This window comes from Coregonus clupeaformis, chromosome 6 (genome assembly GCF_020615455.1).
Source record: "Coregonus clupeaformis isolate EN_2021a chromosome 6, ASM2061545v1, whole genome shotgun sequence".
Classification (NCBI taxonomy): Eukaryota; Metazoa; Chordata; class Actinopteri; order Salmoniformes; family Salmonidae; genus Coregonus; species Coregonus clupeaformis.
In genome coordinates, this window is record NC_059197.1 from 697,364 (window position 1) to 769,452 (window position 72,089).

General features: G+C 45.5%; 1 protein-coding gene across 1 annotated transcript; it reads right to left on the minus strand.

The window, feature by feature from the left end:
* Window positions 1-25,859: 25,859 nt before the first annotated feature.
* capn12 (calpain 12) lies at window positions 25,860-46,985 on the minus strand. The gene is made up of 22 exons (XM_041877374.2): window positions 46,587-46,985; window positions 45,251-45,320; window positions 42,686-42,804; window positions 34,716-34,849; window positions 34,174-34,345; window positions 33,866-33,949; window positions 33,686-33,771; window positions 33,513-33,590; window positions 32,919-33,112; window positions 32,599-32,801; window positions 32,487-32,498; window positions 32,182-32,261; window positions 31,943-32,065; window positions 31,800-31,836; window positions 31,625-31,699; window positions 31,486-31,531; window positions 31,129-31,190; window positions 30,412-30,480; window positions 27,335-27,413; window positions 27,040-27,156; window positions 26,877-26,929; window positions 25,860-26,408 (listed from the first exon to the last, which is right to left on the minus strand). Exons 1-22 carry the CDS (start codon window positions 46,782-46,784, stop codon window positions 26,382-26,384), a joined length of 2,118 nt encoding a protein of 705 aa, XP_041733308.1. The 5' UTR covers window positions 46,785-46,985; the 3' UTR covers window positions 25,860-26,381.
* Window positions 46,986-72,089: the final 25,104 nt, after the last annotated feature.

The window sequence follows — 72,089 nt, forward strand, 5'->3', positions numbered from 1 at the left end:
CAACCACATAAAATATGCATCCAAGCCGAACTGAAATCTTATCAGAAATATGTTGGGTCATTTTCAGAACTTTTAATTCCCTTAAAACCGGTCATACTGATGTCATTTGGAAATTTAGCACGGAAATATTTTTTCGTAATTTTTTGGGGGGTCATTGCATTTTCTCCCCGGTCCATAAACGTCTTCCCTGAGCTAGAGAAGCAGAGATGACCGATGTCAACTAGATTGAAGCATTCTTCTATCAATGTATGAAATATTTTCTGGTGAGCAAGGGTTTATTTAGTCTTCTAGGGCAAAAAGTAATGACAGAAGAGAAGCTGCATGTATCTAATTATAGACTAATTAAGTTGACTAACAAACAGCCTACCAAAATGTCAGAAATTATAAGCAGAAACATTCCACTGGGCACAGATGTCAGTTCAAAGTATAGTTTTGAATTACATTTCGTTGAGATGTCCACTAACGTAAATTCAACATTAAAAAATGATAATGGCACCATGTTATTGGATGGAAGCTGGGTGAAAAAAAGACGTTATGTCCTTCAACTTCATCACAGATTTTTATGCTTGAAATGACGTGAAACAACGTTGAATCAACCAGTTTTTGCCCAGTGGGATAAGCCTATGTAAATTAGGCTTAAAATTAAATCCTGCACTCCCTGTCTAAAAATCTTTTGAGCATCTCTGACTGTATGCGCATTTTCTATATTTGCGGGTTAGGGTCGTGCGGGCCTCAGATTTTCACTTTATAACATATAAATAGTAGGGTAGTAGTGGATGGGTTATTAGCATTTGCCGGTGGGTGCAGGTGAACAAACTGCTGACCCGCACATCACTAACACACACACACACACACACACACACTTACCCAGCTGGCCCTGGTGCAGGTTGTGTCCTCCACAACCACAGCATTGGCACTGATATCCTGCAGAGAGAGAGACAATGGGGCAGAGATTAAGACTTCAGTTTACACCACAGCACATGTTGCCGTTGAGTCTGAGGGAATGTGAAACCAACACAACACTAATTTCCACATAACAGTTGACTGGATGATGACAAGGAAATGTTAATGATTTAAACCGCACCACAAAACTTTCATGGCTTCTTCGGTTGTTATCTCATAATTCCATCTCTGTTCTGCTTTTAGAGATATCCTGTCCAGCTGTTTGGCTCAGACTCAAGGATTGGTCTGTACATTCTCTTTCTTCTCTCTGAACATGCTCCAGCAGATCAATCTATCTTCCTCAAAACTAGACCACACCTGACAGTGAGCAGGGTTGCCATGTTCGCGGTTTTCATGCTATTGGGCTAATTTGAAAACGATGTTGCTGGTGAAAATGTATTGGTCGCGGGTTGCAGGTTTTTGGGCGTCTTCTACAGTGAGGGAAAAAAGTATTTGATCCCCTGCTGATTTTGTACGTTTGCCCAATGACAAAGACATGATCAGTCTATAATTTTAATGGTAGGATTATTTGAACAGTGAGAGACAGAATAACAACAACAAAATCCAGAAAAACGCATGTCAACAATGTTATAAATTGATTTGCATTTTAATGAGGGAAATAAGTATTTGACCCCCTCTCAATCAGAAAGATTTCTGGCTCCCAGGTGTCTTTTATACAGGTAACGAGCTGAGATTAGGAGTACACTCTAAAAGGGAGTGCTTCTAATCTCAGCTTGTTACCTGTATAAAAGACACCTGTCCACAGAAGCAATCAATCAATCAGATTCCAAACTCTCCACCATGGCCAAGACCAAAGAGCTCTCCAAGGATGTCAGGGACAAGATTGTAGACCTACACAAGGCTGGAATGTGCTACAAGACCATCGCCAAGCAGCTTGGTGAGAAGGTGACAACAGTTGGTGCGATTATTCGCAAATGGAAGAAACACAAAATAACTTTCAATCTCCCTCGGCCTTGGGCTCCATGCAAGATCTCACCTCGTGGAGTTGCAATGATCATGAGAACGGTGAGGAATCAGCCCAGAACTACACAGGAGGATCTTGTCAATGATCTCAAGGTAGCTGGGACCATAGTCACCAAGAAAACAATTGGTAACACACTACGCCGTGAAGGACTGAAATCCTGCAGTGCCCGCAAGGTCCCCCTGCTCAAGAAAGCACATATACAGGCCCATCTGAAGTTTGCCAATGAACATCTGAATGATTCAGAGGAGAACTGGGTGAAAGTGTTGTGGTCAGATGAGACCAAAATGGAGCTCTTTGGCATCAACTCAACTCGCCGTGTTTGGAGGAGGAGGAATGCTGCCTATGACCCCAAGAACACCATCCCCACCGTCAAACATGGAGGTGGAAACATTTTGCTTTGGGGGTGTTTTTCTGCTAAGGGGACAGGACAACTTCACCGGGCCATGTACCGTCAAATCTTGGGTGAGAACCTCCTTCCCTCAGCCAGGGCATTGAAAATTGGTCGTGGATGGGTATTCCAGCATGACAATGACCCAAAACACATGGCCAAGGCAACAAAGGAGTGGCTCAAGAAGGGGCACATTAAGGTCCTGGAGTGGCCTAGCCAGTCTCCAGACCTTAATCCCATAGAAAATCTGTGGAGGGAGCTGAAGGTTCGAGTTGCCAAACGTCAGGCTCGAAACCTTAATGACTTGGAGAAGATCTGCAAAGAGGAGTGAAACAAAATCCCTCCTGAGATGTGTGCAAACCTGGTGGCCAACTACAAGAAACGTCTGACCTCTGTGATTGCCAACAAGGGTTTTGCCAACAAGTACTAAGTCATGTTTTGCAGAGGGGTCAAATACTTATTTCCCTCATTAAAATGCAAATCAATTTATAACATTTTTGACATGCGTTTCAAAACAATGAAATAACACATTCGGAATCATGTATTAACCAGAAAAGTGTTAAACAAATCAAAATATATGTTATATTTCAGATTCTTCAAATAGCCACCCTTTGCCTTGATGACAGCTTTGCACACTCTTGGCATTCTCTCAACCAGCTTCATGAGGTCATCACCTGGAATGCATTTCAATTAACAGGTGTGCCTTCTAAAAGTTAATTTGTGGATTTTTTTCCCCTTTTTAATGCGTTTGAGCCAATCAGTTGTGTTGTGACAAGGTATACAGGAGATAGCCCTATTTGGTAAAAGACCAAGTCCATATTATGGTAAGAACAGCTCAAATAAGCAAAGAGAAACAACAGTCCGTCATAACTTTAAGACATGAAGGCCAGTCAATACGGAACATTTCAAGAACTTTGAAAGTTTCTTCAAGTGCACACTTAACCAGCATGGCTACCACAGCATTCTGCATTGATACGCCATCCCATCTGGTTTGGGCTTTGTGGGACTATCATTTGTTTTTCAACAGGACAATGACCCAACCCACCTCCAGGCTGTGTAAGGGCTATTTTACCAAGAAGGAGAGTGATGGAGTGCTGCATCAATCAATCAATTAATCAATCAATCAATCAAAAAATTTTATAAAGCCCTTTTTACATCAGCAGATGTCACAAAGTGCTATAGAGAAACCCAGCCTAAAACCCCAAACAGTAAGCAATGCAGATGTAGAAGCATCAGATGACCTGGCCTCCACAATCCCCCGACCTCAACCAAATTGAGATGGTTTGGGATGAGTAGGATCGCAGAGTTAAAGAAAAGCAGACAACAAGTGCTCGGCATATGTGGGAACTCCTTCAAGACTGTTGGAAAAGCATTCCAGGTGATGCTGGTTGAGATTATGCCAAGAGTGTGCAAAGCTGTCATCAAGGCAAATGGTGGCTATTTGAATAATCACTTTTTTGGTTACTACATGATTCCATATGTGTTATTTCATAGTTTTGATGTCTTCAGTATTGTTCTACAATGTAGAAAATAGTAAAAAAAATAAAGAAAAATCCTAGACTGAGTAGGTGTTCTAAAACTTTTGACCGGTAGTGTATATGTTTTTGCTGTTTGTTCTTTGTTATAGAGCCAAAAAGATTGGAGAAGTGGTTTATCCATACATCTCCATTTTGGATAGATAACTCTTCGTGTTGTTCTTTGTTTAGTGGTTCCAATTTTCCCAGAAGTGGTTCGATTCTATGGATTCTTCCAGTGGTGGAAAAAGTACCCAATTGTAATACTTGAGTAAAAGTTAAGATACCTTAATAGAAAATGACTCAAGTAAAAGGTAAAGTCACCCAGTAAAATACTACTTGAGTAAAAGTCTAAAAGTATTTGATTTTAAATATACTTAAGTATCAAAATAAATGTAAAAGTATAAATAATTTCAAATTCCTTATGTTGAGCAAACCAAACGGCACCATTTTCTTGTTTATTTATTTATTTAAAGATAGCCAGGGGCACACTCCAACACTCAGACATAATTTACAAATGAAACATGTGTGTTTAGTGAGTCCACCAGATCAGAAGCAGTAGGGGTGACTAGGGATAAGTGTGTGAATTTGACCATTTTCCTGGCCTGCTAAGCATTCAAAATGTAACGAGTACTTTTGGGTGTCAGGGCAAATGTATGGAGTAAAAATTACATTATTTTCTTTGGGAATGTAGTGAAGTAAAAATAAAATAGTAAAGTAAAGCACAGATACCCCCCAAAACGACTTAAAGTATTTTTACTTAAGTACTTTATACCAGTGGATTCTTCAATTACATTGAGCTGATTTCTGACACACTGTTCCTTCTTTTTCCGTAGTGTATTTCTGTATTAAGTGCAGATTTTCTGGGTCTCTATGTTTTTGGATGGATAGGTTACTCAATTTCTTTCTTAGGTTTTTCGCATTCTTTATCAAACCATTTGTCATTGTTGTTAATTTTCTTGAAATATGTTGTCTGCTTGAAATATTTAGATTTGATAGGGAAGCTGAGAGGTCAAATATATTGATTAGGATTTCTACTGCCAAGTTTACACCTTCACTATTACAGTGAAACGTTTTGTCCAGGAAGTTGTCTAAAAGGGATTGAATTTGTTGTTGCCTGATTGTTTTTTGGTAGGTTTCTACACTACTTTCCTTCCATCTATAGCATTTCTTAATATTATGCATTTCCTTTGGCTTTGATGCGTCATGATTGAGTATTGCACTGTTCAAGTAGACAGTGATTTTACTGTGATCTAATAGGGTTCTCAGTGGGCTGACTGTGAACGCTCTAAGAGACTCTGGGTTGAGGTCAGTGATAAAGTAATCTACAGGACTACTGCCAAGGGATGAGCTGCAGGTTTACCTACCGTACGAGTCCCCTCGAAGCCTATCATTGACTATGTACAGACCGGCGTGTGCGACAGAGCGGCAGGAGTTGTGACCCGTTTTTGTTGGTTGTTTTGTCATAGTGTCTAAGGGGGCATATTTAGGAGGGAATGCTGTCACCTCAAGGTAGGTTTTTGTCCCCCTGTGTGCTGAGAGTGTCAGGGTCTTGTCCAGTTCTGGCATTTAGGTCAGCACAGACTAGTACATGTCCCTGAGCCTGAAATTGTTGATCTCCCCCTCTAGGATGGAGAAGCTGTCGTTGTTAAAGTATGAGGATTCTATTGGGGGGATATAGGTAGCACACAAGGTCATTTTTCTCTAGCCAGATGTAAAATGAAGGGGCATAGGGCTGCGGTTGAGGGTGATGTCCTTCAGGGTCCTGGCAAAGGTTGGGACTGCTGCCTTGTAGAGGTGGACCTGGTCGTAAAGGCTGTTCAAGACCAGGGTGGAGTGGTGGGCCAGGTAGACATTAGGTTTTGAGGCACAGTCCCGGGAAATGCTTGCATTCACCCACTGGCAGGGTGGAATACTTTTCATGGTAGCAGGGTGAAGATGACCACTTGTGCGTTGGGGAAAGTGGAAGAAGCTTTTTCAATCACTCCCTTGAGTGCTGTGGCCACCCTTTCCTGCTGGGCCCTCCGGTCGTTTCTGTCCGTGTGAATTATGATGTGGCTGGGGGACCCTAGTCTGTCTTCTGACAACAGCTCCAGGGCATGCCTAGTGTTTGGGCACCAGAGTTTAGCCACTTTGTGTTTGGGAAAAAGTGTATTCTCTTTAATGTATTTCTCATTTGAGTCAATGAGGAGCACAATCTCTGGCTTTTGTGTGTCCTCTGTGGATGTGTGGGAGTTGTCAGGAGGGCTATCGGGGGAGCTGACAGGGAGGCTGTTAGGAGGGGGTGGGGTCTGTTGGGTTGGTGGGTCCTGTGTTGTCTGTCCCATTGTGGTGTTGTGGTCCAGGTCTGAGGTGGGCTGTTATACTGGCATCTCTGAGGTAGTGTCCTGCTCTCTGTCACACCTCAGCTTTCTCACCTCCTCCATCAGTGCTGTTAGCTGTGCCATGTGTTCCTCTCCCTCCTCCTTCAGTGCTGTTAGCTGGGCTGTGTGTTCCTCTCTCTCGTGCAGCCAACTCTCTCAGACAGCCGTCTATCTCCTCCTTGAGCCCTCTGGGTGTTGTTGGGGGGGTATTGTTGTGCTTGTCTGTTTTGTGGGTCTGTTCTGTCTGGAGTGTGTGGACTAGCTCTCTGAGCTCCACCATCTCTCTATACAGCTCTGTGAATGTATCTCTCTCAACAATGGAGGAGCAGTGCAGTTGAGGGACCTGGGTCTGTTCAGTGCTGGGGGGTTGACTCTCCTTTTGGGGCTGCTCGTCTGCAGGGTAGTTTGAGGATGAGGTGTGATCAGACTCACTCAGGATGGGGGGCTTTTCCTGCTGTGCTCTCTATTTGAGTCTGTAAAAATCCTGCTGAAACTGCATGAGGATGCCCTGCACCATTACTGTCCCAGACTTGACAGAGGTTGTTTCAATTTCCTCAATGTCTAGTATTCTGAGTTTCCACCCTAGGCCAATACCCTCTCTCTTGACATAGGGGTAGTGTGCTCTTATAGCCATGTCAGGGGATGGTATGTGTGGAAAATTAAGTTGCTTACATTCCCCTCTTTGTAGCAGTCAGCAAATAGTGTCTCTGGATTGTCCTTAAGGAGCTTCTTTTTGTACTTATTGCGTGCAGTGTTTTTTTATATCCAAGGTGACCTCTGCACAGGGGGAAGCCATGGAGCAGGGAGCTTCAAAGGCCTCTGCAATTAGGTAGGGGAGGCTGTGAAACTCTGCTGTCATTGTTGGGCTCAATAGTTCACACATCTCACTTCACACTTCAGTGCTAATTGAAGTTGCAGCCTTTTTTACTTAAAATTACCTAGAGATTATTGTCTTTAACTTTATGGCTTCAGAAGTAGTTTCAGACTGAACATTACTCACTCAGTTTTGGGTTGGATGGTATTTCCAGGTTTCTGCTGTGTTTCTTCTGCAGGTTTTGGTTTGCTATATGTTTTTTCTTGATAGTCCTTATAGTAAGAATCCTTCCAGGTAATTTTGTGCAAAATCAAGGTTGTAGGTTTGGAATTTGGATTTGGAGTGAAGGTTTTGATGTAGAGGGTAGTATCCTGTATATGTCCTTGCTAAAAAAAAGCCATGTTTATCTACGTTTATCCAACTCTAATTCTATTTTTTTTGCAGAAGAACTCAGACTACCATTGCCAGAAAGTTGAAGTCAGAGGAGAGAGAGAGCGACGCAGAGGTGAGGACAGAGGAACTGATTTGACACGCTAGTTTACTGGCTAGACACGATTCTACTGTCAGAATGCCAGGTAAATGGGCAAAATATGGGCGAAAATATTGCAAAGACTGGGAAATAGAACGGGGTTTAATGGAATGGATTAAGAGCATCCCAGGATATGCACAAACGGAGAAACACAAGAGAAATGCTGCTCTATTTTCTAATGCAATAACATTGTTTGACACAGGAACTACGTTTGTACGAGAAAATAACACAGTTAAACGATCAGAGGTACAGATGGCTGTACATATTGCATGTAGATCACTGTAGATCACTGTAGATCACTGTAGATCACCTGGGATGTGTTGTTGAACACACTGCAAAGATAGGAATCAATATCCACAGAACAAAATGCATAGCGCTCATAAATGCAGTTATAGGGCCTGCAGTGCATGAGGAACTAATAAAGGACATTGGGAATGACCCTTACTCGTTGATTATTGATTAAAGTACTGATGTCACAACCAAGAAGCAACTGTGTGTGGTGATAAGATACCACAGCACGAAACTCTCTCAAATCATAAGCACATTTGGAGGAATAATCAACATTCCAGCTGTTGATTCACTGGCCATTGCCAATGCCTTGTTCAAGTTTCTTGATGACGATAAATTGCCCATTGACAACTGCATCGGTCTAGCCACAGATGGCTGCAATTAAATGTGTGGCAAAAACAATTCCATCCTGATAAAACTTCAAGCACCTAATCCGAATATCGTCTACATGAAATGCGTGTGTCATTCCCTGCAACTCTGTGCCTCCAAAACAGTGAATGTTCTTTCACAAAATGTTGAATATATGGTGTCACAGACATATACATGGTTCTCCAATGCCACCCAGCGACTCTTGAAATATGAGGACATATATACCACCATCAATGTTGGTGAAGCCCTTCTGAAGATATTGTAACTCAGATGGCTTGCAATCCGTGAGTGTGTCAATCGGGTACTGTCACTGTATGGTGAGCTGAAGCTGCACCTTCAGATCACTGAAGACAGTGAGAGAAACTATGCCGCAGAGCTACTGTAGTATCTGAGGAATTTATGACTTTGCTAATGGTTTCAAGTGGTTTTAGAGGATGTTGACTAAGCTTAAAGGCTGCATCTGGGGAGTAGTTCTATAGGGGCACCCTAAAGCCGAGGAAGTCTGTTAGGTGGCCTCCTGGGATTGGTTGGTAGGAAAAACCACCCATATTATATTACATAGGGCATAGGATGTAAATACCATGTTTTGAACAAAGGAGGACAGAATAATCATATTTGAGATGGGGCGATTATTCTCCAGATATCGGCAGATATCTGTAAATTGAAGCTGGAATACTCTGATATAATAAACCTTTATAATCAAAGTACAGCGTCAGCGGATTTCCTGGGTCTCACAGCATAATTAGCAACGTTTTCTCGACACAACACTACTTTACCAGTAAAGTCTCATTACCACTGACCCATTACCTGAAGTTTCTGCAGCCAATCGTGGGAGAGTTGAACAGGATCAACAAACTTTTCCGGCTAGACTCAGCCAATTTACATTACCGTGTAGTTTACCAACAAAATGGTCTGATGGTGATGTGGATATACTCGGTATACATATCCCAAAAGAAATAAATGATCTCACTCCAATAGATTTTTATAGAAAGTTAGCAAAAATAGATAAGATCTTGCTACCATGGAAAGGTATTATCGCAGTTGACCTATTTACTTACGGTTTTGCCTATGCCTAGCGAACTGTTTTTTAAATTATATGAGAAAAAAAAAATCAATTTTATTTGGAACGGCAAGCCAGACAAAATTAAATGGGCCTATTTATATAATGAATATGAATTCAGAGGACAGAAATTATTAAATTTTAAAGCATTAGACCTATCACTAAAAGCTTCAGTCATACAAAGGTTATACTGAAATCCGAACTGGTTCTCTAGCAAATTAGTAAGATTGCCTCACCCTATGTTCAAGAATGGCCTTTTTCCCTTTATTCAGATTACAATCTCTCACTTTCAGTTATTTGAAAAGGAAATAATCTCCCAAATATCACTATTTCTAAAACAAGCCATAGAAAGTTGGCTGCAATTTCAATTTAATCCTCCAGAAACGACAGAACAAATAATGCAACAAATATTGTGGTTAAACTCAAATATACTAATTATAATTATTTTTTGAAAAGTTGTTTAAAAAAGTTGTAATCTTCATAAATGATATCATAGGTAGGACTGGTGGAGTTATGTCGCACATGCAGCTAACAAAAACATATGGAAATGTCTGCTCTACCCAAAATTACAACCAAATAATTGCAGCATTACAGCAAAAATGGAAGAGGAAAGTGGAAAAAGTAAGGAACTTGTCTGCTGGCCCTGCATTAAATAACATAATTGGTTAAAGAAAATTGTGATAAATAAAAGAGTATACCAGTTTCATTTAAGGACGAAAGGATTGACAGCCGTCCCATATAGATTGCAAAATAGTTGGGAAAAGATTTTTGACTTACTGATTCCATGGCAAATGGTTGATGAACTGATACACAAAACGACACTGGATTCAAAACTTAGAATTTTTCAATTCCAATTATTACACAAAATTCTTGAATGTTATTTATATGGGGGATACAATCTTCCCAGCTCTGCAGATTTTGTTGCGAAGAGACAGAATCATTAGTTATGGTACTGTTTTTGGTCACAGGTACAGTGGGGGAAAAAAGTATTTAGTCAGCCACCAATTGTGCAAGTTCTCCCACTTAAAAAGATGAGAGAGGCCTGTAATTTTCATCATAGGTACACGTCAACTATGACAGACAAAATGAGAAGAAATAATCCAGAAAATCACATTGTAGGATTTTTAATGAATTTATTTGCAAATTATGGTGGAAAATAAGTATTTGGTCACCTACAAACAAGCAAGATTTCTGGCTCTCACAGACCTGTAACTTCTTCTTTAAGAGGCTCCTCTGTCCTCCACTCATTACCTGTATTAATGGCACCTGTTTGAACTTGTTATCAGTATAAAAGACACCTGTCCACAACCTCAAACAGTCACACTCCAAACTCCACTATGGCCAAGACCAAAGAGCTGTCAAAGGACACCAGAAACAAAATTGTAGACCTGCACCAGGCTGGGAAGACTGAATCTGCAATAGGTAAGCAGCTTGGTTTGAAGAAATCAACTGTGGGAGCAATTATTAGGAAATGGAAGACATACAAGACCACTGATAATCTCCCTCGATCTGGGGCTCCACGCAAGATCTCACCCCGTGGGGTCAAAATGATCACAAGAACGGTGAGCAAAAATCCCAGAACCACACGGGGGGACCTAGTGAATGACCTGCAGAGAGCTGGGACCAAAGTAACAAAGCCTACCATCAGTAACACACTACGCCGCCAGGGACTCAAATCCTGCAGTGCGAGACGTGTCCCCCTGCTTAAGCCAGTACATGTCCAGGCCCGTCTGAAGTTTGCTAGAGTGCATTTGGATGATCCAGAAGAGGATTGGGAGAATGTCATATGGTCAGATGAAACCAAAATAGAACTTTTTGGTAAAAACTCAACTTGTCGTGTTTGGAGGACAAAGAATGCTGAGTTGCATCCAAAGAACACCATACCTACTGTGAAGCATGGGGGTGGAAACATCATGCTTTGGGGCTGTTTTTCTGCAAAGGGCCCAGGACGACTGATCCGTGTAAAGGAAAGAATGAATGGGGCCATGTATCGTGAGATTTTGAGTGAAAACCTCCTTCCATCAGCAAGGGCATTGAAGATGAAACGTGGCTGGGTCTTTCAGCATGACAATGATCCCAAACACACCGCCCGGGCAACGAAGGAGTGGCTTCGTAAGAAGCATTTCAAGGTCCTGGAGTGGCCTAGCCAGTCTCCAGATGTCAACCCCATAGAAAATCTTTGGAGGGAGTTGAAAGTCCGTGTTGCCCAGCGACAGCCCCAAAACATCACTGCTCTAGAGGAGATCTGCATGGAGGAATGGGCCAAAATACCAGCAATAGTGTGTGAAAACCTTGTGAAGACTTACAGAAAACATTTGACCTGTGTCATTGCCAACAAAGGGTATATAACAAAGTATTGGGAAACTTTTATTATTGACCAAATACTTATTTTCCACCATCATTTGCAAATAAATTCATTAAAAATCCTACAATGTGATTTTCCAGATTTTCTTCCCTCATTTTGTCTGTCATAGTTGACGTGTACCTATGATGAAAATTACAGGCCTCTCTCATCTTTTTAAGTGGGAGAACTTGCACAATTGGTGGCTGACTAAATACTTTTTTCTCCCACTGTATTTGTATTTTACCTTTATTTAACTAGGCAAGTCAGTTAAGAACAAATTCTTATTTACAATGACAGCCTACACCAGCCAAACACGGACGACGCTGGGCCAATTGTGCGCCGCCCTATGGGACTCCCAATCACAGCCGGTTGTGATACAGCCTGGAATTGAACCATGGGGTCTGTAGTGACTCCTCAAGCACTGAGATGCAGTGCCTTAGACCACTGCGCCACTCGGGAGGAATGGCTGAAGGATTGCAATATTTACCTGGAGCTAACCCTGCAGATAGCACTACTGGGTGATCTGAAAAGTCATACACTCTACATTTTAGTCATTTAGCAGACGCTCTTATCCAGAGCAACTTACAATTAGTGAGTGCATACATTATTTATTTTCATACTGGCCCCCCGTGGAAATCAAACCCACAACCCTGGCATTGCAAGCACCATGCTCTACCAACTGAACTACACGTTCCTGGAGGGGTTCTTCAAATTGAAACTGTGGGGGAACCCGTATAAGTTATTTGAAGAACCCTTTAAAAGGGTTTTTCAAAGAACACCTTTTAATGGATCCTCAAATAACCTTTTGAAGAACCTTTTGGGGTTCATTTTTGAACTACCCCCCCTCCCCAATTATTAATATTATTAATAATAATACGCATAACAATAACAACAATAACACACTATTTTAGTTCTCAGTGTTCATTATGATTTTAGTGGCAAAGCAGAATAAAAAAATCTAAATATGAGGTAAACTCCCAGCAGAGCCTGAAGTCCAATGGTATATCCTCTGGCATGTTGATGTTAATGTGTTGATGTTCTCCGTATCCATAGCCAGAATGATTTTTCAGTGCATGGTGATCGAACAGGTTTCCTGTTATATTCATCAGAGGAGTAGGGAGGGTGAAGTCTGTGAATCCCAAAAGTAGTAATTATACCGGTGATTAACAAAACATGCAGACGACATAATTAATACCTTGGTTTTTGTGGTGAATGTGAATGAAAAAAAACTGTTTTGATAATGATTTTCATACACATACCTTGTCCATAATGTAGAGGCCTATGGAATATTCATTGAAGAGTTAAGGGAGGAAGAATACTTTTAGCAAAAATGGTTATTTTCAATGGACAATCTGTAGAAACAATGAGAATAGAAGGGTTCAGAACTTTTGTGAAACATCACAGTACAGTTGAAAAATATATGGCAAATAGAAATCCAATATGGATGCTGTTAAGAGATAGATGGGAGGGGTTGAATGGAGCTGAAGGTTGGGACTAATAACAACAAGATAACTAATGTAAAACATACTGTGTCCATAATAAGTATATAGGTTATAGGTTGAGAACTTTTGTGAAAGAGCACAGTTTGAACGATATGGCATATAGAAGCAAACCGGATGGACATCTTGAAAATGATCGGAGAGGTTGAGGTTAGAGGAAGTTCAGGAGTACAAACAAACAAAATATAACTATTGTGAAATTCACTGTGTCCATATAATGTATATAGTATGTATGAGCTGGAAGTAGAGGCCTAGGCGTTGTTGTTCACTAGTTTACTCCAATTAGGGGAGGGGTGGTGGGGTTGGAAAGTAATAAAGGAAAATATATTTTTTAAAGGATGTGTATCTAAACCCAGCAAAAAAAGAAACGTCCTCTCACTGTCAACTGCGTTTATTTTCAGCAAACTTAACATGTGTAAATATATGTATGAACATAACAAGATTCAACAACTGAGACATAAACTGAACAAGTTCCACAGACATGTGACTAACATAAATGGAATAATGTGTCCCTGTACAAAGGGGGGGTCAAAATCAAAAGTAACAGTATCTGGTGTGGCCACCAGCTGCATTAAGTACTGCAGTGCATCTCCTCCTCATGGACTGCACCAGATTTGCCAGTTCTTGCTGTGAGATGTTACCCCACTCTTCTACCAAGGCACCTGCAAGTTCCCAGACATTTCTGGGGGGAATGGCCCTAGCCCTCACCCTCCGATCCGACAGGTCCCAGACGTGCTCAATGGGATTGAGATCCGGGCTCTTCGCTGGCCATGGCAGAACACTGACATTCCTGTCTTGCTGGAAATCACGCACAGAACGAGCAGTATGGCTGGTGGCATTGTCATGCTGGAGGGTCATGTCAGGATGAGCCTGAAGGAAGGGTACCACATGAGGGAGGAGGATGTTTTCCCTGTAATGCACAGCGTTGAGATTGCCTGCAATGACAACAAGCTCAGTCCGATGATGCTGTGACACACCGCCCCAGACCATGACGGACCCTCCACCTCCAAATCGATCCCGCTCCAGAGTACAGGCCTCTTCCATTCCTGTGGCGGTCCTCATGAGAGCCAGTTTCATCATAGCGCTTGATTGTTTTTGCGACTGCAGTTCTTGAAATGTGCCTTATTGACTGACCTTCATATCTTAAAGTAATGATGGACTGTCGTTTCTCTTTGCTTATTTGAGCTATTCTGGCCATAATATGGACTTGGTATTTTACCAGATAGGACTATCTTCTGTATACCCCCCCCCTACCTTGTCACAACACAACTGATTGGCTCAAATGCATTAAGAAGGAAAAAATTCCACAAATTAACTTTTAAGAAGGCACACCTGTTAATTGAAATGAATTACAGGTGACTACCTAATGAAGCTGGTTGAGAGAATGCCAAGTGTGTTCAAAGCTGTCATCAAGGCAAAGGGTGGATATATTTTGATTTGTTTAACACTTTTTTGGTTACTACATGATTCCATATGTGCTATTTCATAGTTTTGATGTCTTCACTATTATTCTACAATGTAGAAAATAGTAAAAAGAAAGAAAAATCCTTGAATGAGTAGGTGTGTCCAAACTTTTGACCGGTAGTGTATATGTATATATTATTTTTTTCTCTCTAAAAAAATATATATGGGGGAATGGAAGTGATGCAGACAATTACATTGATGGAAGTTACAATCTATCTGCAATTTTAAAGCTGATCTAACCCTAAAAAATATATGATGAATATGTAGTGGACTCATGATGGATCTCCTCTCTCTCTATTCTTTCCATAATGTTCCAGATGGAGGATGAATGACTGGGACATCAGGCTGCAACCACACATTAATTGACATTTATTATTAAATAAAATAAGCCAAAAGCTAACTGTTGGGGCTTTTAGATTTGTATAGTCCAGTTTAAAGGAATACGATTATTTTAGAGCAATGCGACTTGTATTAACACTTGTGATAACACCATTTCAGAACAATGTTTTCTGAAAAAAACATACCTCCTAACCATTCATTATCAACCATAGTTCAGATTAAATAATTTGGTGTGATGAACCAATAACAAAGGGAGAAATGCAGAGAATAAGGTAAATAGAATTTGACCATAAGTATTTCGACTGTCATTATGGAGACACCTATTGGATAAATGTATGAACTCCTCAAAACAAATTTGGCCTACTTTGCAGGCCTTGTGTGCGGGGTTTGAGTGGTCATTGGGCTACAAATTTTAGTTTGACCTGGCAACATTGACAGTGAGTCTGCTCAGGTGACCGGAAGCAACACCCAACTTTACCCAACTCTGCCTTGAACTATCTAGACTTACTCATATCCTCATTAAACTCAATTCATAATATCAATATAAAAATTAGAACATAGGCTACAGATATCCGTAAAATAAGCATGACTATCACGAGTAAGAAGCTGACTATTGCAATATAGAAGTAATTTATGTTTTTGAGCGTGACCACATGGCTGGCTATCATGTAGACACTGATAGGACCGTAGCCTACCTTGGATCGCAGCCACTTGATCTCCTTACTGGGGTTCGGGTCGGTGGGCATACCGATGGAGCTCTGGTCCGGGGCGAAGTTTGGATCAGAACAGCGAACCGGACTTAACGCACGCATCTAGGAGAGCTACATAGTCCTGGTCCCGAAATGATACCGGGTTGGCAATGGACCCAGGTGTGACCTGCTGAGTTTCCATTTTCAATGGTAGTTCAGATGAATTTGGAAAAGTAGGCCTAGCAAATGTAATCAGATTGAAGCAACATTCCTATCTCGACTTGTTAGTCTAAACTCAGTTTTGGAGAATTGTGCAACAAACAAACCCAGTTCTTAAATACACACATAGGCCTACCCATCCACTTACTCGAACCATCCGGGAAAGGTATGCAGAGCCTCCAGGAAGTTAGTCAGCTGGAGTAATGACATGGTGCCAGGAGTTTACTTTGAACTGTATTGTTTATCGACCATTTGCATCATTTTCCGTGGTTAGTTAATCCCATGTCGATGAAATGTGTGGTGTCCTATAACCGCTGTTTATTAAAATGTCAAGGTCTTGCCCTCTCTCTCACACACACACACACACTTTCATCTTCTTCCTTTAAACATTCTTTCACAATTCTTCTTCCACACATTGCCTATATTTAGCTAAAACGGTCCTCTCCATCAAACCTGTTATGTGGGGTCTCTGATCACCTTTTCGCAGTACCCGACTGCAATCGATAGTAGGCTACAAAATTTCGCCACTAGATGGCAGTCTGTCTCTGCTAGATGGGCGAGAGGGAACTGGAGTTGCTGCCCATACAATTTTGAAGCACTTCAAATGCCAAGAGACAACAAAGCAGGAAAAGTGATATCATCCGCAAATGTTACTAGCCTAAAATGGAAAAGGAGAGAGACAGTATACGCCTACGAATAAGTCTAGGCCGTATTTATTTCCTTCTATGACTATAGCCTATGTTCGTCATCTATAGGCAGTGGTGGAAAAAGTACCCAATTGTCATACTTGAGTACAAGTTAAAGATACCTTAATAGAAAATTACTCAAGTAAAAGTGAAAGTCAGCCAGTAAAATACTACTTGAGTAAAAGTCTAAAAGTTTCTGGTTTTAAATATACTTAAGTATCAAAAGTAAATGTAATTGCTAAAATGTACTTAAGTATCAAATGTAAAAGTATATATCATTTCACATTCCTTATATTAAGCAAACCAGACGGCACGATTTTCTTGTTTTTTAAATGTACGGATAGCCAGGGGCGCACCAACACTCAGACATCATTTACAAACGAAGCATTTGTGTTTAGTGAGTCTGCCAGATAAGAGTCAGTAGGGATGACCAGGGATGTTGTCTTGATGTGTGTGAATTGGACCATTTTCCTGTCCTGCTAAGCATTCGAAATGTAACGACTACTTTTGGGTGTCAGGGAAAATGTATGGAGTAAAAAGTACATTTCTTTAGGAATGTAGTGGAGTAAAAGTAAAAGTAGTCAAAAATACAAATAGTAAAATAAAGTACAGATACCCCAAAAAAACGACTTACGTAGTACTTTCAAGTATTTTTACTTAAGTACTTTACACCACTGTCTATAGGCCTCCTTGCAGGGGTGTTAAAGAGAGGATGCAAGGAGAAGAGGGATACATTCGGTAGGGGTAAAATAACAGTTCAAATTTGGTTCAAATTCAGATGTTGAATTTCAGATGACTCAATACAGTGCAATACCTGTAATGCTATCTCACTGGGTTGAACTTATACAGCCCCTAGGGTGTGTGTGTGTTGTAATTTATTTCTTTTTTAGTGGAAAGAGAGACACAGAGAGGAGTACCCCATCCTGGTACATGTGTATTATGTATCCTGGGCCCAGTGGTCTGTTTTAGAAGCTTGGGCTAGACCACTGCTGTCACACTAACTCATCACATACAGAAAACTCAGTCAGCTGAACCAGAATTGATTGATAGATAGATAGATAGAGAGAAATAGAGTCACATACACATCTGTCTACTACGCTCCCTTTCTGTCCTGAGGTGGATGAACTGTTGCCATGGGCAACCTAGCAACCTGTGTGTAGTGATGTGTTTTTTTTCTCCAGTTAAGCATAGTAAGCATAGTTAATTACATCATGACAAGCTAACAATGTATGGTTACATAGTTAATCACAACATGACAAGAAGAGGCCTGAAACAGAGCCAGGAAATGGCTCTGTTAGATTTTTACCGAATGATGAGGATTTTTCAGTGGAGTATGGGATAGACATGGTTAATCAACAAACACAGAGCTAGTGTTAAACATTGATACATCTCTGTTGATAGGTAAGAATGTAATTGGTTTCTCTCACTGGGTTTATGTGTTTGTTCTCTGGTCATCTGACCTGTCTTCGGTTGTCTTAGGCTTGGGTATGTTTGAGAGAGAGCTAGCAACCTGTGCAAACCACCTCAGCTCTATTACGTATGTAATAAAGTCTATCTTAATTCTACAAAAACTCTGAAATACTTTGGTTCTTTGATTAGTATAAGGAAGAATTTGCCACATCATATTGGCACCCCAGATGGGACTGGAAAAAGAGACCATAAGGGGTGCAACGCCATCTGGAGGAAGCTGAGCGAATCACACAAGTATAGTGGCCGCTATGAACAAAGGTAAGCAACGTTCTTGCTTTTAGTGTAGAAATTGTGTGATTCGCCCGGCTGATTCTGGAAGGTCAGGTACCGAGGGTCTATCCAGTATTATGGGCTAATTTTAGGAGAAGTACAGAGTTTTTGTTGGAATGAGAAATAAGCATGCATGCAATGTTGTTGATTATTGATGTTTAAGCAGGCTAGCAGAGGCGCAGGCAAGTAGACAAGCAGGCTAGCAGACAAGAAGTTTAAAAAGTAGTTTTGGTGGGCAAAAACGAAATGAAAAATCCTGCGGATACAGCCCAGGGGATGCAATACATAGGGAAGTTAGTTAAAAAGTAGTTTTGCTCGTCCAGAGTAGGTGGGCAAAAATGAAAAAAATAATCCTCTACATAGAGAGAGCTCGAGGTGGAGTAGTAGTTCTGCTCAGCCCGTGCGGATGTATAGTTTGCTTGGACGAGTGTGATTCATTCAGTTCGATTAAGTTGGGTTGTTAATTTGTCTCATTCAGGTTGCTCATTTGGTCAGTTTGATAAATCTGTTTGATTCGATTGTTTTGTCTGACTCGTTTTGTACAAGACTGGTTTTATTGGACCCGATCGAGTTTGCAAAAGCAATCCGTTCATCTTGGTCAACTGGTCTGACTCAATTCGGGCATTCAATTCATCGAGGTCACTTGATTGTTCGTCTGGTGCATTTGTTCAATTCGTCTGATTCATTTGTTTGTCCTGCTGGCCATTCTGTTTGATTCATGTCGGTACGAGCGGCTGCTCATCTGTACTGGTATGGGTATATGACATTTAGACATTGTGTGTCGGCCAGTCATTCAGGTGGGGTCAGGCTATTATAGCTCGGTGAGACCGATCCCTGCACGTTTCCCAAATTTGGAAACCTTAGAGGAGATTCAGGATTATGGTAAAATTGGTTATAGTAAAATGTTAATGTGATAGATTGGACATTCCAAGTTTGGGCCCTTTTATAGAAGAAAATATTCCTGCAGGTTATACGAATATTGATTAAGTGTGTTGGGAAATAGTATTGTGTGAATGTGATATGAGAGTTGTGTGAATATGGGAATGAGTTTTAATGTAAGTTTGGATAATACGTTTTGATATATAACTGTCACGAATTCAGCCGAGGCTGCCCCTCCTCCTTGCTCGGGCAGGCTTCGGTGTTCGTCGTCACCGGAGTACTAGCTGCTACCGATCCATGTTTCTATGTTCTACTTGTTTTGTCTGTATTGGTCTCACCTGTTTCCCATCATGTAAAAATGTCTTTCCTATTTAACCCTCTAGCTCACACTGTGTGTTGTGCGTGTTTGTTCATGTTTTGGTTGACATATGTGAGCGGGTTTGTTCCTCCCTGCGTGGAGGTATGTTCATTAAGATACCTACGAGTAAAGTACGTTTTTCGATTAGCTCTGTGTCCTGCGCCTGACTTCATCCTACCGCATTACACTGACACCTTGACTGAAACACGCACCAAATATGGAGTCAGCAGGTACAGCCATGCCAGCCGGATCGATGGAGGAACGTGTCCAACAACAAGCGACCATGATCCAGGCTCTTGGCACCGCAATGGAACGCGTGGTGAATACTATGGAGCGATGGGAGAGAGGAGGTTTTCCTATACCTCCTCCAACTACACCACCACCTACACCGCTGTCCACCTTTTCACCACCTGGGTCCAGTGGGATTCGGCTCTCGCTCCCGAGGGCATACGACGGTACAGCTGCCGGGTGTCAGGGTTTTCTGCTCCAGGTAGAGCTATACCTGGCAACCATCCACCCGGCTCCCAAGGGATATGAGAGCGTGTCCGCCCTCATCTCCTGTCTGTCCGGAAAAGCGCTCGAGTGGGCCAACGCCGAGTGGGGAGGAATAGACGCAGCATCTGTATGTTATGAGGAGTTTACCCGCTACTTTCGGGCGGCATTCGATCATCCACCGGAGGGGAGAGCGGCGGGCGAACGTCTATTCCATCTCAGACAGGGGAAGAGGAGCGCACAGGATTTTGCACTGGACTTTAGGACTCTGGCTGCCAGCGCAGGATGGAATGAGAGGGCCCTTATCGACCACTACCGATGCAGCCTAAAGGAGGACGTTCGTCGGGAACTGGCCTGCAGGGACACCAACCTTAACCTGGACCAACTGGTGGATATGTCAATCAGGCTGGATAACCTGTTGGCCACCCGCGGATGTCCGGATCAGGGGCCGTCCATTCCATCCCCCAGCACCTCCGACCCTACCCCTATGGAGCTCGGAGGTGCTGCTCTTAGGGAGACCGGTAGAGGGGCCGTCCCCTGCACCAACTGTGGCTGCAGAGGACACACTGCTGGTAGGTGCTGGGGAGGGTCTTTAAGGAGTCGAGGCAGTAGGCAGAGCACTGGTGGACCGTTTCAGGTGAGTAGGCACCCGACTCACCCAGAGCTCCCTGTTGCGCATATGTGTATAGATGTTGTATTTCCAGAGTTTTCCCTCATTCCCAGCATAAGGCGCTAGTAGATTCAGGCGCAGCTGGGAACTTTATTGATCATCAGTTTTCCCGTAGTTTAGGGATTCCTATTGTGCCTGTTGATGTGCCCTTCCCTGTACATGCCCTAGATAGTCGCCCTTTAGGGTCAGGTCTGATTATGGAGGTCACAGCTCCACTCTGGATGAAGACGCAGGAGGGTCATGAGGAAAAATGTAGTCTCTATCTGATTGATTCTCCTGCGTTTCCAGTGGTGTTGGGGCTTCCCTGGTTAACCTCTCATGACCCCACTATTTCATGGCAACAGAGGGCTCTCAAGGGATGGTCAAGTCAGTGCTCGGGGAGGTGTGTAGGTGTTTCCATAGGGGCAACTACGGTGGAAAGTCCAAACCAGGTTTCCACCATGCACATTCCGCCTGAATATGCCGATTTGGCTCTTGCCTTCTGTAAAAAGAAGGCGACTCAATTACCACCCAATCGACAGGGGGATTGTGCGATAAAACTCTAGGTAGGCGCTGCACTTCCCTGGAGTCACGTGTATCCTCTGTCACAGGAGGAGACGACGGCTATGGAAACATATGTCACCGAATCTCTGAGGCAGGGATACATTCGGCCTTCCACTTCCCCTGTCTCCTCAAGGTTCTTTTTTGTGAAGAAGAAGGATGGTGGCTTACGCCCGTGCATTGACTACCGTGGTCTTAATCAGATCACTGTGAAGTACAGCTATCCACTACCTCTGATTGCTAGTATGACGGAGTCATTGCACGGGGCGCGCTTCTTCACTAAATTGGATCTCAGGAGTGCGTACAACCTGGTGCGTATCCGGGAGGGAGATGAGTGGAAGACAGCATTCAGTACCACCTCTGGGCACTATGAGTACCTCGTCATACCATACGGGTTGATGAATGCTCCATCAGTCTTCCAATCCTTTGTTGATGAGATTTTCAGGGACCTGCACGGACAGGGTGTAGTGGTGTATATTGATGACATTCTCATATACTCCGCTACACGGGCCGAGCATGTGTCCCTGGTGCGTCAGGTGCTTGGTCGACTGTTGGAGCATGACCTGTATGTGAAGGCGGAGAAATGTCTGTTCTTCCAAGAGTCCATCTCCTTCCTAGGGCACCGCCTGTCCGCGTCAGGTGTGGAGATGGAGATTGACCGCATTTCGGCCGTGCGTAATTGGCCAACTCCAACCACGGTGAAGGAGGTGCAGCGATTCTTGGATTTTGCCAACTACTACCGGAGGTTTATCCGGGGCTTTGGTCAGGTAGCGGCTCCCATTACCTCCTGTCTGAAGGGGGACCGGTGCAACTGCAGTGGTCAGCTGAGGCAGACAGGGCTTTTGGTCACCTGAAGGACCTGTTTACCTCGGCTCCAGTGCTGGCTCATCCGGATCCCTCCTTAGCATTTCAGGTTGAGGTGGATGCGTCCGAGGCTGGGATAGGAGCTGTACTGTCTCAGTGCTCAGGTACACCACCAAAGCTCCGCCCCTGTGCTTTCTTTTCGAAGAAGCTCAGCCCGGCGGAGCGCAACTATGATGTGGGGGACCGGGAGCTGTTAGCTGTGGTTAAAGCTCTGAAAGTGTGGAGGCATTGGCTTGAGGGGGCTAAACACCCTTTTCTCATTTTGACTGACCACCGCAATCTGGAGTACATCCGGGCGGCGAGGAGATTGAACCCTCGCCAGGCAAGGTGGGCCATGTTCTTCACTCGTTTTGTGTTTACTCTTTCTTACAGACCAGGTTCCCAGAACGCTAAGGCAGACGCCCTGTCCCGACTGTATGACACAGAGGAGAGGTCCATTGAGCCCACTCCCATACTTCCGGCGTCGTGTCTGGTGGCACCAGTGGTGTGGGAGGTTGACGCGGACATCGAGCGGGTGTTACGTACCGAGCCCACTCCCCCCCAGTGTCCAGAGGGTCCTATGTACGTGCCGCTCAAGGTTCGCGCTATTACCTTTCACCCTCCTCTGGTCATCCTGGCATCGGTCGGACAGTGCACTGTCTTAGTGGGAAGTACTGGTGGCCCACTTTAGCCAAGGATGTGAGGGTTTATGTTTCCTCCTGCTTGGTGTGCGCCCAGTGTAAGGCACCTAGACACCTTCCCAGAGGGAAATTACAACCCCTGTCCGTTCCACAACGGCTGTGGTCCCACCTATCGGTGGATTTTGTTACGGACCTTCCCCCCTCACAAGGGAACACCACGATCCTGGTCGTTGTGGATCGGTTTTCTAAGTCCTGCCGTCTCATTCCTATGCCAGGTCTCCCTATGGCCCTACAAACTGCTGAGGCCCTATTTACACACGTCTTCCGGCACTACGGGGTACCTGAGGATATTGTATCGGATCGGGGTCCCCAGTTCACCTCAAGGGTCTGGAGGGCGTTCATGGAACGTCTGGGGGTCTCGATCAGCCTGACTTCATGTTTTCACCCCGAGAGTAATGGGAAGGTGGAGATAGTTAACCAGGATGTGGGTAGGTTTCTGCGGTCCTATTGCCAGGACCGGCCGGGGGAGTGGTCGGGTTTTATCCCCTGGGCAGAGATGGCCCAAAACTCACCCCGCCACTCCTCCACTAACCTTTCTCCATTTCAGTGTGTGTTAGGTTATCAGCCGGTCCTGGCACCTTGGCATCAGAGCCAGATCGAGGCTCCTGCGGTGGATGAGTGGTTTTGGCGCTCTGAAGAGACCTGGAACGCTGCCCATGTACGCCTGCAGTGGGCCATCAGGCGACAAAAGGCGAGCGCTGACCGCCACCGCAGTGAGGCCCCGGTGTATGCACCGGGGGACCGGGTCTGGCTCTCAACCCGAAACCTGCCCCTTCGCCTGCTATGCCGGAAGCTGGGTTGGTGGTTTGTGGGGCCATTTAAAGTCCTGAGGAGATTGAACAAGGTTTGTTATAGGTTACAGCTTCCTCCTAATTACCGTATTAACCCCTCATTCCATGTGTCTCTCCTCAGGCCGGTAGTAGCTGGTCCACTCCAGGAGTCTGAGGTACGGGAGGTTCCTCCACCCCCACTGGACATCGAGGGGACACCGGCATACTCGTTCCATTCCATCTTGGATTTGAGGCGTTGGGTGGGGGGCCTGCAGTATCTCGTGGAGTGGGAGGGGTACGGTCCGGAGGAACGGTGCTGGGTCCCTAGGAGGGACATCCTCGATTCCTCCATGTTGAGGGATTTCCACAGTCGTCATCCGACTCGCCCTGCTCCGCGTCCTCCTGGCCGTCCCCGAGGCCGGGGTCGGCGCACGGCTGAAACCGCGCGTCAAGGGGGGTACTGTCACGAATTCATCCGAGGCTGACCCTCCTCCTTGCTTGGGCAGGCTTCGGCGTTCGTCGTCACCGGAGTACTAGCTGCTACCGATCCATGTTTCTATGTTCTACTTGATTTGTCTGTATTGGTCTCACCTGTTTCCCATCATGTAATTATATCTTTCCTATTTAACCCTCTGGCTCACACTGTGTGTTGTGCATGTTTGTTCATGTTTTGGTTGTCGTATGTGAGTGGGTTTGTTCCTCCCTGCATGGAGGTATGTTCATTAAGATACCTACAAGTAAAGGACGTTTTTCGATTAGCTCTGTGTCCTGCGCCTGACTTCATCCTACCGCATTACACTGACGCCTTGACAATAACAGACTTAGATCATAGAAGATCAAGAAGTGGTATTGAGAGTGGAATGGTGTTTTACAAAGTTGTGGAAAGTCAGTATTTTCTGGGTGGATCCCATGACAGACAGGGCAATGTCCTGGAAACTACAGTCTGTTTTTTTGGTTCCGCTGGGAGTATGTTTCTAGAAGTTGATTTGTGTCGATTGAGAATCGTTAAAAAAAAGAATTGATTGGTTGATGTGAGTATATGACGATATGGTGAATTGTTATGTGTGTAGAATCGGTTATTAGAGATTTGATAAGGTTAAGCATTATATGACTGTCTCTCATTGCGGAGCTAAGGGGGTGTAAAGGAATGTTATTATGTCGCAAGGGAAAACATAATCCATTTGATTAAACTTGTTAGATCTGTTTCCAAATCACTGAATGTAGATTTGACTCGTTGACTGCTAATTATTCCCTTTGAGCATGTGAGATCTCTGCAAAGAAACACTTGGACGACCTTTAAGGCTATTTTCTGGTAATTGTGTTATGTGACAGATGTTAAGACTACAAACCATTGTAATTAGGATATTTGCGGGATTTATTTGTCATTTGAATAGGCATAGGTTCTGTGTTACTGACTAAAATCTGGGTTTCTGATTATAATTCGACTATGGCAATGGGTTGCTTAGATTGATATAGCAGCCAGTGTTTATTTTAAGAGATTGGAACGATTGAGGTAATTCGTTTTTTTGTGTGAACTAATGGTTTTCTGGAGGAACCTATTGAATGGAATATGAAAATTAATTGAATATATGCTTGTAAACTACAACAAGTGTATGTTTTGTTACCTGTAGCCTAATCAGAAATGACAGTTACCTAAATCTACTGACTTCAAATAATAGCAGACTGGCAATTGCGATAGAGCTGTTGCCATGATCTTAACTAACAACATTTATCGGAAAGGGGCACAATCTAAAGCAGTGTCTATAGTATTGAAAGAGGGGCATTCCAAAATGCTAAAATGTATGTACAATTATTATATAAACTGAGAGCTGGGAGGTGGACAATCAGATGTTTTGCAAACCACTTCGGCTCTATTATGTATGTAATAAAGTCTATCTTAATTCTACAAAAACTCTGAAATACTTTGGTTCTTTGATTAATATAAGGACGAATTTGCCACAACAGTGGTCACCTAAAGATGAACAGGAAGCTGTGTGTGAGCAAAGATTATATTTATAGGAGCATCAGGAGAAAGGACAAGAGCGTACATGTTTGTGTGTTTGTGACTGAGAGCACAGAGGGTATCAGAGGAAGGAGGCAGATTGTGAAACTGAGACAGAGTTACTAGAGAGAGCACGAGGGAGGGAGGGATGGATGGAGCAAAGGAGGGAGGGAGCGAGGGAACGTAGCGGAGGAGGTGAGTGCGTGTTGACGCTGTACGTGGCGTCAGTATGATAAGAATAGAGACGATGAGTGCAGCGTGGCTGAGACATCACCCTCACTCCCTCACCAGGGCAGGCCGTACTCACCGTGTGTGTGTGTGTGAGGCTGGGCTGTATTTATAAACCCAGAAATCACTGGATTTATTTTGGGATACATGTCATTACTGCGTTTTTTATTTTAATTTCCAGAGCTTGAACTACATTTTCACTATTAAAAACTCAAATAATGAAAGAAGTTAAAGAACTTGACTCAATTGCTGAAAATATTTAGCTGAAATGCTGAAAATTCTTTGCGGAAATAGAGATTTAGAGATTCATATTTGTGTACACATCAAATACATTAGTAGTGACACTAACGCCACAGGTACTATCCATGTAAATTAATGTAAAGCACTATAATACAATATTGCTGTAGAGAATGACAGTGGTGTACATCATAGAATATAATGTGATGTGTGACATCGTCATCACATACTGCTTTGAGGCTGTTATTCTGACACTGCTAACATGACAGTGCCTATAGCAGCAGTGTATCGTATGGTGACAAAGGCCAGGAGTTGTTTGTGTGTGTGTGTGGACGAGGGCGCCGACGGAGGCATGATGTTATCATATGGTCCTGGTCAGACAGAATGCCCCTGCAGTGCCCACGCAGAGACCCCGTTTGCAGAGCACACTCACACGGTCAGGAGTCGGAGCAGCCACTGTAAGAAAACAGCAAAAAGAGCGGCAACCAGTCAGGGCTAGAGGGCATTAGTAAGGGTATAGCCTGTATTAAAGGTGGGGTCAGGGTCAAGGTATGAGTTATGCTTGAGGATATGGTCTGGCACAGGACGGATTAGGGTCAGGTTATGGTTCATGTTTAGGGTCATGGTTACCGTCAAGATATAGGGTTATGGCTAGGGTAAGGGTTGAACAGGAATGTGGACATTATGCTAGGGTTGTGGGTGAGGGTAGGGTTAGGGTTGAACCGGGATGTGGACATGAAGCTAGAGTTAGGGTTAGGGTTGTGGTCAGGGTTAGGGTCGAACCAGGATGTGAACATGAAGTTAGGTTTTGGATTAGGGTTAGGGTTGTGGTTGAGGGTTAGGGTTGAACCAGGATGTGGACATGAAGTTAGGGTTAGGGCCAGGGTTTTGGTTGATTTGATTTTATGGTCAAGGAGGACTCACAGCATTGATTCCTCTGTCTTTGACCTCTGGGTTGCTCTCTGTTTGATACAGGGCTGGGGAAAGGGGATACAAAGACACAATATTAAGGCTGAATATCAAAACCTGCAACAAAACACAACACACCTAAGTGTGTAGAAATGTGCGTGTGTGTGTGTTGACATACCGAATAGCTTGCGCAGCCTGGTGACACAGGCCACAAAGCCATGGAACGGCAGGTGCAGCTCCCCAGAGCCAAACCTTTCCCACAGCACCTGTATGACCTGACCATCACACTGCACACCTAGCAGGAGGGAGGAAGAAGAGAGAAATGTTCAAGAATGGGGGTAAAATGTAACAATGATATGGAAAGTGAGGGAGTGAGTGAGTGAATGAGAGAGTGAGAGACGGATGGAGGGAGGGAGGGAGTGTAAGAGGCAGAGAGAGAGAGTGTGGACGTGTGTGTGTGTGTGTGTACGCACCAGCAGCCTGGAGGGCCAGACAAAGCTCAAAGGGGCTCATGGTCCCTGAAGAGTCCTGATCAAACTTGAAGAAGATGGACTGAAAGAGAAAGAGCGTGAGAGGTCAATGACAGATGGTTGAGTAGCTGTAGCTTAGTAATATGACTAATTATTAACCAGGTATTTTGGGTCCTGGATGCTGATTGGCTGAAACAGCATTTCAGCCGTGTGTATATTAGACAATATACCATGCGTATGAACCAGTTTATCATAGCAATAAGGCACCTCTGGTGTTTGTGGTATTTGGCCAAAATACCACGGCTAAGGGCTGTATCCAGGCACTCAGCTTCGCATCGTGCATAAGAACAGCCCTTATCCGCTGTATATTTAAGCTTTAAGGCCCGAGGAGGTGTGGTATATGGCCAATATACAACGGTTAAGGGCTGTTCTTATGCATGACGCAACACGGAGTGCCTGGATACAGCCCTTAGCCGTGGTATATTGGCCATATACCACAAACTCCCGAGATAAATTATTGCTATTATTAACTGGTTACCAACGTAATTAGAGCAGTAAAAATAAATGTTTTGTCGTACCCATGGTATAATCAAATCTGCCACATGCGCCGAATACAACCGGTGTAGACCTTACAGTGAAATGCTTACTTACAAGCCCTTAACCAACAACGCAGTTTTTTAAAGAAAAAAAAAATTTATATATTTTTTTAAAGTGTTCAGTAAAACATAGATAAGTAAAAAATAGAAAATAGCAAATAATTAAAGAGCAACAGTAAAATAAAATAATAGTAGGGAGGCTATATACAGGGGGTACCGGTACAGAGTCAATGTGCGGGGGCACCAGTTAGTCGAGGTAATTGAGGTAATATGTACATGTGGGTAGAGTTAAAGTGACTATGCATAAATAATAAACAGAGTAGCAGCAGCGTGGGGTGGGGTTGGGTGGGGGGGCAATGCAAATAGTCCGGGTAGCCATTTGATTATCTGTTCAGAAGTCTTATGGCTTGGGGGTAGAAGCTGTTAAGAAGCCTTTTGGACCTAGACTTGGCGCTCCGGTACCGCTTGCCGTGCGGTAGCAGAGAGAACACTCTACAACTAGGGTGGCTGGAGTCTGACCATTTTTTGGGCCTTCCTCTGACACCGCCTGGTATAGAGGTCCTGGATGGCAGGAAGCTTGGTCCCAGTGATGTACTGGGCCGTACGCACTACCCTCTGTAGTGCCTTGCGGTCGGAGGCCAAGCAGTTGCCATACCAGGCGGTGATGCAACCAGTCAGGATGCTCTCGATGGTGCAGCTGTATAACCTTTTGAGGATCTGAGGACCCATGCCAAATCTCTTCAGTCTCCTGAGGGGGAATAGGCTTTGTCGTGCCCTCTTCACGACTGTCTTGGTCTGTTTGGACCATGATAGTACGTTTGTGATGTGCACACCAAGGAACTGGAAGCTCTCAACCTGTTCCACTACAGCCCTGTCGATGAGAATGGGGGCGTGCTCAGTCCTCTTTTTTTTTCCTGTAGTCCACAATCATCTCCTTTGTCTTGATCACGTTGAGGGAGAGGTTGTTATCCTGGCACCACACGGCCAGGTCTCTGACCTCCTCCCTATAGGCTGTCTCATCGTTGTCGGTGATCAGGCCTACCACTGTTGTGTCGTCGGCAAACTTAATGATGGTGTTGGAGTTGTGCCTGGCCATGCAGTCATGAGTGAACAGGGAGTACAGGAGGGGACTGAGCACGCACCCGAGGGGTGAAACCGGCAGCTCTACCCTTTAGCTCAGTGCAGATGTTGCCTGTAATCCATGGCTTCTGGTTAGGGTATGTACGTACGGTCACTGTGGGGACGACGCCATCGATGCACTTATTGATGAAGCTAGTGACTGATGTGGTGTACTCAATGCTATCGGAAGAATCCCAGAACATATTCCAGTCTGTGCTAGCAAAACAGTCCTGTAGCTTAGCATCTGCGTCATCTGACCACTTCCTTATTAACTGATGCACTGGTGCTTCCTGCTTTAGTATTTGCTTATAAGGGAGAGGGAGAGCTTTGTACGCATCTCTGTGTGTGGAGTAAATATTGTCTAGAGTTTTTTTCCCTCTGGTTGCACATTTAACATGCTGGTAGAAATTAGGTAGAACGGATTTAAGTTTCCCTGCATTAAAGTCCCCGGCCACTAGGAGTGCTGCCTCTGGATGAGCGTTTTCCTGTTTACTTATGGCCTTATACAGCTCATTGAGTGCAATCTTAGTGCCAGCATCGGTTTGTGGTGGTAAATAGACAGCTACGAAAAATATAGATGAAAACTCTCTTGGTAAATAGTGTGGTCTACAGCTTATCATGAGATACTCTACCTCAGGCGAGCAAAACCTCGAGACTTCCTTAGTATTAGATGTTATGCACCAGCTGTTGTTTACAAATATACACAGAGTCAGCGCCGTTCTATCCTGCCGATGTAGCGTATATCCCGCCAGCTGTATGTTATAAATGTCGTCGTTCAGCCACGACTCGGTGAAACATAAGATATTACAGTTTTTAATGTTCTGTTGGTAGGATAACCTTAATCTTAGGTCGTCCAATTTATTTTCAAATGATTGAACATTGGCTAATAGGATTGATGGAAGAGGAAGTTTACTCGCTCGCCATCGGATCCTTACAAGGCACCCCGACCTATGTCCACGATATCTCCGTCTCTTTCTCATGCGAATGATGGGGATTTGGGCCTTGTTGGGTGTCTGTAGAATATCCTTCGCGTCCGACTCGTTGAAGAAAAAATCTTTGTCCAATACGAGGTGAGTAATCGCTGTCCTGATATCCAGAAGCTCTTTTTGGTCATAAGAGACGGTGGCAGAAACATTATGTACAGAATAAATTACAAATAACGCGAAAAAACACACATAATAGTACATTTGGTTAGAGGGCTGTAAAACGGCAGCCATCTCTACGGCGCCATTCAACACAGGGTCTGATGTACCATGGCTGTCAGCCAATCAGCATTCAGGGCTTGAACAAGTTTATAATGGCCAATATACCATACCCCCTCTGGATTTATTGCTTAACACTTTGGAGCTTGTCCCTCAGTCGTACCTGCAGATTGCGAAGAGAGGCCAGCACAGGCTCTGTCTGCTCTCGGGTCAGACTGCTGCGTCCCCCAGTCTGACAAGTGAGTTAGGGATCGCTCTCAGACACAGGTGCTCAAAAAGTACCAGGGCCCGTATCCACAATGCATATCAAATCAAATGTTATTTGTCACATGCGCCGAATACAACAGCTGTAGACCTTACAGTGAAATGCTTATTAAAAGCACTTAACCAACAACCCAATTTTAAGAAAAAATAAGTGTTAAGAAAGTATTTATTAAATAAACTGAAGTAAACAATAAATCAATAAAAATAGAAAAATAAGAAAATAACAAATAATTAAAGAGCAACAATAAAATAACAGTAATGAGGCTATATACAGGGGGTACCGGTACAGAGTCAATGTGCGGGGGCACCGGTTAGTCGAGGTAATTGAGGTAATATGTACATGTAGGTAGAGTTAAGGTGACTATGCATAGATAATAAAAAGAGAGTAGCAGCAGCATAAAGGGGGGGGGGGGGTCAATGCAAATAGTCCTAGTTGCCATTTGGTTAGCTGTTCAGAAGTCTTATGGCTTATGGCTGCTGATCTAGGATCAGTTTAGCCTTTTAGATCACAATGAATATGATTAAATGGACAAATCAAAGATCAGCACTCCTGCTCTTAGATGCTTTGTAGATATGGGCTCTGGCAAGAAAAACTATTGGCCAAATAAAAGGATACATTCTCTCCAAAGATGAGCTGTCTGCATGTCTCCAGTGGCAGCTGGTAGTCTTTCTCCAGAACTGAGAGAGGGGAGGAGTGAAAGAGGCAGAGGATTGTAATGGTATATTAGTTATGAGGTTTTGTCTAGAGAAGTCATTTCAATTTCCCCCAAAAGTTTGTCTACCTGCTAGAGGAAACCTTGCTACTCTGCTCCCACCTACTGGCTTTTACTGGTACTGCAGTGTCAGAATATTCCCCTCAATAGGACCAACATACAATAGTTGTACCCTTCATTACAGCAGTTTAGGGAGTTCTGCAACATGATTGGACTAAATTAACCTTATAATGACAACCTGAGTTCATGAATGATCTAACCTGAGTTAACCAGCTTCATGAACTCCTTAGCATTCAGCCTGTCATCCTGCCAGGGAGAGAGAACAGGAGGTTAAGACTGTCTAAGGGAGACATTTCTCTTCTATGGTTGAGTTATATTTTGAGATGAGAGAATTCCTACCGGCCCTGCCACCTCATCAAAGGTCTTCTGTACTCTCTTCCGATCCTCTGGCAAGACTGGTGGCATTGACATTACCTGTGAAGGACACACACACACACACGCACACTGACAGTTGGCTTGCTGAACTGGAGAGCAGTAGTGCAGTAAAAGTATGCTTCAGTAAGGTTCAACTCACCATGAGGAAGCCAGTGGAGCAGGTGAAGGCTTGGGTCCTGGAATACAAGGAGGAGCACCATCAGTCTCAACGCAATATGAGATTGTCATTGAATTGTCATCATCAGCATAATCATCACCCGCCCCCACCCACCCCCTCTGTACCCCAGATTGTTGCCAGTCTTGGAATAGATGCGGAGGAAGAATTCCGCAGGCTGGTTGGGACTGTAGGTGGAGGCCAGTATCACATAGTTTCCTGGGTCCAGCCTCACCTCCCTCCACACAGCCCTACGGTGACAAAAGAGAAGAAGAGAAGAAGAGATGAGATACAACTTTATAGACTGTTTTCATGAAAATGTGACATACTGTATTTGCCGTGAATACTGGCTGCTGAGGTACAGTACCTGAGGGGCTGGTACTTCCCAGAGCTCCCCACAGGCTGCTGGGAAGAGAAGAAGCTCTGGTCCAGACACAGGCTCTGGAGCTACGACAGGTGGAGCAGGGAGGAGAGGAGAGAACGGGAGGGGAGGGGAAGAGAGGAGAAGAGGCGAGAGAGGAAGAGGAAGGCAGAGATAGAAAAGAGGGAGAGAGGGTGGTAATGGTGGAGAGAGAGGGGGCAGCAGACATGGTTGGTAGATTAAAAGTGATGACATTGTCTAACTAATGAAATTATGTAGGTTTTTCAAATACTTTAGAATAACATACTCACCTTTGGAGGAACCTGCAGAGACAGGAAAGACATCAGATTAACTGAAGATGTAGAACATTCAGATTCACAGCACATACAGGGACAAAACATTTTCTCTCCCTTTCTCTCTTACCCTGTAGATGTGGAAGGCGATGTGGAGGAAGTTGATTTTATCCTTCTTTCTCCGGTCTTTCTGCAGTAGTTCCACCAGCACGGTGCACTGCTTTGCTTTCTCATTATGCTTCTCTGACACCTTGTTCTCCTCCGGGGTCATCACTTTATCATCATCATGCTCGGCAAGGATAAGCTGGAACTGGGGATTCTTCCAGAAAGATCCTACAATAGAGAGAGAAAAATAGGGGGGGGAGTCGGGGTGATGAAAAGGAAGGTAGTAAATGACAAGTAGATGAAATTACAAACAATATGCTTTTGGAAACACACACACAGACTCACGAGGGTAACTACAGCTTCCCCCTGCAGTGGAGCCCGATACCCAGGAGCCTTTGTGGGAGCTGAGGGTCCAGGCAGAGATGGGGGCGGGAGGGGAGTCGGGGTCGGTGGGTGTGTCCTCGTCCACTATGGGGTCAGGGTCCACACTACACAGCTCCACTGTGTCAAACAGCTTGTTGAAGTCCTCCGCACTGATCCTGACACACAGAGAGGATACATCCTGTTAGAATGTGTGTGTGTGCTGTTGTATTGTGTGAAACTAGATGAGATGTAGAGTTACGGTTAGAAACATTTATTAAAGTGTCATTCCACAATGATACAATAGTTGACATTACAAAATACAGATTTTAAAAACCACATTGTGGACCACTCAAATAGAGTTTTGAGACACTGAATGCAGTCATAGTCAAACATGGTACAGTATTTCATTTGGAGTCATCTATAATACATTACATCATTTTTCATTATTTGTATCAGTTATTATACATTATGTTATATATACACATGTATGCATAAACAAAAATAAAGTACAGTAGATATAGAGACTGGTCGATGTATGTGTCTACGTATGTTTGTGTTTGTAATGCCAGAACCTACCAGAACTCTCCGTCCTCACTATTTTTCAGCTCAATCCTTTTCTTTTCAGCAGCATCCACATCATCCCAGACTTTACTCCTACAATTACACACACAGGAAAATCAGCACAGGATTACTGTGTAACGACAAAACGAACACACATGCATGCAAACACACACACACCACTTCCTCACTTGTCACTCCAGGGTCCAGAGTACTCCACAAAGCCCCAGGGGTTCCTCAGCCTCAGCAACAAGGCCTCACCAGCTGACTTCTTCACCTGAACCACATACACAAATAATTATGTGAGCAAAATGGGAAAGTGGATTATTTTCTGATGACTTTGGCTTGGTGAAGCACAGTATGAGACATACCGTGTCAGTGTCTGTGATGGCGTATGCATGGCCCTTCACCAGTCCCTCTGCAGTCACTGTGCCAATCTCAAGGTAGTTCCTAGCCTGTGGAGATACACAGCACATAGAGAGCAACTTGCTGCTTACACAGTGAGAATCACACTTGCAATCACAGTAGCTATTGACGAAGGAGAGGTGTGGGTGTGAGATAGGTGTGTAGCTATGTTGGGAACAGCATTCACCATAAAGTATATGAATCATATATGTGCCATGGGTGTGAGTGTGTGTGTGCGTGCGTTCTTGCGTGCATGTGTGTGTTTGTTCTGTACCTGTATGAAGCAGCTGAGCAGGCTGCCACGGGACAGGGCATCAGAGAGGGCTTTCCACATGATCCTGGGGGTGCGTGAGGATACAGGGAGGGAGTAGGCAATGCCGCCTGTGAAGTCCTCCATCGCCTCAGAGATATTACCCCCCTTCAGACTGCCATACGACCCGATCAGCCTGCTCCGAGATAGGGGTAGAGGGAGCAGGTGAAAGGAGTGTGTGGAGAGAAGGGGGAGGGGATAGAGTGGTGTGGGAGAGGAAGGGGATAGAGTGGTGTGGGAGAGGAAGGGGGAAGGGATAGTGTGGCGTGGGAGAGGAATGAGAGAGGAATGAGGCATATAAAGGAAGGGGACATTTTCTAGATTGACATTTTCTGTCATTTAGCAGATGCTCTTTTTCAAAGTGCCTTACAATAAGTGCATTCAAATGAGGAGGCTGAAACCTCATAAGAGCATTGTCAGGCACACACAGCCAGACACACACAAACAGTACAATGTAAGACATTACACACACACACAAACACACACACACATCTCGGTTGACTGACTTGGCATAGGCTTTCTCCACCAGGGCGCTCCAGTACTCGTTGCGGGTACAGGAGTAGCTGAAGAGCAGGCGGCCTCCGCGTACAGGCAGCCTGTCATCCACTACCACCTCCACCCACTCACCATACTGCCAGAACTACACAGGGAGGGGAGGGAGGAGGCGGGAAGGAGAGGGAGGTATGGAGGGAGAGGGAGGAAGGTAGGTAGGGCGGGAGAGGGAGGCATAAAGAGATTGGACAGTGAGGGAGGGAGAAGGGAGGAGGGGGATGTAGGGAGAGAGGTGGAGAGGGAGGGAGGAGGGAGAAGGGGAGAGAGACATCTACATGTAATGTGTTGCATAACAGTGGGCAAGTACAGGCCTACATTAAAACATCAGAGGTAATGAGTTATGCCTTAGTGATGTCTCTAAACTCATAGCTACATGTGGCAAGTTCTCATTGGTCCAAATTGTCTATACAGTTGAAGTCGGAAGTTTACATACACTTAGGTTGGAGTTATTAAAACTCGTTTTTCAACCACTCCACACATTTCTATAGTTTTGGCAAGTCGCTTAGGACATCTACTTTGTGCATGACACAAGTCATTTTTCCAACAATTGTTTACAGACAGATTATTTCACTTATAATTCACTGTATCACAATTCCAGTGGGTCAGAAGTAAACATACACTAAGTTGACTGTGCCTTTAAATAGCTTGGGAAATTCCAGAAAATGATGTCATGGCTTTAGAAGCTTCTGATAGGCTAATTGACATCATGAGTCAATTGGAGGTGTACCTGTGGATGTATTTCAAGGCCTACCTTCAAACTCAGTGCCTCTTTGCTTGACATCATGGGAAAATCAAAAGAAATCAGCAAAGACCTCAAAACAAAATGTGTAGACCTCCACAAGTCTGGTTCATACTTGGGAGCAATTTCCAAACACCTGAAGGTACCACATTCATCTGTACAAACAATAGTACGCAAGTATTAACACCATGGGACCACGCAGCCGTCATACCGCTCAGGAAGGAGACGTGCTCTGTCTCCTAGAGATGAACGTACTTTGGTGTGAAAAGTGCAAATCAATCCCAGAACAACAGCAATGGACAAAAGGTACAAAAGTATCTATATCCACAGCAAAACGAGTCCTATTTCGACATAACCTGAATGGCCACTCAGCAAGGAAGAAGCCACAGCTCCAAAACCGCCATAAAGAAGCCAGACTACGGTTTGCAACTGCACATGGAGACAAAGATCGTACTTTTTGGAGAAATGTCCTCTGGTCTGATGAAACAAAAATAGATCTGTTTGGCATCATGTTGTGGGGGTGCTTTGCTGCAGGAGGGACTGGTGCACTTCACAAAATAGATGGCATCATGAGGAAGAAAAATGATGTGGATTTATTGAAGCAACATCTCAAGACATCAGTCAGGAAGTTAAAGCTTGGTCGCAAATGGGTCTTCCAAATGGACAATGACCCCAAGCATACTTCCAAAGTTGTGGCAAAATGGCTTAAGGACAACAAAGTCAAGGTATTGGAGTGGCCATCACAAAGCCCTGACCTCAATTGAAAATGTGTGGGCAGAACTGAAAAAGCGAGTGTGAGTAAGGAGGCCTACAAACCTGACTCAGTTACACCAGCTCTGTCAGGAGAAATTGGCCAAAATTCACCCAACTTATTGTGGGAAGCTTGTGGATGGCTACCCGAAACGTATGACCCAAGTTAAACAATTTAAAGGCAATGCTACCAAATACTAATTGATTTAATGTAAACTTCTGACCCACTGGGAATGTGATGAAAGAAAGAAAATATTAAATAAATCATTCTCTCTACTATTATTCTGACATTTCACATTCTTAAAATAAAGTGGTGATCCTAACTGACCTAAGACAGGGAATTTTTACTAGAATTAAATGTCAGGAATTGTGAAAAACTAAGTTTAAATGTGTTTGGCTAAGGTGTATGTAAACTTCCGACTTCAACTGTACATTGAGCCTGAAACCGGATACTTGGGGGTTTGGCCGTTGGCCCAATTCTATTGCAAGGAATTCTAATTGGTCCGCCACATGCTAGGCTTGAGGCTATAAACTACATCCTGTCTCTTCAGTGGAGAAACATTGAGGACAGGAAAGAATTAACGTCTACCATCTACTTTCCAGCATTACAACTATGATTTGTTCTCTTTGAATAAATATATTTTTCTCCCCCTGATTTGCTTTGGGGTCTATGTTATTGAAGAATAACAACTGCCAACAACTCCCAACATAACCCCTCCTGCTCTCTAAGTCTACTCATATTTATCCCCCTTCCTTCCGACCGACACGTTACGCCATGCCACACATACTTCACTGCGAGGACCAAGTCACCTGAGAAAATATTAACGCAATTAGAGAAAATAACAAGGCATAACTCATGACCTCTATGATGTTTTAATGTTTCCAGACGTTATTTCATGAGACAATGTTTTAGTAATCAATTCCTTTAACCTGACAACTGGTCCAGAGAAGATGCCTTTGAGGCAATTGTAAATGATTACATTTACATTTTAGTCATTTATACATTATTTTTTATTTTTTCATACTGGCCCACCGTGGGAATCGAACCCACATGCTCTACCAACTGAGCTACACCCCTGCCGGCCATTCCCTCCCCTACCCTGGACGACGCTGGGCTAATTGTGCACCGCCCCAGGATCTCTAGTTCGAACCAGGATCTGCAGCGCCTTAGACCACTGCGCCACTCGGGAGGTTATTGAATGCTAAATGACGACAGAGGCAAGTTTGCTGAGACGAGATAGAGTGTGGGTTAGAGGTGTGTGTACGAAAGTGTGTGTGAGTGTGTGTGAGGGGTGGGGGGGGACTAGTACAAGCAAAGTTAATCTAAGGCAGGGATCATCAACTAGATTTAGCCACAGGCCGATTTTTTTCTTGAGCGGATGGTCAGGGGGCCGGAACATAATAACAAATTATTTGTAAACTGCAAATTGACCGCAAGAAGCCTAAAACAGATATGTAACGATCCCGGCAGTCTGAGTCGGGTCCTGTCTGTGGACTAGTTTTTTCTGCTCGTGATCTCCAGTTTCCCGAGGGTTCTGGAACGCTCCGGGGAGCTCTCTTGATTTCCGCACCTGCATCCCATCAGCAATCTGCACACCTGGTCCTGATCATCACCCTTCTTAGGCTCTGGCCTAACATCCATTCCCTGCCGGATCGTTAGCCATGAACAGTAGGTTTACCAGAGTATCAGTCTTAGAGCCTAGCGTTAGTTTTGTTGTTTTTGCACCTTGTTGTTTACTTACCTCCGTTTTGTCCATCTGCAGTCACCCGTCCGGAACCTTCATCCAACCTCTGCCTGGTGGTCGGCGGCTGCCGACCCATGATGGGATCAACCACTGCACCCCCAACAACTAATCAACGCCGCCCGCTCTGTTCCCTGGATTATTCAGCATCACTCTTGAATTTGTAAATAAACACTCACCTTCGTTTCAACTTACCTTGTCCTGGTCTGCTTCTGGGTTCTGGCTTTGCAACTCGTGACAAGATATCCAAATATGTTCTATTGGGTTCAGGTCTGGAGACTGGCTAGGCCACTCCAGGACCTTGAGATGCTTCTTACGGAGCCACTCCTTAGTTGCCCTGGCTGTGTGTTTCGGGTCATTGTCATGCTGGAAGACCCAGCCACGACCCATCTTCAATGCTCTTACTGAGGGAAGGAGGTTGTTGGCCAAGATCTTGCGATACATGGCCCCATCCATCCTCCCCTCAATACGGTGCAGTCGTCCTGTCCCCTTTGCAGAAAAGCATCCCCAAAGAATGATGTTTCCACCTCCATGCTTCACGGTTGGGATGGTGTTCTTGGGGTTGTACTCATCCTTCTTCTTCCTCCAAACATGGCGAGTGGAGTTTAGACCAAAAAGCTCTATTTTTGTTTAATTAGACCACATGATCTTCTCCCATTCCTCCTCTGGATCATCCAGATGGTCATTGGCAAACTTCAGATGGGCCTGGACATGCGCTGGCTTGAGCAGGGGGACCTTGCGTGCGCTGCAGGATTTTAATCCATGATGGCGTAGTGTGTTACTGTCACGCTCGTCTATAACAGGAGACCAAGGCGCAGCGTTGCGAGTGAACATGATGACTTTTAATTAGACAAGCACGTCAATACAACACAAAAGACGAAAGTGAAGTCCAACAGTAACAAAGACTAAACTTGGAACAAAAACCCACAACCCACATGAGAACACAGACAGAATAAATATGGCTCCCAATCAGAGATAACGAGCCGACAGCTGACACTCGTTACCTCCGATTGGGAGTCACACGACACCACAATTAACACACCCAAAACACAACCAACCGAATACACCCTTACAACCAACCCCACAACAAATACCCAACAAAACAAACACACCCTGGTTCATTCACAACGTCCCGGAACCAGAGCGTGACAGTACCCCCTAAAGGTGCGAACCCCGGACGCACCAACATAAAGACTAGGGGAGGGTCTGGGTGGGGCGTCTGTCCACGGTGGCGGCTCTGGCCCCGGTCGTGATCCCCACCCCACCACAGTCACAAACTGCTTAATAGGCAGCACCGGACTAAGGGACAGCACCTGACTAAGGGCAGCACCGGACTAAGTGGCAGCACCGGACTAAGGGGCAGCACCGGGCTAAGGGGGCAGCACCTGACTAAGGGGCAGCACCGGACTAAGGGGCAGCACCGGGCTAAGGGACAGTACCTGACTAAGGGGGCAGCACCGGACTGAGGGGCAGATCCTGGCTGGCTGGCTCAGGCGGATCCTGGCTGGACGGCTCTGGCGGATCCTGGCTGGCGGAAGGCTCTGGCTGATCCTGTCTGGCAGAAGGCTCTGGCTGATCCTGTCTGGCGGAAGGCTCTGGCTGATCCTGTCTGGCGGAAGGCTCTGGCTGATCCTGTCTGGCGGAAGGCTCTGGCTGATCCTGTCTGGCAGGGAAGGCTCTGGCTGATCCTGTCTGGCGGAAGGCTCTGGCTGCTCCTGTCTGGCGGAAGGCTCTGGCTGATCCTGTCTGGCGGAAGGCTCTGGCTGCTCCTGTCTGGCGGAGAGCTCTAGCGGCTCCGGTCTGGCGGACGGCTCTGAAGGCTCATGGCAGACGGGGCGGCTTTGCAGGCTCAGTACAGACGGGCAGTTCCCTGCGGCGCTTGGCAGACGGACAGTTCAGACGGGCGTTGGGCAGACGGGCAGTTCAGGCGCCGTTGGGCAGACGGGCAGTTCAGACGGCGTTGGGCAGACGGACAGTTCAGGCCCCGTTGGGCAGACGGCAGACTCTGGCCGTCTGAGGCGCATCGTAGGCCTGGTGCGTGGTGCCGGAACAGGAGGTACCGGGCTGAGGACACGCATCTCAGGGCTAGTGCGGGGAGAAGCAACAGGGCATGCTGGACCCTGGGGACGCACCGTAGGCCTGATGCGTGGTGCCGGAACTGGAGGTACCGGCCTGAGGACACGCATCTCAGGGCTAGTGCGGAAAACAGCAACAGGGCATGCTTGGCCCTGGGGACGCACCGTAGGCCTGATGCGTGGTGCCGGAACTGGAGGTACCGGGCTGAGGACACGCATCTCAGGGCTAGTGCGGGAAGCAGCAACAGGGCATGCTTGGCCCTGGGGGACGCACCGTAGGCCTGATGCGTGGTGCCGGAACTGGAGGTACCGGGCTGAGGACACGCATCGCAGGGCTAGGTGCGGGAAGCAGCAACAGGACGCACAGGACTCTGGGGACACACAGGAGGCTTGGTGCGTGGTGTAGGCACTGGTGGTACTGGGCTGGAGCGGGGAGGTGGCGCCGGAAATACCGGACCGTGCAGGCGTACTGGCTCCCCTTGAGCACTGAGCCTGCCCAACCTTACCTGGTTGTATACTCCCCCGTCGCCCGACCAGTACGGGAAGGAGGAATAACCCGCACCGGGCTATGTGGGCGAACCGGGGACACCATGCGTAAGGCAGGTGCCATGTAAGCCGGCCGAGGAGACGCACTGGTGGCTTGATGCGTAGGGCCGGCTTCATGACCTCCGGCTCAATGCTCAATCTAGCCCGGCCCGATACGTGGAGCTGGAATGTACCTTACCGGGCTATGCCTGCGTACAGGAGACACCATGCGCTCTACTGCGTAACACGGTGTCTGCCCGTACTCTCGCTCTCCACGGTCAGTCCAGGGAGTAGGCGCAGGTCTCCTATCTGACTTCGCCACACTCCCTTTTAGCCCCCCCCCAAGAAATTTTTGGGTAGTACTCTCGGGCTTCCAGCCTCGCCTCCGTGCTGCCTCCTCATACCACCTCCTCTCTGCTTTAGCTGCCTCCCAGCTCTTCACGAGGGCGGTGATATTCCTCCGGTTGTGCCCAAGGACCCTTTCCAGCCCGTATCTCCTCCCATGTCCATGAATCCTTTGGAGGCGTCCATAAATCCTGTGTAGGTAGGTCCTGTTGTCGCTTGTTACGCTGCTTGGTCCTCTTGTGGTGGGTTTTTCTGTCACGCTCGTCTATAACAGGAGACCAAGGCGCAGCGTTGCGAGTGAACATGATGACTTTTAATTAGACAAGCACGTCAATACAACACAAAAGACGAAAGTGAAGTCCAACAGTAACAAAGACTAAACTTGGAACAAAAACCCACAACCCACATGAGAACACAGACAGAATAAATATGGCTCCCAATCAGAGATAACGAGCCGACAGCTGAGACTCGTTACCTCCGATTGGGAGTCACACGACACCACAATTAACACACCCAAAACACAACCAACCGAATACACCCTTACAACCAACCCCACAACAAATACCCAACAAAACAAACACACCCTGGTTCATTCACAACGTCCCGGAACCAGAGCGTGACAGTTACTAATGGTTTTCTTTGAGACTGTGGTCCCAGCTCTCTTCAGGTCATTGACCAGGTCCTGCCGTGTAGTTCTGGACTGATCCCTCACCTTCCTCATGATCATTGATGCCCCACGAGGTGAGATCTTGCATGGAGCCCCAGACCGAGGGTGATTGACCGTTATCTTGAACTTCTTCCATTTTCTAATAATTGCGCCAACAATTGTTGCCTTCTCACCAAGCTGCTTGCCTATTGTCCTGTAGCCCATCCCAGCTTTGTGCAGGTCTACAATTTTATCCCTGATGTCCTTACACAGCTCTCTGGTCTTGGCCATTGTGGAGAGATTGGAGTCTGTTTGATTGAGTGTGTGGACAGGTGTCTTTTATACAGGTAACGAGTTCAAACAGGTGCAGTTAATACAGGTAATGAGTGGAGAACAGGAGGGCTTCTTAAAGAAAAACTAACAGGTCTGTGAGAGCCGGAATTCTTACTGGTTGGTAGGTGATCAAATACTTATGTCATGCAATAAAATGCAAATTAATTACTTAAAAATCATACAATGTGATTTTCTGGATTTTTGTTTTAGATTCCGTCTCTCACAGTTGAAGTATACCTATGATAAAAATTACAGACCTCTACATGCTTTGTAAGTAGGAAAACCTGCAAAGTCGGCAGTGTATCAAATACTTGTTCTCCCCACTGTATCTACCTCAATCACTCCAGTATCCCTGCACATGTAAATATGGTTTGGAATTTACTTTTTAAATATTTCCTGTATATAGTATGCTTACTTACTTACTTTGTGTATTTAATATTTCTTATTCTTATTTCTCGTGTTTGTTTTTTTCCAAGTAATACATTGTTATTGATTATTGCATTGTTGGGTTTTGAGTTTGAAAGAAAGAAAGGCATTTCACTGTACTTGTGCATGTGACATTAAAACTTGAAACTACTACTTTTCAGTCCTGCTATTACCACTCTCACTCTTTTCCAAGGCATGCTACACTAATAAGATTGTAATGGACATTCTTATTGTAATAACAAAAAGTGAGTACGCAGAACACAGCGTCTGCTAAATGGCATATTATTATTATTATAACACATGTACACAGCAAGCTCATGAACCCCCCCCCCCCATGCACTACCGTGAAGTGGAAGATGCCAGCATAGGATTCTGTCAGGCTCTGATTAGGTGGTACCACTTTGACAAAGAGATTGGGGTGCATGGTGAGGCAGGACAGGGCTGCCAGAAGCCAACAGTCACCTATTAGAAAAAGAAAGACAGGCCAAAGGCAAGATACATGTTAACTAGAGGTATGGATTTGATTTCAATTGATTCTACATGTGTTTTTCATTTCAAATCATTTCCTGACGCTTGAGGAAGTTCTAACACTGCAGATTTCCCACACTCACACACTCTCTCCCTCACAAACACATGCGCACACAAACATGTCTGTACACACACAGGCACATTCCTCTCTAACAGTAACCGGCTGCTCTTTGTGTCCATGCAGAGGAAAGAAAGAGGTGTTGATGTTTGACGCACACACACACACACACACACACACACACACACACACACACACACACACACAAAGAGGGATGCCACATTGACACCAGATCCATCACACAAACCTTGAGGACAAATAATGAAGCAATAACAAGAAAGCAACATGAGAATTCTCACCATTTCACAGCAATGCAAAACAGACTGGACATCACATGAAAAGTGGTGATAAACAAAGCACATTGTTTTTCATGGGAAAAAGGGGTGTGATCACAGGGTCCATTTTAGACCTACAGATACTCCGAGGAGGTTGGGACTGGGAGGTGAGAGCACAGAATGTTACCCTGATCCCCCTGCTGTTGGGCCATATGTTTGGAGCGGAGCCCCTGGGGCAGTGTGGAGGGGTGACATATTCAGTGTGATAGATCGAGATCCTCCAGCGTCTGAACCATACAGATAGTATAACCAGGATATCTCAACACCATTCCCAAGAGAATAGGTTTGGAGAGGTGAGGTCAATCTAGTTATACAGTGGGGGAAAAAAGTATTTAGTCAGCCACCAATTGTGCAAGTTCTCCCACTTAAAAAGATGAGAGAGGCCTGTAATTTTCATCATAGGTACACGTCAACTATGACAGACAAATTGAGAAAAGAAAATACAGAAAATCACATTGTAGGATTTTTTATGAATTTATTTGCAAATTATGGTGGAAAATAAGTATTTGGTCATCTACAAACAAGCAAGATTTCTGGCTCTCACAGACCTGTAACTTCTTCTTTAAGAGGCTCCTCTGTCCTCCACTCGTTACCTGTATTAATGGCACCTGTTTGAACTTGTTATCAGTATAAAAGACACCTGTCCACAACCTCAAACAGTCACAATCCAAACTCCACTATGGCCAAGACCAAAGAGCTGTCAAAGGACACCAGAAACAAAATTGTAGCCCTGCACCAGGCTGGGAAGACTGAATCTGCAATAGGTAAGCAGCTTGGTTTGAAGAAATCAACTGTGGGAGCAATTATTAGGAAATGGAAGACATACAAGACCACTGATAATCTCCCTCGATCTTGATCTCACCCCGTGGGGTCAAAATGATCACAAGAACCACACGGGGGGACCTAGTGAATGACCTGCAGAGAGCTGGGACCAAAGTAACAAAGCCTACCATCAGTAACACACTACGCCGCCAGGGACTCAAATCCTGCAGTGCAAGACGTGTCCCCCTGCTTAAGCCAGTACATGTCCAGGCCCGTCTGAAGTTTGCTAGAGTGCATTTGGATGATCCAGAAGAGGATTGGGAGAATGTCATATGGTCAGATGAAACCAAAATAGAACTTTTTGGTAAAAACTCAACTCGTCGTGTTTGGAGGACAAAGAATGCTGAGTTGCATCCAAAGAACACCATACCTACTGTGAAGCATGGGGGTGGAAACATCATGCTTTGGGGCTGTTTTTCTGCAAAGGGACCAGGACGACTGATCCGTGTAAAGGAAAGAATGAATGGGGCCATGTATTGTGAGATTTTGAGTGAAAACCTCCTTCCATCAGCAAGGGCATTGAAGATGAAACGTGGCTGGGTCTTTCAGCATGACAATGATCCCAAACACACCGCCCGGGCAACGAAGGAGTGGCTTCGTAAGAAGCATTTCAAGGTCCTGGAGTGGCCTAGCCTGTCTCCAGATCTCAACCCCATAGAAAATCTTTGGAGGGAGTTGAAAGTCCGTGTTGCCCAGCGACAGCACCAAAACATCATTGCTCTAGAGGAGATCTGCATGGAGGAATGGGCCAAAATACCAGCAACAGTGTGTGAAAACCTTGTGAAGACTTACAGAAAACGTTTGACCTGTGTCATTGCCAACAAAGGGTATATAACAAAGTATTGAGAAACTTTTGTTATTGACCAAATACTTATTTTCCACCATAATTTATAAAATAAATTCATTAAAAATCCTACAATGTGATTTTCTGGATATTTTTTTCTCATTTTGTCTGTCATAGTTGACGTGTACCTATGATGAAAATTACAGGCCTCTCTCATCTTTTTAAGTGGGAGAACTTGCACAATTGGTGGCTGACTAAATACTTTTTTTCCCCACTGTACATGAAAACTGTGAGTTGGAGTGAAGATAAGTGTCTACCTGTTACTGCAATGATATCCCATCCTACGATGTTTAAAACACACGCACGCACACACACACTTACCCAGCTGACCCTGGCAGATATCGGTGGTGCACATTGTGTCCTCCACAAACACAGCATTGGCGCTGATCTCCTGCAGAGAGAGAGAGACAAGGGGCAGAGTTCAAGACTACAGTTTACACTGTCTGAGGGAATGTATAACCAACACAACACTCTCGTTTCATTCACATAACAGTTGACTGGATGATGACAAAGCAATGTTCATGATTTAAACTGCATCACAAACGTTTCATGGCTTCTTCGGTTGTAATCTCATTATTCCATCTCTTTTCTGCTTTTAGAGATATCATGTCCAGCTGTTTGGCTCAGACTCTGTACTTTGTCTTTCTTCTCTCTTAACATACTCCAGCAGATCAATCTATCTTCCTCAAAACTAGACAACACCTGACAGTGAGTCAGCTCAGATGTAGCCTACATCTGTCCAGGAGCAACACCCAATTGTACACAACTAGACCTACTCATATCCTCAATTCATGTCATTAGAAAAATTAGAACATAGGCTACAGATATCCGTAAGATAAGCATGACTATCACGAGTAAGAAGCTGACTATTGCAATATAGAAGTAGGTTTTTGAGTGTGACCACATGGCTGGCTATCATGTAGACCAGGGTTTCCCAAACTCGGTCCTGTCCTGCCCCTCCCCCCTTGCACTACATAGCTGATTCAAATAATCCAAAGCCCTGCGTTTGTATTATTATTAGCATTTCGTCCTGTCTATTTTATTTTCAAGTAATATTTTGCTTTCTCTGGTCAAAGGAACAACATGGATTTGTGCATGAGGCAGATGCGGTGTGAGTGACTCGAGTTTCACCATCAGGTGGAAGATTGTGTCCCCTCTCTCTGTTCAGTCTCACCAGAGGAAAGAAAAGGCATAAGAAAGCAGGGACCGTGAGAGAGCAGGAACTCTGGGGGAGTCTTTCCGATTTTCGTTTTTTGTCTTGTTCCCAGTTGTCTTGAAAGCACCATGACCATCATATGCAGGTAGTATTAGTCCAGTAAAATAAAAAAGCGAATTATTTCAATTTATGCTCTGCTGTGCCTCGCAAGTGCTACACCAACTGAACTATTTTGTTATCAAAGCTCGAGTTTTGAAATATAATATGGTCTGAGAATAACAATATTGGCAGGCCAGGCATATAGCCAATATGCTGTGATTATATATTAGGCCTACTGCACAAACCTCATTTCTACAGAACAGTTTTGATTAGGTTAATGTGACATTTTTATAAGTCATGTTTAAAAAATATATATATATGTGCGTTAGATCTCGGCTTGCTTTTTGACTGCGAAAGTGATCTCGACTCACTGGGGTAGACACTGATAGGACGGTAGCCTACCTTGGGTCGCAGCCACTTGATCTCCTTTTTGGGGTCCGGGTCGGTAGGCATACCGATGGAGCTCTGGTCCGGGGTGAAGGTTGAGTCAGAGAACAGCGAACCTGATTTAATGCACGCATCTAGGAGGGCTACATAGTCCTGGTCCCGAAATTTAACAGGGTTGGCAATGGAACCAGTTGCGACATTCTGAGTCTCCATTTTCAATGGTAAAGTTGAGATAAATTTGGAAAAATAGTAAACGTAGCCTAATTAGATTTAACCTATGCCAGCTTTCCTATTTTGACTCACTCGTCTATTTTTTGGGACTTGTGCAACAAACCCAGTTCTTAAATACACACACACACACTCATTCGCCCGTATGGAGACTTAGGGGCGCCTCCCGTACTCGAACCATCCCACAAAGGTATGCAAAGCCTCCGGGAAGTTTGGAATGTTCCCCTTTAGTTAACACAATCAACGTTTCCCTATACTGTGGCCGGAATTGTGATCGAATCAAAGTAATATTAGCCACTTTCAATGCAACATACTGAAACAAAACTGACTATGCAAGACTCAGTAGGGAGGGTTATTTTGTGGAACGTTACACAAATTATACTCAACCATTAGTATGCAAAACTAACTATGCAATAGATTTTGTAGAGCACTTCTGAGTAGGATTCTATTGCAATGACTGGCACAAGCGAGTAGATAGATGCGCTTGTTTTGAGATCAAAGCGAGAGTTGTGTGCACATTTGTTGATATTCTTTGCTAGTTAGTGAGTTATTAGCCCAGTTATAGCTAATTTCTGGTCAGCAATGGTGGAGTGATTGCTTCATACAAAACGATAGTTACCGGAGTGTAACTCCAGTTCTATGAGTGGAGCGGAGCCCCATATGGGAGCTCTGCTCCTATTGGTTTACCCCGCTGCCTAGGCAGCGAACAGCCTGAGACAGAATTATGAACACACCTGCAGCCAATCGGAGTACAGGTGTCCCTATAAGAGGGGACGCTTCCCCTCAATCAGCCTCCCGATAAATTATCTTCAGCAAGACTACACTCCGGTAACTATTGTTCTATATCGTGGAGCTCCGCCCCATAGGGGAGCTCTGCTCCTATTGGTTTAAGGCGGAGCACAACGCTCCAAAATGTACTCCCTGTCAAGCACAACACTTCCCATCGAAATGAAAAGGTCGGGCTTAGGAGTTGTTGCTACCAAATCCTGCAGTACTGTAACACACTGTGTCACAATATACTGCGTCCTCGGTTCAAATCCGCCCCACCTAGTCCAATGGCACTGCCAATGTCTAGTGGGCAGATAACCAGAATATGAGTCATACTAATCTGAACCAGCAGATAGATGACTTCACAATTCCGTCCATATTTTATGACTGGTCAATAGTAATGTAACAAAGTTACAAAAACTATTTCCCCTCATCATTCCGCCCCAACCCAGTAATACTGGTGGGCAGATAGATAACATTCCCTCTACTGTATTGAACATGTCAGTCAGGAGTCATGTCATGTCATGTCATGTGTTTTCAGGAGTGTACCTGAAAGAGACCTACCTCTTTTAGTCCTGCATTCCTTTCCCCTAGCTCAAGGCCTCCCATCAGCTACGCTGAGTCCAGACCGAGCCAAAGAATTAGAATACATATCCAAGAGATAGAAACGGATAACTGGAGACGGTGACGACCACGACGGCGCTGCACAGATATCCTCTACCCCTGTTCCTCTGAAAAGGGCAGTAGAAGCCGCTACTCCACGAGTGGAGTGTGCTCTTATACCCTGAGGCAATTGTCGCCCCGCTGCCTCATAAGCTGTCTCAAAAGAGGCCACACACCTCCTATCACTTGGGTCTGACATGTCCCTCCCCATCCAGTCAGAGAGGCATCTGTAAACACTGGAATGTAGGAGGACACTTTGCCTATTGGGACTCCGTGCCTGAGAACGCTCGGGTCTCTCCAATAGTTCAGATCTGCACTGAGCGAGAGAGGAACCACCACCAACCGATGACGTTGACGCACTGGGTCTAGTCTTAGTTGGACGAACCATCGCTGCATCCTGCGCATGCGCAGGAGTCCCAGCGGGACCACGAAATGGGCTGACGACATGAGACCCAAGAGTGACATGACTGACAGTGCCGTTACCGTGTGATTCGGACGAAACCTTCTCAGGGCTATCAACAGGGCTACACTTCGAGGGTCCGAAATTCGAGCCCTCATCATTACAGTGTCTAGCTGTATCCCCAGGTAGACAATCTGATGACTGGGCCAGGGCGCGCTCTTTATCCAATTCACCGCGAACCCCAGACGCGTGAGATGAATTACTGTCTGTGTCGTGTTAGTGAACGCCAGCTCTGCTGACGGGGCGAGAACCAGTAGGTCGTCTAGTAGCCTTATTCCCTGACGACGCAACGGTTCCAATGCCGCCTCCACACACTTTGAAAACGTGCGAGGTGCCAGGGCGTACCCGAATGGCATCCTCGTGAACTCGTACGCCACCCCTTGAAAGGCGAATCGCAGAAACTTTCTGTGATGCGGCTGCACCGCACATGAAAGTACGCGTCCTTTAGGTCAATGCTCATACAAAAGTCTCCCTTCTGGACACATACCAGTAGACCTTTTGTTGTTAGCATTCGGAAGGGTCGTTTGGCTACGCTCTCGTTGAGAATGCGTAAATCCAATATCGGCCTCATTCCCCCCGTCTTTTTGGGCACCAGGAAATAGGGCGAATACAGCCCTTTGTTCCTTTGCTCCAGGGGAACTACTGTGACCGCCTCCTTCGCCAAAAGTTCCATAATCTCTGAAACCAGAGAGGCCACTTTTTCGGGCGTTTTCATCACCGTCTCCACCACCCCCCTGAACACTGAAGTGGTGGAACGGCCCAAGGCGGGCCTCCCCAGAAAGGGAGAGGAACTGTCAGCGCGTTCTGAGAGAAACGGGGGCGCCGATACGTTGGTTAAACTCATAACCGTAGTATTCCGGCCCTCCGTGAACGCAGCATGGGTCTGAACTGCACTGACTGAGGCGTTAGCCTGAGACAGAGCGCCGTCCCCGCATAGCGATTGCGTCGTCATCGTTCGATTACCCGGTTGTGACTGCAGTCTGCTATGAGAAACCTTCACTACAGCACTCCTAGGAGTCTGTGGTGTGAGGTCTTTATGAGGTGAACTAAGGCGGCGCCTTGTTACCTTTATTACACTCGCCTCGTGTGTGTGCTCAGCTACGCACCCTTGGTGGGCTGAGCTACACTCAGAGTGGTGGGAGAGAGACATAGAGAGTGAAGGGTTCTGAAAATTCTCAGACGTGTTATGGAAAAGGGGCTCTCTTGTGACAAAGTCAGGTGGAGCCAACTCTTTATTGCACACATCAACAAAAACATTCTCCTCCGTACCATCAACAGAAGGGTGGGGGGGAATAGCGGGCGCAGTCGAACTCGTCACTGTACTGTCCTCCATTCTCTCCCCCACGTCCTGTCACATGCACCGTCTCTTCTGGTGCCCTTAGGCTGCCAGGTTGACGCTCTAATGACTTCCCTCGCCGGCGGCATCATCGGGGCCTCAGGTGCTGCTGGGGGGACGGAGCCCTCTCTCCTGCTGCTCGAAGCCACTGTCTGGCGCCGGGCACGACGCCTCGTAGTAGAGCCTGCTCTACTAGAGGCGGTGGAGGTGGACTGTTTTGTAGTCTTTGGTCGGGAGAGGTCGGGAGAGGTTGTGTTTTCTCTAGCAGGAGGTAAGCTTGGCTTCTTATATGGTGTTGAGTACAGCTTAAACCATGTATTTAGATTGTAGGTAGGTATTGTAGTTAGGTATTATAGGTAGTTTACTTAGGTAGTTATTGTAGGTTATTGTAGGTTATTGTAGGTAATTATTGTAGGTAAGTATTGTATTCGGCGGACCCCGGCGAAGCACGAGGCTAGCTAACCCAGTACTTGGACCAACAAAGCTAGCTAGCTAGCGGGTAGCTACTGGTAACTTTTAGCAACTGTGGTTAGTTGTTTCCAATGTTATTTCACGCTTAAGAGTACCTGTGATTGAGCCAGCTAGCTGCCTACCATTCAGCTGTGTTTCTAACCTCATTATCCGAGGCATTAACGTTAGGTGGTTGGTAGCTGCTGTACTTAATTACAGCTACTGATTGCAGTCTGCCACCCAGACAGCTGGCGTCGGGTAAGTTTGGCTTTATACATAGCTTGGGCTTTGTCGAGTAAGGCTTAAACTATGTATTTAGATTGTAGTTAGGTATTATAGGTAGGCATCGTGGGCTGTATATTATTAGGTATTCTAGGTAGGCATCGTGGGCTGTTGTGGGTAGTTGTCACGGTCGTCTAAGGAGGAGGACCAAAGCGCAGCGTTGAGGGTGAACATATTTATTAAACGAATGATCACACGATCAAAACAACAGACGATAACGTGATGTCTACGGTTTTACACAAACCAAATACGAACAAAAACCCACAACCACAAAGGGAAAGACACAGTTTAAATATGGCTCCCAATCAGAGACACCCAGCACCAGCTGACACTCGTTGCCTCTGATTGGGAGTCACTCAGGCCAACATAGAAATACAAACATAGAATGAACACACCCTGGCTCAACATAATGAGTCCCAGAGCCAGGGTGTGACAGTAGTTGTTGTATGTAGTTATTGTAGGTTACTTTTGTATTCGGCGGTGCCGGGTGTAGCACGAAGCTAGCTAGCTAACTCACCTCCTGAACTAGCTGGCGAGTAGCTATTAGCAACGGTAGCTACTAAATACAATATCCTTTTAGCCAGCTACATTCGTTCGCAGCGACGCCGTTTTTCAAACAAAGTCAACACAGCAGCCATTGCTAGCTAGCCAACACTACCAGCTAGCTGTACTGTAGTAGCTAAATACAATATCTTTGTGCTAGCTAGCCAACGTTTAATTATTGCTGCGTTATGAAAGAACTAGACACGGACACAAATAATCTGTTTAGTGTGTTAACACACTATTGGTCGTTTGTTGTAACCAAGTATTGGTGCTAAACTGTGTGTTATTGGATGCTAGCATGCTAGTTAGCTATGGCGTCATAGTTAGCTAGCTGAATAAGTAAGTTGAGTCTATTCCTTGAAACATTGAACCGCTGTAGTTTACAACAATTCTAATTTCTAAAGTGGAAGTTGGGAGAGTTTTATTCGGGTGGTTCAGTGAAACAATTATAGTTTCTGAGGTGGAAGTTGGGAGAGTTATATTTTTTTGGTGAGGGAGGCCCTGCTCTCTCCTTTCCCAGATGTTTAGTTCATTTCATTCCGATCTCCTCTGCATTATTGTAGCCATCTGCTACAGCCTGTCAACTATGCCTCTACCTATCCCTGTTCTCTCCTCTCCGCACAGGCTACACAAACGCCTCACACCGCGTGGCTGCTGCCTCTCTAACCTGGTGGTCCCTGCACGCACCACACACCTGGAGTTCCAGGTCTCAGGCAGCCTCTGGAACTGCCGTTCTGCTGCCAACAAGGCTGACTTCATCCCAGCCTATGCTACCCTCCAGTCCCTCGACTTCCTGGCGCTGACGGAAACATGGATTACCACTGAAAACACTGCTACTCCTACTGCTCTCTCCTCGTCTGACCATGTGTTCTCGCATACCCCGAGAGCATCTGGTCAGAGGGGTGGTGGCACAGGAATCCTCATCTCTCCCAAGTGGTCATTCTCAATTTTTCCCCTAACCCATCTGTCTATCTCCTCATTTGAATTCCACGCTGTCACAGTCACTAGCCCATTTAAGCTTAATATCCTTGTCATCTATCGCCCTCCAGGTTCCCTTGGAGAGTTCATCAATGAGCTTGACGCCTTGATAAGTTCCTTTCCTGAGGATGGCTCACCCTTCACAGTTTTGGGGGATTTCAACCTCCCTACGTCTACATTTGACTCATTTCTCTCTGCCTCCTTCTTTCCACTCCTCTCCTCTTTTGACCTCACCCTCTCACCGTCCCCCCCTACTCACAAGGCAGGCAATACGCTTGACTTCATCTTTACTAGATGTTGCTCTTCTACTAATCTCACTGCAACTCCCCTCCATGTCTCCGACCACTACTTTGTATACTTTTCTCTCTCGCTCTCCTCCAACACTACTCACTCTGCCCCTACACAGATGGTAACGTGCCGCCGCAACCTTCGCTCTCTCTCTCCCACTACTCTCTCCTCTTCCATCCTATCATCTCTTCCCTCTGCTCAATCCTTCTCCCTCCAATCTCCTGATTCTGCCTCCTCAACCCTCCTCTCCTCCCTTTCTGCATCCTTTGACTCCCTGTGCCCCCTATCCTCCCGGCCGGCTCGGTCCTCCCCTCCAGCTCCGTGGCTTGATGACTCATTGCGAGCTCACAGAACAGAGCTCCGGGCAGCTGAGCGGAAATGGAAGAAAACTAAACTCCCTGCCGACCTGGCATCTTTTCACTCCCTCCTCTCTACATTTTCTTCATCTGTTTCTGCTGCTAAGGCCACTTTCTACCACTCTAAATTCCAAGCATCTGCCTCTAACCCTAGGAAGCTCTTTGCCACATTCTCCTCACTGCTGAATCCTCCCCCCACCCCCCCACCCCCTCCTCCCTCTCTGTGGATGACTTCGTCAACCACTTTGAAAAGAAGGTTGACGACATCCGATCCTCGTTTGTTAAGTCTAATGACACTGCTGGTCCTGCTCACACTGCCCTACCCTATGCTTTGACTTCTTTCTCCCCTCTCTCTCCAGATAAAATCTTGCGACTAGTGACTGCAGGCCGCCCAACAACCTGCCCGCTTGACCCCATCCCCTCCTCTCTTCTCCAGACCATCTCCGGTGACCTTCTCCCCTACCTCACCTCGCTGATCAACTCATCCTTGACCGCTGGCTATGTCCCTTCCGTCTTCAAGAGAGCGAGAGTTGCACCCCTTCTCAAAAAACCAACACTCGATCCCACTGATGTCAACAACTACAGACCAGTATCCCTTCTTTCTTTTCTTTCCAAAACTATTGAGCGTGCCGTCTTTAGCCAACTCTCTTGCTATCTCTCTTAGAATGACCTTCTTGATCCAAACCAGTCAGGTTTCAGGACTGGTCATTCAACTGAGACTGCTATTCTCTGTGTCATGGAGGCTCTCCGCACTGCTAAAGCTAACTCTCTCTCCTCTGCTCTTGTCCTTCTAGACCTGTCTGCTGCCTTTGATACTGTGAACCATCAGATCCTCCTCTCCACCCTCTCCGAGCTGGGCATCTCCGGCGCGGCTCACTCCTGGATTGCGTCCTACCTGACCGGTCGCTCCTACCAAGTGGCGTGGCGAGAAGCTGTCTCCGCACCACGTGCTCTCACCACTGGTGTCCCCCAGGGCTCAGTTCTAGGCCCTCTCCTTTTCTCCCTATACACCAAGTCACTTGGCTCTGTCATATCCTCACATGGCCTCTCCTATCATTGCTACGCTGACGATACACAACTAATCTTCTCCTTTCCCCCTTCTGATAACCAGGTGGCGAATCGCATCTCTGCATGTCTGGCAGACATATCAGTATGGATGACGGATCACCACCTCAAGCTGAACCCTGGCAAGACGGAGCTGCTCTTCCTCCCGGGAAAGGACTGCCCGTTCCATGATCTCGCCATCACGGTTGACAACTCCGTTGTGTCCTCCTCCCAGAGTGCGATTCGGAGAGTACGACCCTGCCTTACACAGGAAGCGGCACAGGTCCTAATCCAGGCACTTGTCATCTCCCGTCTGGATTACTGCAACTCGCTGTTGGCTGGGCTCCCTGCCTGTGCCATTAAACCCCTACAACTCATCCAGAATGCCGCAGCCCGTCTGGTGTTCAACCTTCCCAAGTTCTCTCACGTCACCCCCCTACTCCGCACACTCCACTGGCTTCCAGTTGAAGCTCGCATCCGTTACAAGACCATGGTGCTTGCCTATGGAGCAGTGAGGGGAACGGGACCTCCGTACCTTCAGGCTCTGATCAGTCCCTACACCCAAACGAGGGCATTGCGTTCATCCACCTCTGGCCTGCTGGCTCCCCTTCCTCTGCGGAAGCATAGTTCCCGCTCAGCCCAGTCAAAACTGTTCGCTGCTCTGGCACCCCAATGGTGGAACAAGCTCCCTCACGACGCCAGGACAGCGGAGTCACTCACCACCTTCCGGAGACATTTGAAACCCCACCTCTTTAAGGAATACCTGGGATAGGATAAAGTAATCCTTCTACCCCCCCCAAAAAAAAAAAAAAAAAAAAAAAAGTAAAGTGGTTATCCCAATGGCTATAGGGTGAATGCACCAATTTGTAAGTCGCTCTGGATAAGAGCGTCTGCTAAATGACGTAAATGTGCCCTTGAGCAAGGCACTTAACCCTAATTGCTCCTGTAAGTCGCTCTGGATAAGAGCGTCTGCTAAATGACTAAAATGTAAAAAAATTAAAATAAAAATGTAAATGTAAATGTAGTCACGTGGCCTCCTCTCCCTGCCAGTGGCAGGTGTCTGGCCATCTGCTTCCTCTCCTCGTCGAGCTTCGTGAAGCACTCCGTCGCCTCTTTGACGGCGACTCCGAAGAGTCCGTCGTCAGAGAAGGGGCCGTTCAGAAGCGACGCTCTATCTGCTTCCTTCATGGTTATCAGTGACAGCCATAGGTGTCGCTCCGCGACCACCGAAGTGGCCATGGACCTCCCCGCGCAGACAGCCGACACCTGTGTCAGGTGGAGAATAGTGCCAGAAATCCACCACACCTCTTCCACCTCCTCCCTGCCGAGCTCAGTCTTACCCGTGGTTAGACGGGACAGAGAGGCCGCTAGGAGGGCAATGTTATTCGCTGCTGCTACAGCTTGGGCCCCCAACGTAAAATACTTTTCCACCAGCTGTGCTGTGAAACGGTCTTTTTGCGTCGGCAAAGTGGCCTTCTTGGAAGAGGGCCAGGGACTCGAACCCGGCACGAGATACGCAGCCAGGGCGCTCTCTAGCCTGGGGATTCCCTTCGTGAAGCCCTGTTGCCTTCCCTCCACTCTGGTAAATGGGAGGTACGCCCTGGCCGGGGAACGCGCCGCCAGAGGCACCTCCCATGAGCCCTCAATGTATTTTGCAAGCGAGGGCATTGCTGAAGCCAGAGGCTCCGCCGCCCTCCTTGGCCGAGAATAGGGGCCGCCCTCCATCATGTCCACATCCGGTCCGGAGGGAATGGACTCTCAAAGAGCTCTTCTGTCTGACACTTGTTTTGTCAACACAAGGATTTGGACTCTCAAAGAGCTCTTCTGTCTGTCACTGGGCCGTTCTCCAGCACACCTCATTAAAACGACAATGAGGACAAGAAAACAATGACCAGAGCTAATCAAACCCATAGAATGGTGCCCATTTAACTCCATTATCCGCCTTCCCATTCTCCCCGTATTGTCTTTGAGGCCGGGATTATACACAGCCCTAATAACAAAGATCGCCATGCCGACACTCCCAAACCTTCCGCGACCATTTGGATCCCACGACGGTCTGACGAAAACTGTCGCCGTGACTATTTAAAAATGTATATATATATATATATATATATATATATATATATATATATATATATTATTTTTTTTATAAATACAAAAATACGTCAGAGAAATGAACAATATGAACAACCACCAGAAATAAAATAAATACAAATAGAATGTGACAGATCACATTTCAACATACCAGTACATCAAATGTAATTATATAATTCTACAGTACAAATGTTACTATGTAACTTGAGGGTATTTTGTATTTTATTAGGATCCCCATTAGCTGTTGCAAAAGCAGCCGCTACTCTTCCTGGGGTCCACACAGAACATGAAACATGACATAATACAGAACATTAATAGACAATAACAGCTCAAGGACAGAACTACATCAATTTTAAAAAAGGCACATGTAGCCTTCATATCAATACATACAGTGGGGAGAACAAGTATTTGATACACTGCCGATTTTGCAGGTTTTCCTACTTACAAAGCATGTAGAGGTCTGTAATTTTTATCATAGGTACACTTCAACTGTGAGAGACGGAATCTAAAACAAAAATCCATAAAATCACATTGTATGATTTTTAGGTAATTAATTTGCATTTTATTGCATGACATAAGTATTTGATACATCAGAAAAGCAGAACTTAATATTTGGTACAGAAACTTTTGTTTGCAATTAGAGAGATCATACGTTTCCTGTAGGTCTTGACCAGGTTTGAACACACTGCAGCAGGGATTTTGGCCCACTCCTCCTTACAGACCTTCTCCAGATCCTTCAGGTTTCGGGGCTGTCGCTGGGCAATACGGACTTTCAGCTCCCTCCAAAGATTTTCTATTGGATTCAGGTCTGGAGACTGGCTAGGCCACTCCAGGACCTTGAGATGCTTCTTACAGAGCCACTCCTTAGTTGCCCTGGCTGTGTGTTTCGGGTCGTTGTCATGCTGGAAGACCCAGCCACAACCCATCTTCAATGCTCTTACTGAGGGAAGGAGGTTGTTGGCCAAGATCTTGCGATACATGGCCCCATCCATCCTCCCCTCAACACGGTGAAGTCGTCCTGTCCCCTTTGCAGAAAAGCATCCCCAAAGAATGATGTTTCCACCTCAATGCTTCACGGTTGGGATGGTGTTCTTGGGGTTGTACTCATCCTTCTTCTTCCTCCAAACACGGCGAGTGGAGTTTAGACCAAAATGCTCTATTTTTGTCTCATCAGACCACATGACCTTCTCCCATTCCTCCTCTGGATCATCCAGATGGTCATTGGCAAACTTCAGTCGGGCCTGGACATGCGCTGGCTTGAGCAGGGGGACCTTGCTTGCGCTGCAGGATTTTAATCCATGATGGCGTAGTGTGTTACTAATGGTTTTCTTTGAGACTGTGGTCCCAGCTCTCTTCAGGTCATTGACCAGGTCCTGCCGTGTAGTTCTGGGCTGATCCCTCACCTTCCTCATGATCATTGATGCCCCACGAGGTGAGATCTTGCATGGAGCCCCAGACTGAGGGTGATTGACCGTCATCTTGAACTTCTTCCATTTTCTAATACTTGTGCCAACAGTTGTTGCCTTCTCACCAAGCTGCTTGCCTATTGTCCTGTAGCCCATCCCAGCCTTGTGCAGGTCTACAATTTTATCCCTGATGTCCTTACACAGCTCTCTGGTCTTGGCCATTGTGGAGAGGTTGGAGTCTGATTGATTGAGTGTGTGGACAGGTGTCTTTTATACAGGTAACGAGTTCAAACAGGTGCAGTTAATACAGGTAATGAGTGGAGAACAGGAGGGCTTCTTAAAGAAAAACTAACAGGTCTGTGAGAGCCGGAATTCTTACTGGTTGGTAGGTGATCAAATACTTATGTCATGCAATAAAATGCAAATTAATTACTTAAAAATCATACAATGTGATTTTCTGGATTTTTGTTTTAGATTCCGTCTCTCACAGTTGAAGTGTACCTATGATAAAAATGACAGACCTCTACATGCTTTGTAAGTAGGAAAACCTGCAAAATCGGCAGTGTATCAAATACTTGTTCTCCCCACTGTACATACATACATACATACATACATACATATGTATGCGCACATGACTGTAAGTCGCTTTGGATAAAAGCATCTGCTAAATGGCATATTATTATTTTTATACACACAAACTATCTAGGTCAAATAGGGGAGAGGCGTTGCTGTTCATTTGAGCAATATGAGATGGAACGGAGTTCCATGCAGTAATGGCTCTAGTAAGGCTGCAAATTCATAAATGATGGCTTGAAATCTGGGCGTCTTCTTCGAAAATTTACATTTATAAATATAGATTTTACTCATAAGTAAATGATGTTCTTTCAGAATGCCTTTTAGTCAGCTGGAGTCTGGGTAATGACATGGTGCCAGGAGCTGACTTTGAACTGTAGCCTGTTATTTATTATCCATTTGCATCATTTTCTGTGGTCAGCGAATACCATGTCGATTAAATGTGTATGTCTCTCTCACTCACACACAAACACACATTCCTCTTCCACACATAACCTATATTTAGCTAAAACCAATTATATATACAATCGTGGTCAAAAGTTTTGAGAATGACACAAGTATTGGTCTCCACAAAGTTTGCTGCTTCAGTGTTATAAGATATTTTTGTCAGATGTTACTATGGTATACTGAAGTATAATTACAAGCATTCCATAAGTGTCAAAGGCTTTTATTGACAATTACATTAAGTTTATGCAAAGAGTCAATATTTGCAGTGTTGACCCTTCTTTTTCAAGACCTCTGCAATGCGCCTGTCACGATCGTCTGACGAATGAGTAGACCAAAGCGCAGCGCGTTGAGCGAACATGACTTTATTAATTAAAGCCTAAACACGAAAACCACAAAACAAATGACGATACGTGAAGTCCACAGTGACAATGACTGTACAGGAACAAAAACCCACAAACACAAGGTGAAAACACACAGTTTAAATATGGCTCCCAATCAGAGCTAACGAGCCAACAGCTGACACTCGTTACCTCTGATTGGGAGTCACTCAATACCAACAAGGAAAAACAACCACATAGACAACCCAACCAAACAGAACACAACGAAACGAACACATCCTGGCTCAACATACAAAGTCCCGGAGCCAGAGCGTGACAGTATCAATCAATTTTCAATCAATTTTATTTTATATAGCCCTTCTTACATCAGCTAATATCTCGAAGTGCTGTACAGAAACCCAGCCTAAAACCCCAAACAGCTAGTAATGCAGGTGAAGAAGCACGGTGGCTAGGAAAAACTCCCTAGAAAGGCAAAACCTAGGAAGAAACCTAGAGAGGAACCAGGCTATGAGGGGTGGCCAGTCCTCTTCTGGCTGTGCCGGGTGGAGATTATAACAGAACCATGCCAAGATGTTCAAAAATGTTCATAAGTGACAAGCATGGTCAAATAATAATCAGGAATAAATCTCAGTTGGCTTTTCATAGCCGATCATTAGAGTTTAAAACAGCAGGTCTGGGACAGGTAGGGGTTCCATAACCGCAGGCAGAACAGTTTAAACTGGAATAGCAGCAAGGCCAGGCGGACTGGGGACAGCAAGGAGTCACCACGGCCGGTAGTCCCGACGTATGGTCCTAGGGCTCAGGTCTCTCAGTTGGCTTTTCATAGCCGATCATTTAGAGTTGAAAACAGCAGGTCTGGGACAGGTAGGGGTTTCGTAGCCGCAGGCAGAACAGTTGAAACTGGAATAGCAGCAAGGCCAGGCGGACTGGGGACAGCAAGGTGTCATCATGCCCGGTAGTCCTGACGTATGGTCCTAGGGCTCAGGTTCTCAGAGAGAAAGAGAGAACGAGAGAATTAGAGAGAGCATACTTAAATTCACACAGGACACTGGATAAGACAGGAGAAGTACTCCAGGTATAACCAACTAACCCCAGCCCCCCGACACATAAACTACTGCAGCATAAATACTGGAGGCTGAGACAGGAGCGGTCCGGAGACACTGTGGCCCCATCCGAAGAAACCCCCGGACAGGGCCAAACAGGAAGGATATAACCCCACCCACTCCGCCAAAGCACAGCCCCCGCACCACTAGAGGGATATCCCCAACCACCAACTTACAATCCTGAGACAAGGCCGAGTATAGCCCACAGAGGTCTCCACCACAGCACAAACCAAGGGGGGCGCCAACCCAGACAGGAAGATCACGTCAGTAACCAGGCTGACAGTAACCAGGCTGACAGTACCCCTGACAGTACCCCCTAAAGGCGCGGACTGCGACCGCGCCTCAAAAACCCCAAACAGGGGAGGGCTGGGTGGGCATTACTCCTCGGAGGCGGCTCCGGCTCCGGGCTTGACCACCACCCTTCTTCAATCCCCCGTAGCGCCCCGGTCCGATCTGACCCAGCTGGTAGGATCTGGACTGACGACGCGCACCCCTGGCTTGGCGCGTGAGGCAGGAACGGACCGGACCTGGCTGACGATACGCACCCTAGGCTTGATGCGTGGAGCCGGAACGGGCCTCACCAGGCTGACGACTCGCATCCCTGGCTTGGTGCGAGTAGTAGGAATGGGCTGGATCAGGCTGACGGCTCGCACCCTTGGCTTGGTGCGAGTAGCAGGGACGAGCTGAACCAGGCTGACGACTCGCACCCTTGGCTTGGTGCGAGTAGCAGGAACAGGCCGGGCTGGGCTGGCGACGCACACCGTAGGTTTTGTGCGTGGAGCAGGAACAGGCCGGGCTGGGCTGGCGACGCACACCGTAGGTTTTGTGCGTGGAGCAGGAACAGGCCGGGCTGGGCTGGCGACGCACACCGTAGGCTTTGTGCGTTGAGCAGGAACAGGCCGGGCTGGGCTGGCGACGCACACCGTAGGTTTTGTGAGTGGAGCAGGAACAGGCCGGGCTGGGCTGGCGACGCACACCGTAGGCTTTGTGCGTTGAGCAGGAACAGGCCGGGCTGGGCTGGCGACGCACACCGTAGGTTTTGTGCGTGGAGCAGGAACAGGCCGGGCTGGGCTGGCGACGCACACCGTAGGTTTTGTGCGTGGAGCAGGAACAGGCCGGGCTGGGCTGGCGACGCACACCGTAGGTTTTGTGCGTGGAGCAGGAACAGGCCGGGCTGGCGACGCACACCGTAGGCTTCGTGCGAGGAGCAGGAACCGGCCGGGCAGGGCTGGCGACGCACACCGTAGGCTTAGTGCGAGGAGCAGGAACCGGCCGGGCAGGGCTGGCGACGCACACCGTAGGTTTGGTGCGAGAGGTAGGAACAGGCCGGGCTGGGCTGGCGACGCACACCGTAGACCTGGTACGTGGAGCAGGAACAGGCCGGTCCGTACTGGGAACACACACCACTGGCCTTAACCGGGGATCAGGAACGGGCCGGACCGGACTGGTAACACACCTTAGTCTCTCACGCCGTGCCTCAACTACTTCCCTCCCTCTACTCGCCAATGGCTCCCGTAATCCGGTAGCCTTCTCTCCACGTCTCCCTGTGGCAGCCTCCTGCTGCCCAGCCGCCCAAGCCATGTGCCCCCCCCAAAAAACTTTTTGGGGTTGCCTCTCGTCCTTCCGACGATGGCCCTGCTGACGCCGTTGCTCCTCTCTCAGTCGCCTCTCCACTGTTTTACTCCATGGCCGGCGATCCATCCCATCCAGGATCTCCTCCCAAGTCCAAGACCCTTTACCATCCAAAATCTCCTCCCATGTCCAGACCCTTGGCTCCTGGACACGCTGCTTGGTCCTGGTACGGTGGGTTTTTCTGTCACGATCGTCTGACGAATGAGTAGACCAAAGCGCAGCGCGTTGAGCGAACATGACTTTATTAATTAAAGCCTAAACACGAAAACCACAAAACAAATGACGATACGTGAAGTCCACAGTGACAATGACTGTACAGGAACAAAAACCCACAAACACAAGGTGAAAACACACAGTTTAAATATGGCTCCCAATCAGAGCTAACGAGCCAACAGCTGACACTCGTTACCTCTGATTGGGAGTCACTCAATACCAACAAGGAAAAACAACCACATAGACAACCCAACCAAACAGAACACAACGAAACGAACACATCCTGGCTCAACATACAAAGTCCCGGAGCCAGAGCGTGACAGCGCCCTGACATGCTGTCAATTAACTTCTGGGCCACATCCTGACTGATGTCAGCCAATTCTTGCATAATCAATGCTTGGAGTTTGTCAGAATTTGTGGGTTTTTGTTTGTCCACCCGCCTCTTGAGGATTGACCACAAGTTCTCAATGGGATTAAGGTCTGGGGAGTTTCCTGGCCATGGACCCAAAATGTCGATGTTTTGTTCCCCGAGCCACTTAGTTATCAATTTTGCCTTATGGCATGGTGCTCCATCATGCTGGAAAAGGCATTGGTCGTCACCAAACTGTTCTTAGATGGTTGGGAGAAGTTCCTCTCAGAGGATGTGTTGGTACCATTCTTTATTCATGGCTGTGTTCTTAGGCAAAATTGTGAGTGAGCCCACTCCCTTGGCTGAGAAGAAACCCCACACATGAATGGTCTCAGGATGCTTTACTGTTGGCATGACACAGGACTAATGGTAGCGCTCACCTTGTCTTCTCCGGATGCCCCAAACAATCGGAAAGGGGATTCATCAGAGAAAATGACTTTACCCCAGTCCTCAGCAGTCCAATCGCTGTACCTTTTGCAGAATATCAGTCTGTCCCTTATGTTTTTCCTGGAGAGAAGTGGCTTCTTTGCTGCCCTTCTTGACACCAGGCCATCCTCCAAAAGTATTCGCCTCACTGTGCGTGCAGATGCACTCACACCTGCCTGCTGCCATTCCTGAGCAAGCTCTGCACTGGTGGTGCCCCGATCCCGCAGCTGAATCAACTTTAGGAGACGGTCCTGGCGCTTGCTGGACTTTCTTGGGCACCCTGACGCCTTCTTCACAACAATTTAACCTCTCTCCTTGAAGTTCTTGATGATCCGATAAATGGTTGATTTAGGGGCAATTTTACTAGCAGCAATATCCTTGCCTGTGAAACCCTGTGAAGCCTGTTATTCTAACAAAATCAGCATGACAGAGTGATCTCCAGCCTTGTCCTCGTCAACACTCTTACCTGTGTTAACGAGAGACTCACTGACATGATGGCAGCTGGTCCTTTTGTGTCAGGGCTGAAATGCAGTGAAAATGTTTTTTGGGTATTAAGTTCATTTTCATGGCAAAGAGGGACTTTGCAATTAATTGCAATTTATCTGATCACTCTTCATGACATTCTGGAGTATATGCAAATTGCCATCATCAAAACTGAGGCAGCAGACTTTGTGAAAATTAGTATTTGTGTCATTCTCAAAACGTTTGACCACGACTGTACAGTGCATTCGGAAAGTATTCAGACCCCATGACTTTTTCCACATTTTGTTATGTTTGAGCCTTATTCTAAAATGGCATAAATAGTTGTTTCCCTCATCAATCTACACACAATACCCCATAATGACAAAGCAAAAACAGGTTTTAAAAATGTTATGCTAATTTATAAATAAATTAAAATAATGAAATATGACATTTACATAAGTATTCAGATTTACTCAGTATTGTTGAAGCACCTTTGGCAGCAATTACAGCCTGGAGTCTTCTTGGGTATGACGCTACAAGCTTGGCACAACTGTATTTGGGAAGTTTCTCCCATTCTTCTCTGCAGATCCTCTCAAGCTCTGTCAGGTTGGATGGGGAGCGTCGCTGAACAGCTATTTTCAGGTCTCTGAGATTTCAGAGATGTTATATCGGGTTCAAGTCCGGGCTCTGGCTGGGCCACTCAAGGACATTCAGAGACTTGTCCCGAAGCCACTTGCGTTGTCTTGGCTGTGTGCTTAGGGTTGTAGTCCTGTTGGAAGGTGAACCTTCGCCCCAGTCAGAGGTCCTGAGCGCTCTGGAGCAGGTTTTCATCAAGGATCTCTCTGTATTTTGCTCCGTTCATCTTTCCCTCGATCCTGACTAGTCTCCCAGTCCCGGCCACTGAAAAACATCCCCACAGCATGATGCTGCCACCACCATGCTTCACCGTAGTGAGTGTGCCAGGTTTCCTCCAGACGTGACACTTTGCATTCAGGCCAAAGATAATCTTGTTTCTCATGGTCTGAGAGTCTTTAGGTGCCTTTTGCCATACTCCAAGCGGGCTGTCATGTGCATTTTACTGAGGAGTGGCTTCCGTCTGGCCACTCTACCATAAAGGACTGATTGGTGGAGTGCTGCAGAGATGGTTGTCCTTCTGGAAAGTTCTCCCATCTCCAAAGAGGAACTCTGGAGCTCTGTCAGAGTGACCATCGGGTTCTTGGTCACCTCCCTGACAAAGGCCCTTCTCCCCCAATTGCTCTAGGAATAGTCTTGGTGGTTACAAACGTCTTCCATTTAAGAATGATGGAAGCCACTGTGTTCTTGGGGAACTTCAGTACTGCAAAAATGTGTTGGTACCCTTCCCCAGATCTGTGCCTCGATACAATCTTATTTCGGAGCGCTACGGACAATTCCTTCAACCTCATGGCTTGTTTTTTGCTCTGACATGCACTGTCAACTGTGGGACCTTATATAGACAGGTATGTGCCTTTCCAAATCATGTCCAATCAATTGAATTTATCACATGTGGACACCAATCATGTTGTAGAAACATCTCAAGGATGATCAATGGAAACAGGATGCACCTGACCTCAATTTCGAGTCTCATAGCAAAGGGTCTGAATATTTATGTAAATAACCTATTTCTGTTTTATTTTATTTGATAAATTAGCAGAAAATTCTAAAAACCTGTTTTCACTTTGTCATTATGGGGTATTGTGTGTATATTGATAAATAAATAAAAATCAATTTTAGAATAAGGCTGTAACATAACAAAATGTGGAAAATGTAAAGTGGTCTGAATACTTTCCGAATGCACTGTAAACCCTGGATTGCTGATGCTATGTATTGGCCAATTAGAGGCTTTGAAGGCACCGGCGCCATTTTGGTACTCCTCAGAAGGAGCAGTCCTCCATGGGGACAGTAACATTATTACTATCTAAAAAAATACTTTCAGGAATAGGTTTTTATAAACAAATATATATTTTATGTTCAGTTCACACATCTTAATATAATTTAAAAGTAGGCTATGCATTAAGGTGTCAGTAATAGAATATACTTGAAAAAACGAATGTTTTTCTATAGCTTCCAAAATCTTTTTTTCAATGGAGTACCAACATGGCTGTGTGGTGGCTTCAATACAGCGCCCCCTGTCAGTCATACAGGGTTTATAGGCCTACACATCATTGGCTAAAACCAGAGAGTGAGGCGAAGCGAGATGGTTTACTTCGGCCAAAATCGAAGTAAAGTGAGAACATTTTGTATATAGGTCAATGAGAGCGTGTCAAACTCAACAAAACATGTAATTGCTTATTTGCTACATTAGGATTATTTTGTAATGGTTAGGTTGTTAGGAATGCACTGATGTAATAGGAAACTTTGAAAAAATACGACTTTATATCGGAGTTGTGCCTGTGGTTCACATGCGTATCTGCCCTCTCATTGGCTAGAATGGTCCCACCTGATCTCTCCTCCTCCCACCTGTCTTCCATCTTTGAGGACATGCATTTCAATTGTTAGAGGCTAGACTATCTTGTCAATATAATAGATAATATTTGCCAAAACTGTCCTCTCCATCAGACCAGTCATGTGGGGTCTTTGACGTGAGTGCCTTTTTCGCACTACTAGATTGCAATCGATAGTAGGCTACTACATTTCGCCACTAGATGGCAGTCTGTCTCTGCTAGATGGGCGAGAGGGAACTGGAGTTGCTGCCCATACAATTTTGAAGCACTTCAAATGACAAGAGACAATAAAGCAAGAAAAGTGATATCATCCAAATGTTACTATCCTTAAATGTGAAAAGAGAGATACATTATATATACAAAAGTATGTGGACAACCCTTCAAATGAGTGGATTCGGCTATTTCAGCCACACCCGTTGCTGACAGGTGTTTAAATCGAGGATACAGCCATGCAATCTCCAGAGACAAACATTGGCAGTAGAATGGCCTTACTGAAGAGCTCAGTGACTTTCAACGAGGCACCGTCATAGGATGCTACCTTTCCAATAAGTCAGTTTGTCACATTTCTGCCCCGCTTAGCTGCCCCAGTCAACTGTAAGTGCTGTTATTGTGAAGTGGAAATGTCTAGGAGCAATAACGGCTCCACCGCAAAGTTTTAGGCCACACAAGCTCACGTCTGTCCTCTTTTGAAACACTCACCACGAGTTCCAAACTGCCTCTGGAAGCAACATCAGCACAAGAACTGTTCATTGGCAGCTTCATGAAATGGGTTTCCATGGCCGAGCAGCACACAGAAGCCTAAGATCACCATGCGCAATGCAAAGCATCGGCTGGAGTGCTGTAAAGCTCTCCGCCATTGGACTCTGGAGCAGTGGAAATGCATTCTCTGGAGTGATGAATCACGCTTCACCATCTGGCAGTCCGACGGACTAATCTGGGTTTGGCAGATGCCTGGAAAACGTTACCTGTCCGAATGCATAGTGCCAACTGTAAAGTTTGGTGGAGGAGGAATAATGGTCTGGGGTTATTTTTCATGGTTCGGGCTAGGCCCCTTAGTTCCAGTGAAGGGAACGCTACAGCATACAATGACATTCTAGACAATTCTGTGCTTCCAACTTTGTGGCAACAGTTTGGGGAAGGCCCTTTTCTGTTTCAGCATGACAATGCCCCCGTGCACAAAGCGAGGTCCATACATAAATGGTTTGTCGAGATCGGTGTGGAAGAACTTGACTGGCCTGCACAGAGCCCTGACCTCAACCCCATCGAACACCTTTGGGATTAATTGGAACGCCGACTGCGAGCCAGGCCTAATTGCCAAACATCAGTGCCCGACCTCACAATGCTCTTGTGGTTGAATGGAAGAAAGTCCCTGCAGCAATGTTCCAACATCTAGTGGAAAGCCTTCCCAGAACAGTGGAGACTGTATTAGCAGAAAAAGGGGGGACCAATCCATATTAATGCCCATGATTTTGGAATGAGATGTTCGAAGAGCAGGTTCCCACATACTTTTGGCCATGTGGTGTATTTCTACATGACCTTCCCCTTGCACTGTAAAATAAATCGAACACCCTACCCCCTCATAGTGTTAACAAAAAAAAAATGTTTAGACCACAAATAAAAATAACTGTAGCGACCCTGTGTTTATAAACGTGGATATCTACTGTCATGTCGATGCCACGAAGGGGTATGAGCCAGAAGGTTGAGGTTTCACCTGCTTGTTTCATTATTTCACGATCAGAGCCGGTTGCAGACAATGATCAGCTAGGGGGAAATCAGATTTTCAACATTTTGATGCCATATTTATAATTATATCAAATATATGCAACACATTTTCCACCAACAGGTTTCTGTGCCAATGCACCACACAACCAATAAACAAAACATACCGACATGGTTTGCGTTTTAAACACCACAATAAATAGACTATGTAAATCTCGACAAACAGAAAACACATTCCTCCCTACCTTCTAGGCTTACCCAGTCTCGAAGGTTTGGCTTGACAATCTCTGAATGTCATTCAACTTTTTGGTGTTTTGTAACAATGTCTCTTTCCAATCATCAAATTACCTCTGCACAGTCTGGATTGATTGATTGATTTTTATTTATAAGTGACTGCGATTGCACAACAAAGTCAGGGACTGATTTCCATTGTGGTCCCTATATTTGCTGCAGCATATGCTACAGTAATATAAGGACTGATTGTAAGTCGAATTTACACATCTCCGTCTGGCTTTCTGGGGTCACCTTCTTTTTTAACATAGCTACATCAATGGGCTTTTATGTTCTTCTGTCGTGCGTTATGTGCGGGAGCCTATATCATAGGCTATGTATTGGATAATGGCACAATCATTTTGGCTTTTTTGGCTTGGGTTCATAAAATGTATTTGACGTAGGGCTCATAAAATGTATTTAATGTATAGCTCATCAGGCTCGGGTAGCATCAGACTTGAATTGTCATGCCGATCAAAGCTCTAATCAAATCCAGACATGTTAATATGCTTTTTATGCTTTAGAATGTCACTTCTGGTTTGGGAGGGATATACCGGGATACCCGGGAGAATATATATTATTCTCGGGATGGAACATTTGTAATACAGGGAAAATATTCTACACTAGTCTGTAGCTTATTCTTTAGATATTTGGGGCTGCTGGTGAACCATGACGCGCAGGCATAATCAAAGTGACACTGAACAAGAGCGCTTGCCAGAGACTTTAGGATGTCTATAGGTTTCACATATGCACATGTCAGGGTTTCCTTTAGGAAAATGTATCACAGGACAACGTGACCGGGAAGATTTTAATTTACCAGATATTTGAGAAATCTACCAGACCTCCATTTGCATTCAGATCCGACTTGGCGCAGCCAGCGCCATTAATAAACTATGGTTTTTGGCCAAATGAGCGACATTTATGTGTCCTTAACAGCCTTTAACAAATTACAAAAGCACTATTCCATGTGTAGCATTTGCAAAACTTTATAAAAAAATCTTTTTTTTATAGCTTTTTAGCCTACTTTTCTAAAAACAGTAATTGTCCACCTCACGGTTCAGCTGTTGGAGATTTGAGCACTAAATGCATTACGGTATGCATATGCCTATAGGCTTAGGTGTCTACTGTATGATATGAATATATAAAAAAAAATATATATATAGCCTATATAAAGGAAGATAAGCTTAGGCCTAGCCTGAGATAGAGCGAGAGAGACAGAGATATGCCGGCAGCATGCTATGATGCCGACATACATATATTCTATCTGAATAGGGAGTTGCACAGTAGCCTGCATTCTCTCATCTTAGTCCAGTACAATATTAAAAGTTATATAAAATTCCCCTTGTAGGCTTTTCAATATAGACATACTCTTTTTCCTCGAACTTTTGTTTGACTTCAATAAAAAAGGCCTCCATCTTTGCAAGTAACAGTGGCCTAGGCCAAGGCTCCTCTGTTGCTCTCTCTCTCTCCTCAGCAGCAGGCACACGTGTGCGCAAGGCGTGAGTGTCACGGATTCAGCCGAGGCTGCCCCTCCTCCTTGTTCGGGCAGGCTTCTGCGTTCGTCGTCCGTCACAGGAGTACTAGCTGCTACCGATCCATGTATATATGTTCGACTTGTTTTGTCTTAATTGGTCACACCTGGTTTCACATCATGTAGTTATGTCTTCCCTATTTAACCCTCTGTCTCAGACTGTGTGTTGTGCGTGTTTATTCATGTTTTGGTTGTCGTTAGTGTGCGGGTTTGTGCCCTCCCTGCGTGGAGGTTGTTGTTCATTCTTTTACCTACGAGTAAAGTACGCCTTTTGATTAGCTCTGTGTCCTGCGCCTGACTTCGCCTACCGCATTACACTGACGCCTTGACAGTGAGAGAATGGTACTGAACCGCGAATTCGGGTTGTAGGCTACGATAGACACCCTCTCCTTGACAATTTGTCCTGCTACAATTTTATTTATCTGCTTAATATCGCCCAAATGCAGGCAATTAACAGCTAATGGAAACCCTGGAGCATTTTCCCATCAAGGTTGTGTTTCCATCAAATTGACATGTTGCTGATAAAATTAAATTAAATTTAAAAAACGAGTTAAACGGGTTTCCATCACATTTTCAAGTCTAGGCTTACTGATGGTTTTGTCACAAAATATGTTGCATATATAATGTGCCCACTCTGGTATTGGCAGGTGCGCTCTAGCCAACAGTTTACAGTTCAGGTATAGCCTACATGATGAGATTATTATGGACAGAAGTGCAAGATTATTTTCATTTGTTAAATGGCAGCCAAGCATCGATCATCATGTCACCAAAATAAAACCCTCGATATTTATTGAAAAGAGCATCAACCTCGTCACTGTGCAGTTTCACCACCATGGGAAGTTCATCACAACATATTTCATCTGTAGCCTAATAAACTGCATGCTTTCCCATGATGTGGTGACATTTTTTATCCGACATGTAGGCTACTTTACTCGCATAAAAAGGTTGGATGGAAACCTGGTTAATGTCAGGCCATTTTGAGGAGGCTTAAATTGTATTTTGAATGAACGTGCGCATGTCTCCATTAGACTTTTGAAGTAGCCTAATCAGATGAAAACATTGTGACTGATAGTGTTTATGCCATATACAAAAGGTATTACATGTAAAAAGTTACATGACACATATTTTGGCTATATTGAAGTGTTAGGTTCTAGGTGCGTGAAGAATAGCCGCTCCGATTGGAGAGGAAGCAGAGCGTGCTACGCTTTCCTGAATAACTGGGCTTGCCGGGAGTATATGTGGCCACATTATTATAGGACGACTTGGGAGAATGATGATCTGCAACAGACAACACATTCAGTATCAGAAGTAAAAATACAGCCAGACTGGCCTGCTACTGTGCCTTTCTAAATCTTATAAACTGTCAAGAGTAGACCCACAACTGATCCAAACCTAATGAAATATTCAAATCACAGGGCTTTTGTACTGTTATTCAAATGACATTTTCACTGCAGCCTAGAGTAGGCTGGAATGTTGTACTCACTTGAAAACAATACAATTTCACTCCATGATAAGAGTCTCTGACTCAAAGCCACAAGAGGGTAGAACATATTTCAAACGTTGCTTGTTAGGGGGAGGTAGTTGCAGAAACGTTGGAATGGTTTAGTCGACTTCCTCAATAGTTGGTCCAGATGATCCACTGCCTCCAGAAGGGGAGCCACAAGGTGTTGTAAGCTAGCCCAGGTAGGATAATTGTATTGTCCCTACACAAGATCAGTAGGGGAGATTTTTGAGCTGTGTGTCTCATGTCTTCACTGTTCTTTCATGCGCAATGACGCACCTGGCAGCTCGGCTGCCTATCAGCTAATCCTATTTGTTCTTGTTGATTCATATAAAAATGTATGCAGCTTTTAATGTTTTTGTGTGGTATGATTGCTAGTTAGCCTATTGCAGATCTGACCAAACGATCCACTTATCATTATTGCCACTGAATTGTGGATAGACCGTTAGACAGGTAAACTATACTGACCTGTGGTATACTAAAAGTTAACATACTGAAAAGCAAGGTGCATATCACCTTGATATAGGGGAAGCGTATGCAAGCAGATGAGGAAATTTGGCTAGGATGGAAGAAATGATGTAGTAAAACATGCAAAATAGCTAATGTAAACCAGGGAAAAAACGCACTACCCTCTCCTGTGCTCAATATATTTGAAAAAAACACAACCCACCCCAAAGCAAAATAAAAAGTTTGACAACCCTCCCCTATTTTGGACCACCCCTCCCCCCCAGTAAATTGCGATTTGTCCCTTATTTATCCTTGGCTGTCCCATCTATGCCCCCCTCCACTGCCTTGCCAGCCCAAACTGCCTCAACTTCATCCCAAAACGACTGAGACTTACGACTGAGGCTTTCAATTTCCATTATTTCCATTTTGTGTTTGTTGTTTTACTTTGTATGTGCTTTGAGATACTTTGAAAAGCGCTATACAAGCAAAAAAATAACGTATGTAAAAGTATTGTGATGAGGTGGTGTTGAATAAGTCAGGTGCAGGAGGGTAAATCACAGAATAACAGGCTTTAATCCACAAAATACAGGTTTACGCAGAAATGCGTCAAACACACTCCAGGGCACAAAACTGGCGCACTGGAAAATACAAGGCACACGGGAAAATACTCCCGTCGATACACAATACATGCGCTCCACGAGCTTCACAAACCTCCACAATAAACAATCACCCACACAGACAAGGAAACAGAGGGAACACTTATACCATGACTAATGAGGGAATAAGGACCAGGTGTGTGTGATTGAAGACAAGACAAATGGAGTGATGATAAATGGATCGGCAGTAGCTAGTAAGCCGGTGTCGCCGAACGCCGAAACCTGCCCGAACAAGGAGGGGAGGCAGCCTTGGCGGAAGTCGTGACAAGTATAATGATGTTTACAATTAAACCAAGCTTCTTAGCAATGTTGTCAAAATAGAAAAGTGTCATTTTTGCTCAAGGTAAAGTTATGAACAGACTTATTTGAAAAATATCAAGATCATTCAAGAATTTGGATATTACATGTCAAATCAAATCAAATCAAATCAAAT

Excerpts from the sequence above, each read along its gene's own strand:
- capn12 (XM_041877374.2), bottom strand. The coding sequence starts at position 46,784 with ATGGAGACTCAGAATGTCGCAACTGGTTCCATTGCCAACCCTGTTAAA. Across the intron at positions 45,321-46,586 it reads TCAAGTGGCTGCGACCCAAG|GAGATCAGCGCCAATGCTGT; the intron begins GTAGGCTACCGT and ends CTCTCTCTGCAG. Across the intron at positions 33,591-33,685 it reads TCTGGACCCTGGAGTGACAA|GAGTAAAGTCTGGGATGATG; the intron begins GTGAGGAAGTGG and ends GTGTAATTGTAG.